The following is a 72089-nucleotide window of genomic DNA, read 5'->3' as shown; positions in this document are numbered from 1 at the left end:
CGGTTTCAAATGTAGTGTTTTGTGCAAGCCAGCTGTGTTTCTAGGGTTGGTAGGTATTGTTATTGATTTGCTATAGTTTTTGTGTCTTTTGTCTATTGCCTCAAGTGTATGAGGGATTTCTTGTAGTAAGTCAAAGATTTATTTGCAAAAATGTGTCTCAAATAGTCTTCAAAGGTTTGGATATGACGACCATGAAGATTGCACACACAAAGATATAGGTGCATGACTTGAGAAAATTAGGGCCCGATGTTGAGGTTAAATACTATTTTGGAGCACAGCCATTGAAGATTCTCCTCTGCAGTAGGCTCGTAAGTGGGGATGTCCCTTAACAAAATGATAAGTAGTCAAAAAAAATGCATTATTGTGATGACTACCACATCTGGGACCGAAGAAAGGTTGTGTTGAATTCCTCCATATGTGCCACCAATGCATAGGAGGATCCTACTTCTGAAAAATCGAGCCTTGGGAAAATTTATGGGATATTCGGATCTAACTCTCAAATAAAATTAAATATTCCCTTATTTTGAACTCATGTGATAGTCACATATATTATTGGGTGGCCCCCCCGAGACATTACACAAGTCTATCTAGTGAAAAACTACAAGAACTGCCGCAACTATACAAAGAACTTGAACTAGTTGTGTTTGATGAAGTTTCCTTGATTGGGCATAGTACAATGGTTGCAACCGATATGCATCTACAAGAAATTAAACACAACCACCTTCAACCATTTGGAGGACTTGATGTTCTCTTGTGTGGAGACCTATGTCAAGCCAGTCCAACAAAAGATTCATGGATCTTCATGGATCAATCTACAAACACCACAATGATGACATCTTTTTGGAAAGACAACGTCTTCCTCTATGAATTGAATATATAAAGCGTCAGTCCAACATCGCATTCCTTGAAATTTCGAATAGAATAAGAATTGGGCAACACACATTAAATGACATCTCCTACATCAACGACAACTACGTAAGACGACCATCTCGAAAACAAGACATTCCACACTTGTTCTACACAAATGCATACCCTAATCCGCCAAATGTAGAGTTTAATGAGGATTATATGCGAGAGCGCATGGATTTGGTCTTGAAGCATCGTAGATCAACCTTGCGTACTTCCATCACAAAGGGGTTGGCTAAACCCAGCTAGGCAAACAAAGCTGATTGGAAGTACTTCAAGTAGCAACATAGGGACCATCCTGAATTGTTCGAGGGTCAGAGGAGGGCTGCGAAGAGACGGCTGGATGTCATAGGTACTTCGCACTTTGGTGCAGGCGGACGGTATGCATTCGAGGCAACCATCGTAAGTCTACTTCTTCTCATTTAATGTATTGTTCTATTTGTTTTACTACATAGCACTTTAGCTAACTCTAACTCTCGTGCACGGCTAGCAAAGGAGTTCCCTGAGGGGTAGTCGCAATGCTACGTGGAAGAGGAGTCGGACCAGGGGTAGTCATTGTGCTAGGTCCGAGAGGATTCGGACCAGGGGTAGTCCTCGAGGTAGCCACCTGAGAGGAATCAAAGTCCTCTGGAGCATAAAGATCTTGAGCTCTTCTCCTGCGAGGCTGTCCGTACTCATCAGATGAGCGACGTGATCCCATGTCTAACATAGACACAAACACGAAAGCAAAAAACAAAAAAACAAACATAAGCATAGGCATCGGCATAGGCATAGGCAAAGAGAAAGAAGAGGGAAAGGAAATAAGAGGGAAAGGAAAGAGGGAAAGAAGAGGATTTTAGACAGAAATGCATTAGTCCGAGGTATGTCATTTCAAACTCTCTTCTTAGCAAATGCTTCGTCTGCGAGATCTTCTCTTCATGCTTCCCTGTTATGATAAGGTCATCCACATAAAGAACCACAATCATACATCTGCCTCCTTTTCTGAAGATATATAAATTTGCATCTGATGGGCTCCTCCTGAACCCATTTTGCAGAAAGTAGGCATCAATTCACTGGTACCATGCTCGTGGGGCCTGTTTCAGCCCGTAAAGTGCCTTCTTCAATTTACAGACTTTACCTTCTGAACCGAGGATCACAAAACCTAGTGGTTGTTCCACATATACCTCCTCCTTGAGATTCTCATTCAAAAAGGCGGGTTTTACATCCATCTGAAACACGGGCCAACTTCCCTAGGCAGCTAAAGCCAAAACACTGCGAATTGTGGTTAGTCGAGCTGTGGGAGCAAAATATCCTGATAATCAAAACCATGTACTTGTGCAAATCCTTTTGCCATGAGCCGAGCCTTGTACTTATCCAACCTGCCGTCGGACTTGTACTTGGTCTTGTACACCCACTTGGTGCCGATTACCTTGTGTTTTGGTGATAGATCCACAAGGTCCCAAGTGTTGTTCTTCATTATGGAGCCATACTCTGACTGCATGGCCTCCATCCACCTATCATCTCCATGTGCCTCTTAAAGACACTTGGGTTCATTAGAACGGATCACTTCTGTCATCAAAGCATAGTTGACCAAGTGTTCCTGTGCCCTTCTTTTCTCCTTTAATCTCTTTGACCGACAGTGTTCGGATGGCTCCTCCTCAATGGCTGGAGGTTCTCTGCCATGCAAAAGTTACTTTACCCACTTCAGGAATGGCTGTTGCCGTTGTGGTTCTGTAGGCTCTTCTTCATCTTCTTTATCTTGAATCCTCCCAAGCACCGTTGGGGGAGTTCGTTCTACTGTTGGTGGTGGTACTGGATGGATATCCTCATCCTGGTTGTATGGGAAGGAAGCATCCTCCTCCAATTGATGCGGCTATTCTAAGAAGACCACATCGCGACTTACTATTACCTTCTTGGTAATAGGGTTATAGAGATGGTAACCCTTCGCCTCTTCACTATAGCCTAATAAAATACACTTCTGGCTCTTCGGTTCCCATTTGGTCCTGCTAGCATCAGGGACATGCACAAAACAGTCACATCCAAAAACTCTGAAATGTGTTGCTGAAGGTTTCTTACCAGAAAAGGCGTGCAGTGGAGTCATCCCATTCACAGTCTTCATGTAGCTACGATTGAGAATGTAAACTGCAGTGTTACATGTTTCAGCCTAGAAAGTCTTTGGCAAATCTTTCCCTTTCATCATACTCCTGCCCATTTTGCAGATGATGCGCATCTTGCGTGCTGCTAAGCTCAAGGAAACACCTTTAGGTTCAAGCATAGGAAAAACCATCTCTAGGCTATGGATGCACTATCAATATAAGTCTTAATAACACACATACGGACACACACACATGCATAACATGTATGTATGTGCATATGTATATGAAAGTGTGTGTATGTGTGTGTGTGTGGGTGGGTGGCTAGGTGCGTGCATGCGTGCATGCATGCGTGCGTGCGTGCATGCATGCGTGCAGGTGTGCGTGCATGCATGCGTGCATGCATGCATGCATGTGTGTGTGTGTGTGCGTCTGTGTGCGTGCGTGTGTGTGTGTGTGTGTGTGTGTGTGTGTGTGTGTGTGTGTGTGTACATGTATATTCTTAGGATTACTATAGATACTGGGGTCTTTGCACATTGTAACAAATTGTCTAATATAGTTCTTGAAGAGTTTTTAAGGCTCAAGCCCAAATTTCTAGAAATCTACAAGGAATTTGACATTGGCATAAAAGGCCAAATTGATCAGGGTAACATTTTGTGCAAGAATTAATTGTTTCTTGCTATGGCACAAATTTAGGCCTCTGGATGTCCTCTAGGGTCAATAATTTGTACCAAGATCCAATGATGTTTTCCTACTCAAAATGTGTCCCCGAGAAACTTTGCCTTTTGCACTGAAAAGGACTTTGGAAAAAAATATACAGATTGAATAGGAAAAGGGTGGATTTAATTAATGGAAGAATCATAGATAAGGGTTTTTACACGTGATATATAGGGTTTACAAATACTGACTCCCCCGAGTGTATTGTGCTGCCATTAGTGGTAGATGTAGTGCTGAATGTACTGTTGTTCCTCCAATGTGGAAAGCCGCTTTTCCTATGTAAGCCAACATGCGAACTTTGGGGGATTCCACATTGCTTGTTTTTTTATGTGAGTAATGTCGTAGAAGCGCTTGAACCATGGTCATAACAGTCAATGTTTTCCCTGTGCCAGCATTGCCTATTAAGAAGAGAGAAAACGGTTTTGTTGGATCTATTCTTTTCTTTAGCATAATGTCCTATAGTTAGACATTTCTCGTTGCTCAATGCCCTCATGTTCATGTGGTCATTATAAGGAAGAACCTTATATGTTAGGTAAAGGTTTGTTGAGGAATTGATTTTCTCTTGAATGTTTTTGCATTTCAATTCCAATGTCATAAGTGTCAATGTTGTTTCCTATGTTTGGATTGGCTGTTGATGTTGTGGAAATACAATTGCTTGAGGAATTTGTTGGGATGTTCGGGATGAGCTTGCTGAATTGGGCTTTGTTTCGATCTATGATGGTTTTGTTGTTATTGTATATGTCACGTAGCTCCATGAGGATTAAGTATGAATTGCATGTTAGTGTTTGACTCCCATAATTTTGACAAACGAGGATTGAAGTTGTTTGTATAAATGTCTTTGGGCTCTCTCTTCAAGAATCGTGTTGGTTGTGAAATAGATGCTTGCAGAACTCGCATGTATTCTTCCTCGATTAATTGTATAGCTTTTAAGAAGCCTTTGTAGTCTAACGACAATGTGATATCTTGCAACAAAAATGTGTTGATTGACTTCATTTGTTTTTCCAAAATGTCAGTGTCTAACTCATCTTTTAACGGCAACAAAACTTTTGTGGAAGACATTGGTTTGCAAGGAAAACCAAATCGACATCTTCCTTTTTTTTGAAGCATTCTTGTATGTTTAGATATCTTTTGTTGTGTAAGGGAACAACGAAATGTCTGTTGAAATGTACAAATCCACAAAAGTTTTAATGTCTTTGTTGGGAGATATTCCAAAAATGGGTGCATTTTCAATCCACAAGAGACCGTGATCATGTTGGCTCCCTCTATTTTGAAATTCTGTTACGAAGTAGAAGTCATCAATTTTCCCCAAGATGTTCTGGTCTTTTTGCAACAAAGTTCTGAGGGCTTGGAATTTGTGGACATAATATTGTGTGGTAGTGATTGGATCAGTTCCTCATCAGTTCAAAGGAGATGCTGCAATTCCAAGCATGGCTTTGAATGTTTCTCTGCTTCAGTTCTAGGATTCAGTTTATGGACACTATCAATTAATGGCTTCCAAAAATTTTCTGCTGTAGAAAGTTTCACAAAGAAGGTTGGGGGACCTAATTATCTTAGCATTGCAAACAGGTTTTTCTTAAGGTAGTACTTGTCGTCAGTTGATGTTCGGAGGTGCGAGAAGTCCCGAAAGCCTATGTTGGAATGAAGAATCTTTTCAATGTTTGCATCTAAGAGAGCATCCTTTGCTTGAAGTGTTGTTCCTTTTGTTTGGTCTTTGCGCTTGCGAAGCCATGATGAAGATAGAACTTGTCTCACTAATATTTTCATTGTTTTGAAGAAAATGTTTTCTATGGATAATGCAAATCGTCGATCGATGTTCATTAACTCACACTTTGCTATATCTTGATATGATGTACGTGTGGGAATGTTGTAGCTTCATGGCTTGCCAAAGTAAAGTTTGGGAAATGATAGCTCTTCACAAAATTTATCTTTGAAAATGCTTAAGGGGTAGAATCCCTTGGAAGGTGCAACTGCAATTGTTTGGCCTTCAAAATCCACAACTTGTTGGCTTGTATAGATTCTGTGTACTAAAGTATAAGTTAAAATATCGTCTTCTAAAGTTTGCTAAAAGTTCAGTTCATTGCCATTGTCTTCTCTATCTTTTGATTGAACGAGTTTTATATGTTGTTCCCAAAGATTATTTATGTGTACATTGTTTTGTGGTGTAAGGGAGTTGCTAACAATTCTTTCAAAGCAACCATAGTAAGAGTTGGTCGAACAATACCACTCATGTAAATTTGTTTGAATGATAGTTTATGCTTTATTGCAACTGCAATTGTGTCATTTTCACTTAAGAACCTTGGCAACACTTGTTCAGCTCGGTCAACGTCAGCAAAGACATTGATAATGCTTCCATGTAGTTTGTATTGTCTTTCATAGGTTAGCTCTCTTATTTGGGCAAACGGTATTCTAATGGATAATAAGCGTGCTTCAAATCATTTAGACTACTTGTCTATCTTGTTTTTTGATTCATTTGCATGTTCTTGGAAGACAACAATGGAATTCTTTGGTTTTTCACATCTTTATAATAACAAAGTGAACATAAGAGATTGCATGGTTGAAATGTTAACTCCATTGACTTGGAGAAATATTGCCATGTTTGCCTTCAATTTTTTCATCTTACATTGAAATCTCAAGGAAGCACAGCATATGCATGGAAAACTTGGAGTATCCAAGACTTTTTTAAAGTATTGTTGTTCATATGAAATTTGATTTCTTTTCCTCTTGTGGCTGCGAAGGTTATTGTGAAATTGCAAACTTTGTAATGGACTTGTTTGTTCAGCAAGACTAGGAATAGGTTCTAAAATAGTTCGACGCAACTTGTAAATTTTGTTTAAGATTGCTCAAGCATTATATGCCAATTTGGATGGTGAACTCGTTGTGAATTGATGTGATATGGCAGGGAGGTGGGGATTTTGTCTCATGATATCTTGAAGATGCAAGTTGTCTTGCACAGACCATAGCTTATACATCCACTTCACTTCTAGTTGAATCAATGGATTGATTGTACTAACATTGCGTGATTCATTCAACAACAAAGTATATGTATTACTCTTTCACTTATATGTCCTATTGTAGTCTTGTTCAAAAGTTTTATTCCATAATAACCAAGGATGTTTTTATCAAAGCTATTCTTATATATTAATATAAAATCTTGGCAAAAGTTTTCAAGCTCATTTTTTAAGTTTCACAATATTGGTAGAATGTAGTACTTTTTTATATTTTTTCATTTAAATTTTGAAGGAAAAAATGTAAATCCTTGCGAAACTTTAAATTTTTTTGCATAAAAGTTTCAAATCCTAGCAAATGTTTCAGACATTTATTTTTATTGAAGCATACAAACTTTCAACTCCAATATAAAAGTTTATCTTCTTAACGAAACTAACTTGAAAAAATCATCCATGATCATAATATAGTAGGGCAAAAGATGTTTCAAGTAAAGTGTGGAATCTTTGACGGATGTCCACAATTGATGCCCGAGATCCAGCAAAATTAAGAGCCAAGGTTCGAACATGTTCATTTATCAACAAGGAGTCGTTGCTAATTTTACAAAAATGTGCCATGGATTAGTTAGTTCGCTCCAAGTGGACACATTGTTCTCAAATATTGTATCTACCATATGCTCATATGTAAAAGTTGGGAAAAAATGTATCAAATACATGAGCACATTTGAGTTCATTGGATTAGCGAGAGTGAAAGCTTCATTTAGTGCTAAGTGTTTTGCTTCAAGAAGTTGTTGTATGTCCATGTTTGCTACTATCAACCTTTGCAACAACAAATTTATTTTAAGTGAAAAGAACAATGTTTGCAAGTACAAAAAGTAGAAAACAATCACTTTTTGCTAATGCAATGTAGCATACATTTCGCAATTGAAGGTAGAATACATCATGCATTTGATTCAAATGCAATAATAAAACTAGAGCTATAACCTGTAAAGCTTCCACTAGGCTTGGAAGTCCTAAGTTTGCTTCTAGCCATCATTAAATCTTTTTCATATAGTTTCATGAATGGGAAAGTCAATTGAACAAAGGTGTCAACATATGCCCCTCTAATGTGAATAGGTACTTGTTCTCCTCCACGTTGCACAATCTCTCCAGTAAGGGAAGGAACTTGCTCAATGGCTTGCAAAATTTTGCAAGAAAAGAAATAAGGGTGTAGGGGATATTTGCTAACTCGCACTCCACCACATGCTTCGCAAACATGCTCAATCAAGTCAACATTGATATTAGTGAAGTGCAAGATGCCAAACACCTGCCATTACATAAACAAGCACAAAGTTATTTTCTAGTGTAGTAAAAATAAAGGAGGATTGCATGCCAAGGTAATTATCTTTGTTCCATATCCCAAGTGAAACCTGGCTAACAAAAGCTGCTTTCAAGTCGTCCTTTGTCGGACCATCGGGAACCTCAGCTAAAATAGTAAAGTCAAACACACAAATGGTACCCTTTGCCTTCAAGAATGATACATTCTTAAAAATGTACATCACCACCCCTTCTTCATTAAACTCTGGAATAAGTTGAGTAAGAGTGGATTTCCTCTCATTGACAGATGACAATTACAAAGTAGCAAAATATGTGACTTGTACTTATGCACAATTGCAAAATTTACTATACAACAAGTAAGCAACGTCAATCTTACTTACTACAGCTTAGTCTTGGTCTCGAGGACCGTCAGCAACAATGATTTGGTCTCCCATCCCATCATCACTAGTAACGTTAATGATGGCGATTCCAATTGTTCCCATAACATTAGCTAGGGATAGTTTCCCGATGTTGATTATCTTAGCAGCCCAAGGAACATAAGTGCATAATGAATGATCAGGTAGCAAACGAAGGTTCCCATCAAATGGCTCACATCTAATAATGCATGTAGTAGCATCAATGAGGAGGAAAAATCAAGAAGTACCACCTTCGATTATGCCTCTTGGCACAACACTCGCACCTTCTATCCTATAAGTCTCCCCAATCTCCAAAAAGCTCACAAACTAATGAATGTACGCATTTGGTATGAGCAATGTCACTGTGTGAGAACAAAACTTATTCGTAAAGTCTCCTTTTAAGAATGTAGGATACTTTGGATTCATTATTTTGTAAGTACCATACAAAGTAATATGCCCTAAAAAACAAATCTATGTGGTACACAATCCGATGAGTGATGCTTAGAGGGACTAATGAATTTCCCCCTCCTACAAAGTTCTCTTTCAATGGAATTATTGCTTTGGAAATGGTTGGATTGTGTGGTGATGGTAGGAAGTTGTTAGCATCTTTATAACCTTTGTAGGAGTTCACCTCATCATTCTCTTCTTTGGACATTAATTGTTTGCTTGCTGCAAATACAAATGTATGAGTAAGTAAGGTTCATAAGTACAAGTTGCAGTAATTCTAACTCATTTCAATAGTTCATGTGCTTTATTGCTTGACAAATAATAACAATTGCCATCATGTAAAACTTTCTTTGCATGAAATGAAGCAACTATAATTGTGATATGTTTTTAGGAAATGCAAAACCAAAGAAAGCAAATGTTTCCAATTGTTTTGGCAATAAAATCATTGGACATAGAAAACATTGACGATTGAGCATTATATATTGTAGTGCTTAAGAAGCAATATATCATGAAAATAAACCATGAACAACACAAGAAGGAATTTGGGACTCAATCTGAGTCAATGTTGATAGCATCATTCACATCAACTTTAGGAGTACGTTCCTTGTCCTTCAATTGTGTGACATGTTTACTTTTTTTTTCACGTTGTACATGTGAGGTAATAGTGGACTTAAAGCTAACATATTTAGGGTTCTCCTGTATAAGCCTCTTCACTGATAACAAACATACACAAACAATTAAGCGTGGAACTCTAATAAAAAAACAAAAGAATAAATATTGGCTTTCTACCTTGAGCGTAAGCCTCCTCAACAAAACCTCTTGGACTGAATTCCTCAATGAACGACGAGAACTCTTCTTGATTGGAGAAATTTTTAGCAAATTCTCTTTAGGGGGTCTACTTGCAAAAGTGCAAACAAAAGGAGTTGACTTTCGACTAGCTGGGGATGCACTCTTTTGCACATAAGAGCAAGTAGAGATAGCAATACCTCCTACAATGGAAAAATTTTTAACCAAATAAATATGGTTGGGGAAAAAGACATTTCAAAAGAAAAGCAATTCAAAAGACAAATTCCTTTGTGGAGGAATGAAATGAGATTTAATGTAAAATCTCGATTGAAACATGGTCATATACCAACAGTTGAAGATCAATGTTTGTATTGCGTTTCAAATATGTTTTGTACATATAACAACTAAAACTTTCAGAAAATGTTATGAACAAGAAGCAAATCAAACTTCATTCAACACATATCAGTTTCAAATACTACTGCATGTGCAAGAAAACATTATCAAACGACGCATTTTATGCTTTTGAAGGTTCATAGAAGCAGCATTTCTTAAGCAAAGAGACGGAACTGCCTAATGAAGTCCTCCTTCCAAACGGCAGCAGGTGTGCAAGAATACAATGAAAATGATGATGCTTCTCCAGCAGTTAACAGAAGATGTAGTAGCGTAGTAAAAGGAAGAGTGCTCGACCTGCCAGTTCTATTTCTAATCACACACTTTGTGCAGGACACGAATTAACAAAACTGTGGGACTACTTTTACTTATTACGTATTTTCATGCTGCAGTGTTATGGTTGCCTTCACAAGTACATCTAGCAATCACCTCTACTACTATATCAGTTTAGGAAGCAAAGGACGTATGAACCACATACGAGGTATTCCTTTGTAAACATCATCTACCAAAACCAAGTCCAGTAAAAGCACACTGATGACAACATTATTTGTAGCATAGACTCTACAAAGCGAAGCAGTCCAAAGCTACACGTATTTTGAATCACGCTGCCCACAAAACCTTCCACAAATAAATTCGATGCAAATTGGCATGCAAGAATAACTACGCATAAATGAACAACAACACTACGATTTGCAAAGATATCAACTTGTACCATCGCCACAATCATCATCTACTTTCAAAGCATTGTCCGCTCGTTCAAGAACGGCCTTTTCGCCTGATGTTGGAGTAATAGGAGAATCCAATACTTGAGGGCATGTCTACAGATGACAGATACCATGAAGAAAACATAAGAGTATGCAAAAGTAATGAAGGACGAATCATTTCAAGAGAAAACACAACGAGAAGAAGAATTGCACCCTTCATGAAAGCACCGCTATTTGTGTCCATTGCGTCTACCGAAACCTCCATGACTGCTGACTTCATTTGCGTAAAGCTTTCACAAAGACGTTTCCTCACAACGTTCCCCACTCGAAGTTTAATAGGGCATGAGAAATTGGACAAGGTGGGAAAAACTATAAGACCCCGCAATCTTTGGAAATATTCCATGCAAGCCAAGTCATTGAGAGAAGCATATTCTCAGTCAGGAAGCAATAACAAACATTAAAGAGCAGAGAGCCTAAGGAGGAAGATGACGATATACCACTAATGTTGGCACATAAGTCCTTGATAATGCCATTTTTGCTAAGATCAAATTCTGAGAATAAGGAGACTGACTTCTCTTGCATGAGTCTCTGTTCACCATCGATGAACCCATGGGATTCCGTGTTCTAGCTATCATCCTTTCATCAATGAAAATGAGGAAAATGGTTGCTCCTTCTGTAATGCATGCAAATGGATGCAAAGAGATGCGCATGCCTAGCAAGACCTTGCTGGGTTGGTGAGACTGGGTTGGTGAGACAAGAAACCACAAGAAAAGATTTTGCAGAGATTTTCCCAACTCGTATGTCGCCCATGCATTAAAAAGCTTTTAAGTAGCTCCACCATCAACTAATAGCAAAATTACACATTTGTAATTGAAAAACAATCCTATTTTTTGCTTTTTAAAAAAACACGACGACGCTGAGGCTACCTAGAGGGTAGGCCAAAAAAGGTGAATGATAATAAGTGGCTTGCCCAAAATCTAAAATACCAAAAAAGAAGACTAATTGGATTTGTACCACAAAAAATAGGGTGGAGAGATGATGAATTGAAAGCAAGCGAGGGAGAGATAGAGATACAGAGAGACAGAGAGAAGGGGGAGGGGTGGGAGGGAGAGCGAGAGAGAGTGGCTAAAAATATGGAGGACTTTTAGAGAAGAAAATAGCAAGTATGATATTTTGAAAATAAAAAATGGCAATTTTTTGCTTCTTTCACTTAGACCTACCTCACGGCAAGCCAAAAAGTGCCCATTGTTGGGCACTAGGCAGGTCATGAGGCTCTAAAATATGTCACCAACATGTGAAATGTGAAATAGGGACCCCACTTGGTAGAAAATGTATTAGTTCATGAGAGGGGGAGGGGGGCAAGGGAGAGGGGAGCACATGCATTTGCCACATGCACATATTTCCATTGCCCTGGTCAATGATATAACTAGAGCTGTGGCAGGTAGTCTTTTTTTCATCAAGCAAGTAACTACTAAGTCGGAATTGAATTTGAATCCTAGCATTTTTATCAAATATTTAAAGGAAAAAATGAAAGATTAAGAATATGGATATGAGACACGACCAATCCTCCCTGCAAATGTAAGGGGTAGTCATTTATTATACTAACTTAGTGATGTCCCTATTTTGAAAGTTGAAGCCTCATAAATATATGAACAAGGTGATGCTCACAAGAGCTCATAAAACTAATCCTCATTGCAGTCTATATAATATTATCACCTGAATTGCACCATATGCATAAACGTGTTGTCATCCTTCGATGTTGCATCCAGCTTGGATTTCTTTGGTCCCTCGCATGGAGAACATGCATTAAAAGAGAGGAATGCTGTAAGAATTCTAATTGAAACAAGGAATTTTCAATGGACGAGAAATTAAAAATATTTATATGATAATATATAATATAATTATTATAGCCACACATAGTGTAGACAGGGAAGTAGCACACGTCCTTCCCCAAAGAGTTATAATCTGAGGGAGCAGGCCCTTTCTCGTGCATCAAGATTTAGAGCATCGAGAATATAAGCACTGAGAATATTAGCATCGAGAATAAGTCTCACAAATGGATAAGATATAACATATCATCTACTCATCTCCTTGCTCGTATATAACATCGTTGATTTGCCTCTTGCAAATAAGCCCCTCCCTCATCAATTTTTGTTGCATTTTCATGGTCAATCGATTTCTCCTATAGATCACAATTTTAGTTTTATGGACTACCACACATGCTATCAAATGCCTACAAACCACTAATCCAATAGCCTGATTAGACTATAGGCTGATGAAAACTTGAATCAAATCAAGAAGCAAGCAGAGAAATATTGGTCAGTCCTTGTCTAATGCAATTGAGAGATTACCAACAAACAAGGATTGCAACATTGAAGCAAGATACAATTCAAGATGCTTAAAACAAGCAAGGTTGTAGATTATCGCCGAATTACTTGTAGGAGCACGTGAAAGATGATCTAGCACTATTTGTGTTTGTGAATTTTCGTCCAATCAATCCCCCAAATGCCTTAGTGTCTTGGATTGTTGCTCCTTGTTCAAGAAGCTGTGCTATGATGCTGCTCCAATTTCTTGCGATTTAGATATACATTTCTTTTTAGTTTGGCACTTCCTAGCCATTAATTAGTTTGCAAAGTTTCGGAGATGGGTGAAGAGAACTTTGTAACTGAACCAAATGCATGCATTGCTTCTGCAAGGGGCTTTTGTCGAGACTTCCCCATCGATCACAGCAATTTGTTGATCGGTGATACTCAGCATTACTGACTGCCCAATGTATAAAAGTTCAACACTCGCATAGGATAGTTGGACATAACAATCATTGCATCACGATCGTCCATCCTCCTTGTGGAAATTTGAGTTCTTGTTAAAGATGTGAAATCATACTTCCTATACATCCTCTAAGTTATTCAAGAAATTGGCCAGTCGACAAGTTGAGATAGCAAGATGGATTGAAGACCATCGATTGAGCCTACACCTCCATCAGTATAACACTCCCATCGAAGACCATCAATCAATTCTTCTCCTCCATTTTCTTTATCTTCCTCTAAGCCTCCATTGGTATAATAATCACTCCCAATTTCTGAGGATATGCCATCTTTTAAGTAGAGAGATCTCCCAAACCTAGAAGTTGAGATGGATAAGGTTTTACGATGGAACGTCTGCATCGAAAGGTCATGATGAGCACTCATTTTGGCCATTACAAAGATCAACTCATTATCTAGCTTGATCAACAATTTCTGCATGATTTGCCACAACTGATAGATTCTGTATCACATCAAGAACTTCAATCCGATAGTTTTCTATATTTGCACAGCTAGTAGGGCGCAGCCTAATGTGATGAAGGGGTGGAAATTGGATGGAGTGGCTATGGGAGAAGGAGGAATCATTGATGCAGTCAGGCCAGATTTGGCGAATGGTTTCATGAATTATTTTGGCGATAGAAGTGCAGACTATCTTTACACCAAATACGCACGTGTGCTTTGAGCGCACATATCGGTTGATGACATTTGAAAAGGAGGGGCAAGAGTTGCTTTTGGTGCACCAAAACAAAATCGATGTAAGTCTAGCATCCCCTAGGTGTTGCGGTATCTACTCAAATCCATGTTTCAATACTTATGGTTGTCTCTTATACTTTCTCTATTACTGGCGATAATGGCCTCAATCATCTGCCACAAGCTAAAGAATGATGCTACAAAGGATGGATCATGGAAAGCTCACTAGCTTGTGTAAAGGTCTAGACGGTGGCTTGAGCAAATTTTGGTGATATCCACGATTTTGCGTTTGCGCTTTTGATTATCTTGACGGGCTCCATGATAGGAACAACTTAATGCTCCAAAAGCAATCTTTCAATCCTCAAAATAAAGCAAATGATCCAGAATCATAGGGTAACAGCTTCCATTCGTCAAGGAAGGATGCTTGTTCAGAATGCTAGCTTTTGTACTAGATTTGCATGCCATGTCAGCTCAGCCACAACAAATGCCACTTTTCACAAAATGGCACAAGAGATATGGACATGTCAATTTCAAAAGCTTAATAGAGCTCAGAAATCAGAATATGGCAACCAAAATTCCTAAGCTTTAGTCTATTGGAAACATTTGTGAAGCATGCTGCTTCAATAAACAAAAGCGAACCAATTGGTAGAAGCTTGAGCTTGAATACCAAGACATGAATGAATATCACCAAGATCAACCATATCAAATGCTAAGGATAAACTTTTCTTTACATGTTGCAGGAATTTGAGATTGTTAGAAACAAGTATGGTGTCATCCGCACAAAGAGCAAGGATGACAAAAATAGTACCATCATGTTTGACTTATAAGTTGGGGATAGAGAAACAAGGGTTGAAACCTTGAGATGTGAGAAACTGATAAATTTCTTGTACCAAGAACGGGAAGCTCATTTTAGACCATAGAGAGCACGATGAAGACGACACATCCATTTGATGAATCTCCAAATCAAATTGAGTTAGCAAAAGCCAACAGTATCTAAATGCTTATACTATGAACAATGGGTGAAAATGTATCATGATAATCAACTCCTGCAACTTGTGAGTATTCTTTTGTAAAACCAAACGAGCTTCAAACTTATCAAAAGGACCATCAACTTTGGTTTTGGCTTTACAAACCCACTTACATTTGATAGGAGTATGACCAGGAGGTAGGTCAGTAAGAACCCATGTACCTTTAGGGATTAAAGAATCATATCCACCCTCTTGTCATTGACCCTTTTGCATAGAAGAGAGAGCTTCTGTATAAGTAGCACGGTCTTCATGAGCTTCCATTGCATGATCAATGATGTCAAAGTCATCAACACAATAATAAGGAGAACCATGTTCAAAATCAATAGGCAAATCAGCATAAATATCAACACTATCATTAGAAGCTTGTGTGTGTGCAGGATGCAAATCAAGATTGTCAACACATTGCTTTGCAGATGGAGTAGTACTGATGCCATCAGATGAAGGAGTAGTAATGACATCAGAAGTAGAATCATTATCAAATAGAAAAGGAAAGCCAGTAAGCAAGGACTTAGTATCCTTTTTATTGGTAGACCATGTCCCTCCCATTAACTGCTCATTGAATATGACATCACAACTGATTATCACCTTCTTAGACTAGGAATCATAGAATTTATAACCTTTAGAATTAGGAGAATATCCAATGAATATGACTTTCAAGCCAAGAGGATCTAGCTTTTTTCGTGTCTCTTTTAGTACATGAATATAACCAATGCAACCAAAAGTTTGAAAATGTGATACAAAAGGAGTCTGGCCTGTCCAAGCTATGATTGGTATCTTACCACCAGAAGGTGCAGTTGTAGAAAGATGATTTTGCACAAAGATGGTTTTCATAATTGTTTCTGCCCAAAAGCTCCGAGATAATCCAGAATGAAGGAGCATACATCGCATAGCATCAAGAGAAGTACCATTCTTACACTCTGCATCACCATTTTGTTGAGGAGAGTATGGAAGAATTTATTCATGATGAATACCACACTCAATTAAATAATCATAAAAAAGATTAGAAATATATTCCCCATCATTGTCACTACAAAGTATCTTGATACGAAAACCAGTATGAAGTTCCGCGGCTGCTTTATATTGCTTGAATACTAATAAGGCCTCTGACTTATGTCGCAAGAGAAATGCACTTGCATATCTTGAAAAATCATCAATGAAAGTGATGAAATACTTGTAGAAAGACTTAGATGGAGGAAAAGGTCCACATATATCAGTGTGAATGAGATCCAATAAAGCATATGAATGAGTTGAAGTAGATACATGAAAGGGTCTTCGATGGTGCTTGCCAAGAGCACAATATTCACAAAGGCCCATGTGAGGACGAGGTGGGAGATTCATACCATCCACAAGATCATGGCAATTGATAGCAAGTAACTTGGCAAAATCCGAATGAACAAAGCGGTGATGCCATATAGCTTGTAATCCAAATCACATTGGAAATATCATCATTTAAGGAAAGTTCAAAGAGGTTACCATGCCGAGGGGCAACTGCTATAGTATGTCCATCTTTTTCAATCTAACACTGTGTGGTCAAAGCCGATAAAGAGACCAAGATCAACAAGTTGTGCAATAGAAAGAAGATTTCTCTAAAGATCTAGAACATGGAGAACACCTCGCAAGACTCTTGTTGAAGAAAGAGTGCCAAGATATAAATCACCAACACCCATGACTTAACAAGTAGTGTCATCTGCAAGGTAACCATTTTCTTGTGAGGAAGAGCATAAGAATTATGTAACCATTGAGATTGATATGTCATATTACCAGTAGCACTAGAATCAACAATAAAAGTCGAACCATCTCGAACATGAAGTATCCTTTCTGGAGAGACATCAAAACATATATGATTTGCCTCTTGATGTGTATGGGCATCGACAATAGGAGTATGTTGAGGAGCATATGCTCCATTGCGTTCATAGTCATAACGCCTTTTGTAACACTAAAAGGATGGATGATTGCCACCACAATAATCACAAGGAGAATTTTTGGATAAGCGGGGTTGCGTAGTAGTGGTGGTAACACCATGTTCCTCATCATATTGTCAAGTCCAACGATCAGAGATAAGATGACCACGCTTATCACAATAAGAACAATGTTTCTTAGGATATTTTAGACGAGAAGAATTACCACCTCTATACGGATGACCACCATGTCCATATTTGCAGAAAGGATGCTTGCGAGCAACACAAGCTATCTCTGAGTCTACATCATCCGTTGTTATCATGACGGTGAGGGTCTTTATGACGCTCATGTCATTGAGCATACTCAATCAAAGAAATACATGTTTGATCAAAATCAATCTCAGTTTTGTTAGAAAGGATGGTAAAAACATTATCATATAATGGATCCTAGACTGTGTTGAGAGGATAGGTTACCAATTGATTTTCATGGAACAGGTGCACCAATAGTAGCAAGTTGATTGATGATATTCTTGAATGACTCAATATGAGTTGTCATAGGAGTTCCCACTTTGTAGGGATTGCTCAAAAGATTACGAAGATAGAGAATCTCTGTGATGGATTTCTTCTCAAAAGTAGCAATGAGAGATTCTCATTTAGCATGAGAAGAAGGAAGAGCAGATACATCCAACATAAGAGAATCATGTAGAGCAAATAAAATATACCAACGAGCTGCTTTATCACGAGAATGCCAATTGCATAGTCAAATTTCCATTTCTCAAAGAGAGGGCCCAAGAGCATGTCGTAGTTGCATCAACAGGTTGGGATGGACAAACGAGATCACCAAGAACAATATCAGAAAGATTATCACCTTCAAATATCAATAACATATTCACTTTCCAGCCAAAAAAGCCTTGTCCTTGAAACAAAGGAACATATTGTTGGCCAGAGGGAAAGCCCTTGATGATTATAGATGTTGCCATCATGAGTCAAGAAAATATCTGTGTGTTGGAGCTTGTGACAATGAACGAGAACACAATTGTCGCTCAAACAATATAGATGTTGAGATATGACCAAAAGAGATAGGACATGTGATGAGAGTATGCTAGAAGTAGCATACACGTGAAGAAAAGCACTACGAGCTAGTTAATCACGAAACTAAGATATTTTTGGAGAAAAGCACTATGAGCGTGTTGATCATGAAACCAAGACAGAGTGATCATGAAACCAAGATATTTTTGGAGAAAAGCACTATGAGCGTGCCGATCATGAGACCAAGACAAGAGTAGTCGACACGAAAAACAATGTAACTTTTCACTCTGAAGTTCGATCGGGGCGTGAATAGCTCAAAACAAAGAGCACGACGAGAGCTATGATTTGCAAAGATCTTTGATCCTTTGCCACTAATAACTTTCTCAAATTTGCACCAGAATACCTCCAAAAAACCATGTCAAGTTAGGGATGTCAAAATTGACAAGAGAAAACAAGCGATGAGATATTGAAATAGCTATGTAATGAAATCAACAAGTAATACTTCCTGTCTTTCTTTGTTAGAGTAAGCATACAATATCCTCGGGGGGGTCACTTAGTGTAATATGTCTATATCACGTGCGTGCAAGGGTTCTTTTCTAAATCCCTATGTAACCTATTTGTAGTATTTCCTGGTATCCCCTCTGTAAATTTTGGGAAATTTTATAAATCCCCTTCTGTAAGTATATTTATTTTCCTAGAGGAATTTTAAAAGTCCTTATGTGAGTCATACACTACTACTTTTGGAGTCCCTTTAGGTAGGATGAGATATTTAAACTGCAAGATCTCTACATCACCTGCATTATTTGAATCTACACACAAAAAATTGAGGTAGCGACTGCAATAATGGGCAATGCATAAGTTTAAGATGGGTTTGTGTCCTGATGATGCCATAAGGCAAGAGAAACAAAGAATAAAGACATATGTGCAAAAATTAAGAGGAACAAATATCAAACAAGACAAATCATGTGTGCCGTACACCAAGAGCAAAGAATTGTGCAAAGCCACTTGAAACACGTAAAGAGCTCAAGAAACAACCTTTATAAAAATATTACATGAAAGATTGGGAGCTTTTATAAATGCTTTATATCTTTCAATTTTTTACAAAACCATATGTATGGGTGTTTTATCTAAGAGAAGGGATGATAGATTAGCCAATTTTACAAAGCATTCAATGACGATATATAATATTTATTTCTTGCCAAATACAAACATCCACTAAGTCATATCAAACCATGAAGCCATGGTATTAAAACCATAGAGGCTACATTCATACAACATCTTGTTGTAACCGATGCCAAAATAGCATTTTTAAACTTGCTTAATGGCATTCATATAAACAAAAGTACCCAGGCGGTTGCAAATCATCCACTTGTGTGATTCAAGGTCCTGCAAAAAAATAATTTAAAAAATCCATCAAGAGAAATCAAACTAAACTCAGCGCATAGTAATAATCGTAATAAAGCTTTTATCATATTAGAAAGATAACAAAGAAGCCCCTACCAAGTGCATTTAATGCCCCTTTACAAAGTCATTGAATACATTCCAATCATTCTCATCTAAAGTATACTTATTGCTATTACACTCATAGGTGAGGTTTGCCAATGCAATTACACTCTCAATATTTATCATGTCAAGGTCTGTAAGGTCATATGTGAAGCATCTTGAACCTTTTGCCTTTTGATACCACCCAAGCTGGACTTCTACTCCAAAAGGTCTATCTGAAAGGTTGAACCCTTTTTTATATTCCACATACCCCCCACCAACCTTTCTCCTCATTTTTTGAACTCGTCCAAGGTACCATATAGCTTGTGTTTTCTTTTTTTGCAAAGATCTTGGATTGCATTTCCTTTTGCTTTTCCTTGTTTTGTGTTCTTCATGAAAGAATACGGCACAATCGGAACCTATTCCAAATAGGTTCTCATTTGATGTAGCAAGAGGTATATCTTCCTTAGAGTAGTATACTCCTTGGCGAACCCTTGTGAGTCTATCTTTAGAGAGTGTGGGATTTCCATTAAGTTGGCTTACCAATGTGGACTTGAAGAGAGTTTTACCATCAATGGTAACAACTGGGCTCATTGCTTCTTGTTCATCTAGGAGAGAATCCACCACATGTCTGATTTCACTTATGGAGGCATCGTTGTCATTATCATCTATTTCTGACACATGATCTGCTTGACATTGGTCTTCTTCTTCAGAATCAGATTCTTGTGAATATGCATCTGCAAATCCATTTGACCAAGGTTCCATCCACCACTTCATATTCTCACCCTTTGGCTTCATATGCAAACTTTCACACCTTTCTTGAGCACTTTTTAGTCCCTTCTTCAATGCTTCGATGATTTTATCATCAGTTGACACACACTCATAGTCCCCTAGATTAGCTTCTCGCATGTTCTCTTTGAGATTCAATTCTCTCCATACATGTTCTTGCTTCTTATGTGCCCTTGTAAATAGAGGACTATCCTCTTTGCATTCAAAGTGTGCAAGCCTATTTATACTACCTGCACTATGTAGCATATCCATCAAGTCATAAGCGCGTTCTTGTCCAACCATGCTTCCAATCTTACTGAAGAAGATTTCAACTGCATCTGAACCTGTAAGATGTAAAGGACACCTTAGGCCTGGACAAAATTCTCTAAAGTATTTGATCAGTAGGACCACAAAATGGCATGAGAGTTGCACATCTAAGAAAGCTTCCTTAGTTATGAAGTTTCTATTCAACGTATAGTTGGCATGATGAACAATCCAAGACCTCCAAATTTGAAAGAAAAAAGAGACTTTGCCCGCAAGATAGACTCGATCCACAAGATTCAAATGTGGAGATAAGAAGATGTCGATGTAGTCCCCAGCAATTTCAAGATAAGCTTGTGTTCCTAGCATGCTCCTCTCTTTTCTATGAATTCCATTGTTTGCCAATTCTCCCAAGCACCATTGCACTTGTCTACTGCATATTCTTTGAGCTCCAACCCAATTTTGGCGGTCATCTCGCCTAATGTCTCCCTCCCTTAGCATATGCTTGTCGATAGAAAAAGCATCATACACAATAATGACATGATTTAAGGTGATCCAAACATTGCCAATAGCCAATTGACGCTTAGGCTTGTCAAGAACATTAACTAACTTTTTTCCATTATGTACAAAATCTTGATCATGCAGCCCAAAAACTTGATTTTCTAAAACTTTTGCCTAGAGAGGCCATCCATCCCATTTTATCCCAAATCTACTACCTCTTTTATCTAGATAATCGGAGATCATCAATGTTCTTCGTCGACTATCACCATCAGATGCATGTCCAATAATTGGACCAACCGTGGTCTTTAGCTTCTCATTCCATAAGTTTAAAATAGCATCCCATTGCTTGCAGACAAAACTTGCATCAAATCGGCCGCAAGTGCAATGAAGTGCAAGAACCAAGCGTGGGAGTGCATCATGCAATGGATTGGCAAGAAAAACTCTTGCACGTCCACCAATGACACAATTTTGAAATGCATCAATAATCTGATCATATCCTTTTTGTCCTTCTCCCACTTTGATCATGCATGTGGTCATGCACTCATGATCATCTACTTTATATCCATCAAAACCCACAAGCATGTCATCCTTTGGATTCCACCTACAAGCAATAATAAGCACAAGTCTGTAAGATCATATGCAATCCTCTTGCATTCAAAAACAAGATTTAGATTATGAAAATAATTTAGAGAAAAAGGAGGTTACCTTATCCGCTTCTTTATTGCAGTTTCATCTTCCACTATGATGAAGGGAATCCTTGACATGATTCCATGCTTTTCTTTTTCTTTTTCATAAATTTCAGTGATTGCATCAAAAAGATATCCATGTATACCAGGTACAAACTGAGTAGCAAGTCTTTGCCCTCGCTTTGTCGTTGATAAAGAAGGTCCATTGAGGTCGGAACTCAAGAAGTCATGTAACCTTGGACCTCCCCACATCCTTGCAACCTCAAATATTGCCTTTGTGTTCTCACTATATCTTTGTCCAGCACTTGACTTGATTATGTTTGTGGCAACATCTTGTAGAAAGTCCCATAAGGCAACTTTACCACCAAACTTTTCCAATCTATGGGCTTCGATTATGTTGTTGCAAAATCGTTTTACATCCTTTCGATTGAGAGACTCTATGCTAGCTTCTCTTAAAGTGCGGACTCTTACTGAAAGAATGGCAACTTGAGACTTTGCCCACCATAGTTGCTTAGAAAGGTCTCTTACTCGTCTTTTAGCAAAAAGAGTTGCATTTCTAAGCTCACTCTTTGTAAGATAATCTAGCCTTCTTCCACAACCGGTACCCCTATCTCCTCTCTTATTCTCAACCTTCTCTTCTCTATACAATCTCATTCTAAAGTCAGCAAGTTTAACTATCCCCTTGCAATGGTGGCATGTAAAGTCTTTAAATGGTTGCCCATCTTGTGAAATGCGTATGCAACTTATGTGACGAAAGCATCCATCCACATGAATATCAGTACATCCATTATTTAATGTCGCCTTAACATGACGCTCTATAAACCAATACTTCCCACCACATTGATCATCTAAGAAAGGCTTTACCTTGACATACTTGTTACCTACTTTGACCTCATGGCTCCAAAGGCCCCAACATAGCAAGTCGAAATTTACAAAAGAAGATTCATTTTCTCTATTAAAACTTGAATCAACAGAGAAAGCACTCGTACTTGGGCTTCTAGTTTTTGTTGAAACCAAAAAGTTGCTAAGATATCTTTGCTTTGGATCATGCTCCTTATCCTTTCGAGGACGCCCTCGCAAGCCAGTGAGTGCTACCTTTGGATTTTCATCTTTTCTCATGAGCGACTTGATATGAGAGTTTGACTTTGTGTGTTCATTGAGAACCGTGTACAAATCTGATCTTGGAGGACATAAACGCAACCATGCATCATCATATTTGCATCGCACCTTCACCAAGCTTTTGTCCTTAAAATCATGTATTGTAGCTTCAACAACCTCAAAATCCCAACCTATTGAAACGATAGGAGATGAGTAAGAGACTTAATGTAAGAAGATGGCAAATACTGATTGAGGAATAAAGGAACAAATAATACCTTCATTTGTGGACATAAAAGATTTCATCTTCTCTATCGCATCTTCTATCTCTCTTTTGTCATCCTTTGTCGGTTGATGCACTACTTTGGGCATATCTTCTTTTCGTAGTCCTCGAGCAACCATATACTTGAGCTCATGCTTTTTACTTTCCAATATGTGAAATCTCATGAAGTTAGAGAAGCAATTGTATGCTGCATGCTTGCCTTCTATCAATCCTTTACCATAAAGTTCATTACACTCATGACACCAAATTCGCACATGGGGCACCCCATTGAAGTCCTCAGAATGCAACTCAAACTTATCATCCCTTGACACTACCATTTCCTTTAGCTTTGATCTAACTCTATCAGATTCACGTTGCCAACATTCAAGAATAGTTGGGCTTAGTAATCTACTAGAAAGCTTTGAAGACATGTGCACTTGGGCATCAAGATTTATGTCATCAGCTAGTTGAGTGCAATGTCTTTTACATGGATAAGGAGTTTCCTCTATGCGGCATAGACTTCTCTTGATGTGCACTAAGAGTTGATCATTGATTGTCCATCGTTCCTCTTACCGTTTGGTTATTATATATTCATTTTCAACAAACTCAAAGGGTTCCTCACAATATCAAGACCATTGTTGCTCTGATACCATGTTGAGAGAGAAGAAGAAGAGATCATAGACACAACAAATAGACTCCCAAAGACTAATTCATATTGACCACAAGTTACACATATATAGATGAGACCTAGTTCAAGTTAGAGCGAGCTATATATAGCTCTAACAGCTTGCTTCTTGGCTACCTTCCCATGGCGGTTGACTACCATGTGTCACTCGTCTATTGTCGTGCTCTTCATACCATGTGTTGGTTGCATCGAAATGCCACGTGTCGAGCTACTGCACCATCTCACATTGCCACATGTTGTTAATAATGTCAATTGCCTACCTACTCACTAAGCCTTTTCCTATAGTGACTACTGTCAACTCGTGTAGTCCTCTTTGGGACCGCACAACTCTCCTACTATCAAGTGTCAGCTCGTGAAGCCATTGTGTGCTCTTACTACAATACTGCAACTCTTTTGGCTCGTCAGCCATGTTTGCATCAGACTGCAAGGTTCCCTCTATTGTTAGCATGTCCACTTTAGATAGTCAGACTGCAATGCATTTTGCTTTCATGTATAGTGAATGGTCACCTCGGGGCTCGGAGCAATGATCCATGAGAGCTTCTACAGATAATGGTTTGTAGCCATCTAATCCCTTTCATTGCACTACGCCATCTAGGCATCAACTCAATCTTGGGCCCATGCATAGTTCTGATTCATAACTTTAGATTTGATGTGCTACAGCTTACAGTTTGCCTTAGCTTATTGCACCATTAGCTCTTGGGATCCACATGGTTCTCCATATGTATGTGTTGCAACTGTGCCCTTGCCAATTGCGTTTAGTAGTGACCTCAGGCCCTTAGCTCATGTGTAGCGTTTGCATGATTTGCTCAGTTCTCCTCCACTACCATGTGGTAAGTTGGCAAGGAGGAGGGAATGCAAGGAGGGGGAGCCACAACAAGCCGTGGCACCATAGCATCTCTCCCTTTAGCCCACGTCCTACTAGCACATGGAGCTCTCCTTTGCTGAGAGAAGACTCCCTCATGAGTGCCACATGGCAACCTTTCTTTAAAGAAGTAGTAAGATGAGGAGTGCAATCAAGCTTTAGAGCTAAACATGAATGAACCTCTGGTTGATGGCATGAATGCTGGTTATGCTACAGATAATGACTCAATAGAAGCATCCCGAATATGCGAGATGAGTTGAGGTAGTATGTGCTAGGATTGGCACCTTGAGTATGTGTTGGGATGGGCATCATGAGAGATGTGTTTGTTTGAAAGCATTCACTTGGTGTGGTCAATTAAATTTAGTTAAGTTCCCCTATTTCATTTGTGGTTAATTAAATTGTGTTAAGCCCCTGTTAAGCCTTCCCTATTGTGGCCAATGAATTTGTGGCTAATTTATGTTAATGTCTTATAATTTGTGGCCAATTTGTGTTAATGTGTGCTAATTAAGGCCTTCCATTTGTTTTGTTTGTATTAATCTACCTTAGTGCGAATTTATGGTCAGATTGTGGTCAATTAGGTTTGCTAGTATCTTGAAACAACCAGCTTTTTCTTTGCAAAATAGGGTCTGTTTGTGAAGAGGTAGATGGATTTCATGCCCACATAGCTGCATCGCAAAGTGATCTTAATTGAGACTAAATTGAATTTCATGCCCACATAGCACTGTCATCGCAAAGTGATATTCATGGATTTCCTGAATTTTGGTAGCCAGTCCCACAACTTGAACCTTTAGTGTTGAGACTCTCGAGTGCAACCTTGCTAGGAAGATCGTTACAGCTTTGAGCAAGTAGACCTACAAGACTTGCAAATCAATAGATTCAGTGAGGTTGAGGAACTTTGTATGTAAAGTGCATGAAGGCTTGCTTGAGGGGAATTTGCTAGTAGATGAAGGAGCCTAGAGACGTATTAATTGCTTGTGGTGGGCCCATGTAGAGATTTTGGCAGGTGTGTGGTACAACAAGGCCCTCGGAGCGACTACCAAGAAAGGGTCCATTATGCCAGGGGTTGGCATATATGCTAGCCATGGCGTACACGAGAAGCTTCTCTAAGGAGGCAGTGCTAACAAAGTCAAAGTCCTTTTGACTTTGTGACCTTGCAAAAAAAGCATCAATTAAGCCTTTATCAATCTTCTCCTTCTTGAATTCCTTTATTCTTCATTAAGCCTCTATACATTAAACTTCCATGTGCTATATTTGAAAGTGGGAGCCAGGACAAGCACATCAGAAGATGAAGAATAGAGTAAAGAGTATACCTCATCAATTTCAAAATTGGTGTTCGAAGCTAAGTATCTACAAAAAAAGACGAGTTTGTCTACCATCTCTCTTTTGACATAACTTTTGAAAAAGAGAATATCTTGCAACATAAAGAAAGGTTTCCCTATTTTCATTATGGAGAGCACAAACAAAAATGATAAGGGAAAATAAACAGTGATGAGCAAGAAATCAAAGGAAGGAATAGCATTGGAGAGCAAGTAAACACACTTTCTTGGAGGGAATTATGGAATTCCATATTAGTGCCCCTAATTTTGGATAGCATCTAATAGGCAACATCCTACAATCTCATGGACGCAGGTGCCCTATCTACCAACTCAATCCAGGCAATGCAATCAAATAGAGTCGGTAGGCCATTCAACCCAATTGAGCACAATCGATTAGACAGAGAATTGGAACTAAATCCATTAAGATTTCTAATGGATCCGCTAGAGCAAAAATGTTGTAGACGTAGACGATCAACCTTCACCTGTTTAACAGTAACATAGCTTCAAAGTCAAGAAGACACTACGAGTTGGAGCGCACCTTTCTGTCCTTCAAATCTCTCTCATGCAAAATTTGTTGGTGGAATAGTGGTCGTCTCCACCTTCGAGCCAAACTGCCACTGTAGACAATCTAGGGAAGGGCCATGGGGAGGCCCCATTCCGGGGAGAAAACCCACCAGATATTGGCGAGATTGGTCATTAGGCCAGGTGGCCATTCTTGGCCATCAAGGGTAGTAGGAGGCTATCGAGCGCCGCCAAGTGGAATTTTGTGCCACCAGTTTTTGGGAGGGCACCGATTTTTGGGAGACGATTTTCTGCGTTTTAGGAGGATCGGATCGCATGGTGGAGATCTAATCTCCATGGCAAATACGATTCAATCCAACTCAAGGAATGGCTAGTGTAAGTAAGTGTGTGCTTCTCCTAACTTGTTCACTTTGTAAAACATGCGAGGAAAATCTCAAACCTATTGTCATAGAACCATTGTCAAATGTCTCTCTGAGAAGTCTTGTTGTCAAGGCCCTACACAATGATGATGATACTGCCTGCAAAGCTCTAAACTAATAATGATCGAGAGAATACGCCTTTCATGTAAACAATTTCCAGGGACAGCACTCATTGGTATGAATTGAAACTTTCAAACTATCAAAGGAATTGCATGAGAAAAAGCAGGCACATTGCTTGAGAAGAATTAGGCAATCAAATCGAGAGAAGATTAATGTTTGTTCACCAATGAGGATATCATTTTTATCTAGAAAAATTATCATAGATATTGGTGTTGAATGGCTTTGAATCGAGTAAAGAATATATGCATAAAAGTATTTGGGATGCCATCTCCGCCGCGCATTTTGTTCAGAGCTCGAGGGCCTCCCTACATCACGGCTAAGGCTGGGGAGGCCGCCCAATTAGCAGTTGATGCTTTGGAGTGGAGAATGTTCCTATGTGTTGCTTGCCTTTAGCTACAGGATTGATGCATCTCCTGGAACGGCTTTGCAGGTCTCCACCATTGGGCATACATCTTGGTTCCTTGCTACAGCTGCAATTTAGAGAGATTAACGCTAAGTTCTATCGGTTCAGTGAGTCCAATAGTGGAACGTTGGGTTGGAATCTAGAAAATCTAGGTAGCCAAGTCTTACTGCCACTGGTTGGCGCAGCGAGGCCCTCTAAGTATTCCAAATATTTAAGCTCTTAGGGAAATGCCCGGGGGAGAGAAAATGGCATGCGACAGTAGTCTCCGTCGCCGCTCGCCATTCTTACCGGGCAGAGCCGCCTGTCATTTTTCCTTTTGAGCGTTGAGGTCCAAGGGACGGGTGGAAACGAATTTGATGGGAGACGTTCGATGATGACAACGCAGCAGCTTTCGGTGCTCGTGTGCGTGAGCGGATGTTGACACGTGGGATCTAGAGCATGGGGATGTGCGTTAATCGTATGGCCAAGGACGGTGAGTCTGGAACGACGACAATGATATACTAGCTAAATTTAGTGAAAGTGCAGTCATCATGATTCATTCATCATCATCAGCCCCAATTTTCAAAGCCTATAAGGTATTATGGCCGTTGCTAGAAATTGTTTTAGCCACTCCTCTTCAGCATTTCGGACACACCTCCGGAATCTGTGCTTCCACAACCCTACTACTTTTACACCTTCCCCTCGATTCTCCAAACCAGTTCGCTTGCATTTTACTTCCACCGCTGCCTCCTTCAGATCTTTGCAAGCCATGGACAATCAAGCTCCTCAGACGTCAGATGTCTCTCGTGGAGCAGGTATATCGTTTTGCTTTGACTGCATCTTTTACCTTGAAACTGATGATTACAAACTGGGGAATTCGCTTATCTTCGATTTTATTGGACCTTGCTCTGACTTACTGAGCTATTGCTTAACCAACACCTTATAGTCATTTTTCAAATTGTTTTACCTTTACTAGTGAAGGCTAAATATAGCTCGCGCAACAAGGTAGTTTCATTTTCAGCTCTGGCAACATTCCATATCGAAGGAGATTAGTAAAACCATCGACTGTACCTTCCAACCCTTGTGATCCACATCTTGTGTGTCTTTTGCTCTGGCTTCGTCCCATTCAAGCCACCTTTCCTGTCTGCTATCGCAAATATCCTTCCAAGTTCCAACTCACCCTGCCTCTATTTGCATCGATCTGTAGATCTTCAGGTCTTCAGAGGTAACAAGGTCCTGATGCCGCTTACACACTGGAAATGCTCTCTCCCAACTATGCATCTCGTTGAATCCCTGCCGATCAGTCCAATTTATTTAAGATACTGCCTCATTACAGCAGCGTCGGATCAAGTCTGGTCCTCCAACTTGACTGGTAGGGTAGGGAGGCCAATAGCATTGTATCCAAGGATTTTTCATGAATGCTTCCTTGTCCAACCTCTTTTATCATTAGGCATCGCCAGCATATTAAAAATCACCCACCTCTAGTACCAATAGCACCAAACCAAAAAGTATGACCAGAGAGACGTTCGTCAGATCTCCTTCAAACTGCGTCCTCCAGTTTATGTCTCACCTCCCCCTCCTGGAATAAGTGAGAGCCAAAAGCTCCATTGGAGACTGAAGATTAACCTGCTGTAGGCATCTGGTAACCGAGAGCTAGCATCTGAAGGTGAATGATTGTAGGCTAGGCTGTAGCAAAGGGTGATGCAACAAGTCCACAAAATCCCCACAATCAGCTAAAAGACTGACATCATTATTCTGCACAAGAGTAATGCTTTCACTCTTTTAGCTGGGCATAGCAGTACTGGGCATAACAGGAGTGGCCAAAGTTCAACCAACGTGGGAAACCCTGCACTCAACTGTCCTCTAGCTGGAGGAATAGCCCAACTACAAAGAAGGAGAGAGAGGATGAGGCTCAAAGTATGCCGGATCTAGAGCTCGAACCCTGCCATATTGAACTATTACCCTGTGGAGGCGCAGGACGATGAGCCTGTTGATCGTGATCATCTGAAGAGACCCAAGGAAGTCCAGGAAAACAAATGGAAAGAGAGGTAATCTTGCTATCTTCCTCCAGTGGGTCGAATATCAAAGTGAAAGGATGAAGAAGATTCCTGTTATAGCCGAGGATAGAGGGCTTATGATTGTATATATTGTAGCTTATGAAGGTATATATCTTTTTAGAGCAGAGGGCTAGAGGCTGCCTACCAAAACTACTGAGGCGATCTTTGGGGAACCAAAGACAACTTTTGAAAAATCCTCAGCCCACATGTTGGAATGGTCACCTCCCCATCTGTGTCATTCAGACACCTTTGATGGGGTGCGATATGATCCTTGGGATTCAGTGCTTCCGGGAGAATGTATCGATGCTTGATTGACAGCAGGGTATCTTCACTATTGTGGATGATTTACCTAAGGCGGCCATGATACGTGGCGATCAGAGCATACAAGGGATTCCATTAATATCTTATATCCAAGTAGGTCGTGCCGTCCGCAAGAGTGCCATGTGTGCACTTATTTATGTCCAATGCCAGATTACTGCAGTTCAAGTCGCTCCTCCAGTAGGGCAAGTTATAGTGGATCTACTCCACGAGTTAGTTATAGTGGATCTACTCCACGAGTTCCAAGACATCATGATTCAAGTTGATCTACCACCCCAGCTACCTTCAAATAAACTGGAAGACCATCGCATCGATTTGATTCTGGACTCCACACCTCCAAGTAAGTTTTCTTACTGACTTTCCAAGTCTATGGAGGAGGAGTTAGAGCAATAGTTGTCTTAGTTATCGCATGCAGGGTTTATTAGACTGTCATCTTCGCCATTCGCTGCACCCAGTCTTTTTGTGGCAAAGAACGATAAGTCCGCACGATTATGTGTAAACTACAGAGCACTCAACAAGCTTGGAGTGAGTAACAAGTTCCCTATGTTCTGCATCGACTATATCTTGGAAAGACTCAATGGTGCAAATTTTTTCTTAAAAATCGATCTCAAGAGTGGCTACCACCAAGTCCGGATTTTTGAAGATGACACCCCAAAGACGGCTTTCCGGATAGAGCGAGCTCATTACGAATTTGTCGTCATGCCATTTGGTTTGAAGAATGCACCACCGACGTTCAACAAGATGATGTCTTGGGAATTTGTAGATTATATTGGGAAGTGCTTGCTCATCTTTCTCGATGATATCCTTATCTTTTCCGCTACAACAGAGCATCATATTAAAGATGTGCAATGTGTCCTACAGTTATTGGGTGATAACTAGCTATACCTCAATGCAAAGAAAGTCAATATCTAGGATACATCATTAGTGCTCAAGGGATTCGATTAGATCCTGAGAGGATTCAAGCTATCACTAGTTGGGTTGTTCCAGGACGGCTCAAGAGATCCGATCCTTTGTGGATTTGTGTCAAGCCTACAACTTGCATATGGATGGATTCTCGACATACGCAGTCCCTCTTACAGATTTAATCAAGGGGGTAAAGACACGTAGATAGAATATTCAACTAACGGGCAAAGCTTTGCACGCCTTCCATGACTTGCAACGGTTAGCCACTACAACACCAGTCATGAAGATCGCCTCGTGGGATGATCCATTTCTAGGTATTCACAAGCGCTAGCAATGTCACCATCGGGATATTTTTACAGCAAGAGGATAGACATGTTGCATATTATAGCAAAAAGCTGAACGATGCCGAAATGTACTATTTAGTTTATGATAGAGAGCTCCTCTGTCATCCAAGCATTAAAACTTTGGAACCCTTTCCCCTACGGACGGACTTTCACGGACAAGACAGATCACCAAGCCCTTAAGTGGCTTTAGACAATGCCTAATTCACAATGGAGTGATTGGTAGCAACGGTGGAGCTAGATCTTCTAGCAGTTTGGGGGAATGATCGAGTACGGCCCCGGCAAAAACAACCCCGTTGCCAATGCTCTCAATTGAAAAGGCTCATTCCAAACCATTGAGAAGGCCACTGTGCTTGAAATCTAGGGAAAGGATCTTGATTGTATGAAGGCATAGTACGCAGATTCAGCAGAGTTCGGCACATAGTTTCAGTTAGCCATGACTCTTGCTCTAGGCCATGACTTGGTAGAGCATTGTTGGGTTTTCTATAAGACAAGATTATGTGTACTCAAGGCAAATGGCAGTTACTTCTTCATGATGCCCATGATGCCCTCACCGGTGGCCATCGGGTATCAATGTTACTTTGGAGAAGTTAGAGCGCTATTTCTATTGGCCAAAGATTCGGAAGGATGTATACGGCTATGTTCAAAATTGTCAGATATGCCAAAAGGTCTAGGCTTCCCACAAGAAAGCGGTTGGCATACTCATGCCATTGTCAACACCGGACGGTGCTTTCCAAGACATAGGTATGGACTTTGTGGGACCACTTCCAGCATTTGTAGTTACGCGTAACACTCAATGTCTTACTATTGTTTGTCTCTTTAGTAAATATTGTGTGCTTATTCCTTGCAAACAGACGGCCAATGCCGAAGATGTAGCTCGTTTATTCATAAAGTATTGGTATCCCATTGGAGGGTTGCCAAGGGCCATCACATTCGACAGGGACTCCAAATTCACGCCAAAGTTTTAGTGAGCCCTGTTTGATAATTTTGGTACTAAGTTGCAGATGTCTAGCGCTTTACATCTGCAATCGAATGGAGAGACGGAAAAGTATAATGGTATGGCATTTGATATTTTAAAATCATATTTTCATGATGCTTAGGGAAAGTGGGAGCAGGTGCAAGCCATTTTGAATGATACCTATTCTTCAAGCATTGGTCGCACACCTTATGAAGCAGCGTTTGGACGGCGGTTTACGTATAATAATTATAATAACCATATTCATAAAGTTATTGAAGCATTAAATTATTAAAAATTGATGCTTTTCTAAAAAGCTAGTTTAGCTTTTCTGCTTTTTGCTTTTCCAAACAGCTAGTTTGTCTTTTCTTTTGCTTTTCTTAAAAGCTATTTTAGCTTTTCTACTTTTTACTTTTCCAAAAAGTTTTTCTACTTTAGCATTTCTGCTTTTAGCTTTCTTATTTTCGGAAAAGCTACTCTATTTTTAGCCCTACCTCTTATTAAGAAAAACAAGAAGAGAGATATAGGAAGCAACCAGGAGGGAGCAACAGTCTCCTCCACAATTAGCTCATATTCTCCCCACACAATACAATTGAACACTACTAAGGTCACACCCATACATAGTAGATAAGAACTAACTATGGTTGAGTCAGTGTGACTCACCTTATTCACCTACTCACACAACAGGAACAATAACCGACAGCTTGATTCCCAACACTCCCCCTCATAGCTCAAGTAGGGAGCATAACACCAAGTAGCTCTCTAAAGAATGTAAACTTATCTCTACCCAATGACTTGGTAAAGATATCTGCAACGTGATCTTAAGTCTTCACATGTGTGAGATCAATTTTCTTTGATAACACCATCTCTCTGATGAAATGGTAGTGTACCTCAATATGCTTAGTTCTAGCATGATAAACTGGATTACTTGCCAACTACACACTACTCATGTTATCACAATAAAGTGTGATTGGTTTTTCCACATGCAGTCCCAAATCCTGCAAAAGCTTCTGAAGCCAAGCAATCTCACATGCAGCCAATGCTGCACCTCTGTACTCTGCTTCTGTACTAGACAATGCCACTGTGGGTTGCTTTTTGCTACTCCAGCTAACCATAGCACTTCCAAGGCTGAATGCATAACCATTGGTGGATCTCCTGTCATAGGCACATCTTGCCGAATTTGCATCTGTGTATCCAACCAGTTCTATATTCTTTCCATACTCATAAAAGAGTCCATACTGATATGTTTCCTTGACATAGCGCATAATCCTTCTCACTGCATCCAAGTGAGGCTTCCGTGGCTTCTGCATAAACTGACTAATGAGTCTCACAGCATATATTATATGAGGCCTAGTAATAGTCAGATAAATCAAGCTTCCAACCATCTGCCTGTACATGGTAATGTTCTCAATCTCAGCTCCAGAATTAGTCATAATCTTCAAGTTTTGATCCAAGGGGATATCCATTGGTTTGCAATCCTTCATGCCAAACTTCTCTAGCATATTTAAGGCATACTGCCTTTGCATAAGCCAAATGCCATGTGGTGTTCTCAACACCTCTATGCCAAGAAAGAACTTCAAGTTCCCTAGATCCTTCATATCAAACTCCATTTTCAGCTTGCTCTTAATTTCAGCAATGCCATCATCATCACTACCAGTCAGAATCAGATCATCAACATAAATCACAATCACAACATATCCAGCAATTGTCTTCTTTGTGAACAGTGAATGATCAGCCTTCCCAACTGCAAAACCAAGCTCCTGCAGGTAACTACTGATCCTTTCATTCCATGCTCTAGGTGCTTGCTTCAGCCCATAGAGAGCTTTCTTTAACCTGCAAACATAGTTGGGATAGTCAGGGTGCACATAACCCTCGGGCTGAACCATATAAACTTCCTCTAACAAGTCACCATTTAGGAAAGCATTCTTGACATCCATTTGCTGCAATTTCCAGCCATTTGCAGCAGCCAATGCTATGACAATTCTCACAGTTGCCATCTTGGCAACAGGGCTGAAAGTTTCCTCATAATCTAGCCCATACTGCTGTGCATACCCTTTGGCAACCAGTCTTGCTTTATACCTTTCCACTGATCCATCAGACTTGCATTTTACTTTGTAGACCCATTTGCATTTTTGCCTTCAGGCAACTCCACCAAATCCCAAGTCTGATAAGTGGCAAGAGCATCCATCTCCTCATCCATGGCATTCCGCCAATGACCATGTTGCACAGCCTCACCAGAGATAGTTGGCTCAGTATGTCCCATAACTTTTGTCATATATGCATAATGCCGAGTAGCATAACCACTATAAGTTAACCTGCCAACAGGATACCTGACTCTCTGTGACCTTCTCACTGGAGTGCCTGACTCTCCTCGTTCATGAGGAGGTATGTACTTGCTTCCCTTGACTCCAGGTGTAGACAGATGGCATACCCAGCTCACTATCCAAACTGTCACTACATGATAGCCACAATTTGATGGCCCAGGGACATCATTTTCAGCTTGCAAAAGCACCTCAACAACCTTGGCTTTCCCTTGATCTCTCCCCCTCACTGACATAGCAGTGTCAGTGGAATTGCGTAACCTGCCAGACCAAGGATTCACTGTAGTAGAATCAGTGGATGTAGGCCCAGATATGGATGTACTAATTTGCTGATTTTTATCATATGCATGACCTGCAGATGCATCATTTGGAACAGCCACTTTTAGCTTGCCATACCAAGATTCCAGCTCATTAAAAACATCCCGACTCACCATAGTCTTCTTGGTCGATGGGTTGTAGCATTTGTAACCCTTCCGGTTCTATGCCAATAAACACACATCTTTCAGCTTTGGGATCCAACTTCCATCTCTTTTCATCTGCATCTTTTTTCATCTGGTATATGCAGATATGCCAAACTTCCAAACACTTTAAGATGACGGATATCAGGCCTCTGCCTATACAACTTCTCATATGGAGTGATCATATGAATGCCAGCTGTGGGGGTTCTATTCAACACATAAACCGCAGTCCCAACTGCTTCTGCCCAATAGTAGTCAGGTAGATACTTTTCATTTAACATGGCTCTTGCGGCCTCCACAAGAACTCTGTTCTTCCGATCAGCCACTCCATTTTGTTGAGAGGTATGAGGGCATGTCAGCTCTCTCCGTATCCCATGATAGGCCTGGAAATCATCAAAGGCATTAGATACATATTCACCCCCATTAAGGTAATACATGCATTAAACTCCTTCTCAACCACTTTCTTGAAATTTTTGAATACTGGCAACACCTCATCCTTGTGCTTCAAAAAATACAGCCATGTTTACCGGCTGAAATCATCAATAAATGTAACATAATATGACCAGCCTCCCATTGAGGTAGTGTGTGCAGGACCCCAGGGTGAATCAACTGCAAAGGTCTACTACTCTCCCGCAGATGCTTAGTGAATGGCAACCTTGATTGTTTTCCAAACTGGCATGTAGGACAAACATGCTCTAAAGCAGTATACTTGAACTTTGGCAAGCCATCGACAATGCCTCTTTGCTGCATATTTTTCATCCTCTGAATATTGATATGACCAATCCTTTTTTGCCAAATTTTCAAATCAGAGACAACACCCGTACCATGGGTAAACATGGCAGCCTTTAGTTCCGGCATGCCTACATCTAAAGTAAACATTCTACCTTGCCTTTTCCCTTTTGCAATCAACTTACAGCTATTACCAAACTCCTCAATGAAGCATCCATCCTTATTAGACCGGACTTGCAAGTTCTGCTCAACCATTTGACCAACAGACAACAAGTTCTTGGTGATCGAAGGTAAACATGGCAGCCTTTAGTTCCGGCATGCCTGCATCTAAAGTAAACATTCTACCTTGCCTTTTCCCTTTCGCAATCAACTTGCAGCCATTACCAAACTCCTCAATGAAGCATCTCTTTCGCAATCAACTTGCAGCCATTACCAAACTCCTCAATGAAGCATCCATCCTTATTAAACCGGACTTGCAAGTTCTGCTCAGCCATTTGTCCAACAGACAACAAGTTCTTGGTGATCGAAGGCACATGTAACACTGCACGTAGCTTCTTGGTCTGACCATCATGCATCACCAGAGACACAACACCCTTGTGTGTAATGTCATGCTGTGTATCATCTCCTGTGCAAACATAACCATGCACAAGTCATCTCATCAAACCACTCTCCATGTGGTGTCATGCGATTAGATGCTCCTGAATCAATATACCATATATCATCCAAGCCACCATCAGTAGGCTTATGATCTTGCACATGCGTCATAGCAAATAGCTGATCTGAGGATGTCTCATGTGCATGACTAGAAGAGGCAAAATGACCATGCTGATTTGCCTTTCCTCCCGTGCTCTCTCTAGCCAAGCCTTGTGGCTCTTGATTTGATCCTGAGTAGGATTCTTGATAGGCATGTTAGGCTTTGCCTCATCACCAGTAATAAGATCCCAATACCCTTTTCCAATCAGGAAGTTTTCCATCCGAAACTTCCAAATTTAACATCATTGAAATATAAAATAGAACTGGGTTTAACCAGTTGGGGGAGCAGCCTCATTCTCACCGAATCGGGTAACACGACCCCAGCACTCCTGAAACCTTTGATTTGCAAGCAAACACAAGAACACACCAAACATGAGGAATGTGAGCAGGCTGCTCACCACCCAACCATGACATCTACGGGATGTGATCCCGAATCAGGAGATGTCCCCTCCGAGCCACGAGCCAAGCTACTGGCACAAACTCCCAACCAGATTCTAACCAGCCTGGTGTCCCATACCACTAGGTGGCGCCGTGAAGCCTAGGATCTGCTGATGGGCCTTGGGCTACGCTATAATGCAGGCACGCGTCCACAACTCAATCCAGGATCAGGCCTAGCATCTGGGAACGAGACTTGCTCCCATTAGCTCCCTGAGAACTGAACCTCTCGGGCCCTTATATAGACTCGGGCCCCATGTGCAAAAATAGCGAAGACCTCTAATTGGTTTGTACCCTTGCCACTCAACCCGAGAATCAAAACTGCCTAGCCCTAAGCCTCCCCAGGCTACCTGAGCTAGTCTTATGTACCCAGTACACGTCAGATACCAATCCGTGCACGTGACATACTTTCCCTTCTCTAAGAACTCACTCGTGAGTTTGCTAGAAAACCCAAGAATTTTCGTTGGAGGTTCTGTAACGTCTCCCATGTTGCATTCTCCTCAGCACAATCCTTCCACTTGATCTTGTATTCCGTGATAGTTCGATTACGAATCTGTCTTTCACAAAATTCAAGAATACTCTCAGGTTTGTGTGAAATAAAAGTCAAATCTGTAAGTTCTATTATTTCTTGAGGAGAAACAAGTTGATCGTCCGCATTCAGTAACTCTTTCAGTGGCTGGCAGGAAACACTGGATGTACTTCAACTGCAGGAGGCAATTCTAGTTTATATGCAATTGGTCCAATTCTTTTAATAACCTTGAACGGACCACAATATCTGGGGGATAACTTCGGAACCAAACCAGTACTTAGGCTCTTGGATTCCTTGGGAATACGCAAATATACCATCGTTTGTTTAGAGAACTCTCTTGGTAAACGATAGCATAAAATCTGTCCCGATCTTGGGCACTTCTAATAGACTCCTTGGCAAATTGCAACATTTCTTGCATGTCTTGCAAGAATGTTTTTGCAGCATCATTTTTGATTCCCTTTAACCCAACCATAACTGGTGACTTAGGTTGAAACCCGTACATAAGCATAAAAGAATTGTAACCAGTACTCGAATGCTTTGCACTGTTATAAGCAAATTCAATTATGGGGAGATAATCTTCCCATGAAGATTGTCTTTTAGAAACATATGCCCGAAGCATATCTTCAACCAATTGGTTGACCTTCTCTATACTGCCATCAGATTGTGCATGATCTGAGAAACTCATACTTAGAGTAGTTTCCAACTTCTCAAAAACAAGTATCCAGAAGTTACTTGTAAACTTCGAGTCCTTGTCGTTGACTATGTCAAATGGCAAACCATACAGCTTAAACAAGTGGTCCACAAACTCGTGAGCCAGCTGAACAGCTGAGATAGTTCTAGTAGGTAAGAATCTAGCCATTTTTGTCAGACGGTCCACTATGACCCAAATGGAGTCATGACCCTTGCGCGTTCTAGGCAACCCCGTAATAAAATCCATGGAAATACTTTCCCATTTATTACTTGGGATTTGCAATGGCTGTAATAAACTCACGCTTCTAAGGCGTTCTGCCTTAGTAACCTGACAAACTCCGCAACCTTCCACATAGTTTTCAATAAATGAACGCATCTTAGGCCAATAAAAGGTATGTTTTACAAGAGATAGACTCTGATGTAACCTGGATGTCCAGCACTAGGAGCATCATGACACTCCCAGAGAATCTTGGATCGAAGATTCGAAACATCTGGCACACATATCTTTCCATTTGGGAACAGCAAGCCGTTCCTAATCATATCCACTGACATTCCGCCGCTTGTACCGTAGGTAGCACAATCCGTGAGTCTTGGTCAACCATGGAGCTCCCATCTTGGACTTTTTGCCAATAAGAACTGAAATGACTATCAGTTGTGCAAAGCCCCCTCAAGGATTGAAATAGATATGAGGATATTTTCGTAAATGACATAGCATTTACAGACTTGACTCGACTTAAGGCATGTGCGACACTATTCATCGAACCCTTTCGTTAATGTATTTGAAAATCAAATTCTTGCATTAACTCTGCCCATCTAGCCTTTCTTTTGGAATACTAATAGGTTGAGCCCCAGGTACTAAATCTATGCGATGGTCTACTGCCCATTTTGGAGGTAAACCTTCCTGCAGTTGAGCAGGGAATATGTCCATGAAATCATCCAACAATGTTCTCAATTCACGGTGTTCAAACATGCTTAAATAATTTTTGTTATTAACAGAGACAACAAATGAAGAAAGCGGAATCAAAACACACTGATACACATAATAATGAGAAGTGTTTATTATATTTCGAAGCTGCATCGCAGATACAATAGGTCCTTGAGAAGAGGGAATATTATCACACTGAATACAAAATTGGGTGTCCTTATCCAAAAAAGAGAGTGTATGCTCTTTCCATCCAATCCAAATATCGTGGGTTTTAAACCACTCTACTCCGATTAACAAGTCCACATGTTCCAAGTGCATGACATAGCACGTAAGAGCAGTTGTGTAGTCTTGAATCCGGATGGAAAGTGCTTCCTTGCGATCCCAAAACTGCTTCTCAATTGGAAGCTGCACCTCGTAGGTGTGATCGCTACGACAGCCCCATCCTCTGCACAAGTTTGTTATTAATAAAATTGTGACAGCTGCCCGGGTCAAAGAGAATGTGAACTCTTTGGTCCCTTATTTCTCCATAAACTCAACCAAATAACGAATTAGTAAAAGTGCAATTACAAGAAAGTGGGTAGGTAATGACATTTACAGAAATACCTGTCATCGAAAGTTGATTAGCTCCCTTAGCTTTGGTACCCAGACCCGCATGGAGCTTCGGTCCCGGCGATTGCATCTGGTTCTTGCGCTTAGGACAATCATTTTGAGTGTGGCCCTGCTCCTCGCATATGAAGCAAGGTCGCTCTTTCTTTAACTTCAATGTGCGGAGGAAACGGGCACGGCCATTCTTCGTCTGAGTCGAGTTCTTCTTGGAGGCGTTGTCTATAGACTACAACTCCCCGGTACCAGTGGTAGACTAGAAGAACTTCCTCTTGTTCTTCCCACTCATGTCAGCAATGGTGGTTCCCTTTGTGCTGGCCATGGTATCATCATAGATGCGCGCATAGTTCATGGCCTCTTGCAAAGCGGTACACTTGTTCTTCTTAATCTGAAGCTTGTACGAGTCAGGCAAACCATCCACAAAGAAACCAAACAAGGTCATTGGATCCATCTTTGTAGCTCTGGTTTGCAAATCCTGAAACCTCTGAAGATAAACCTTAAAAGTTAGATTCAGCTTGGACATGGTTGTTAAGACACTCGTGTCTTATGATAAGACACTTAAGACACTTAAGACACCTTAAGACACCTTAAGACACCTTAAGACACTCTTGTGTTTTTTTTTTTTTTTTGGGTGGGTGGGGAGTAACAACACACATTGAGTTTGACTTAGCCATGCTATCATTGATGGTGACTTTGGATCTAGCGGTGGCAGTGACCTCATAGATTCAGATTAGGATGAATCTTTAGAGATTTGAGTCTTGAGAGTCGAAAGCTTCCTTTCAATTATACAGTTTTCATTCATGTCACATGTGACAAGATTCAATTATTAGTTTAAACCTTTAAGTACTCAAAACTTGCGAGCTCTTCAGCCGTGAGTCTTAACTTTAACTTTTAAGACTTGAGTGACAAGTCTTGACTCTTAACTACATTGTACAAGTGCATTGTTTCTTCTTGCATTATTTAAGTGTAGCTTATTGTACTTCTAGAATCTAGCAGCTAGCTATGCTAGCAAGTTGTACATTTGTATACTTATACATATATTAATTAAATATTTATTATTATAACCACAATGACGTGTCTTACGTGTCTTATCTTTAAGACACTTTAGACACTCGTGTCTGAAGCGTGTCTAACGTGTCGTGTCTTAACGTGTCTTACAACCATGAGCTTGGACATATTGAGGGCTTTGAGCTTGCCTACGATATCGTAATCTTCCTCCTTCTTCAGAAACTCTTTCTTGAAGACCTCTTCGAATTCTATCCATGTTACAGGCTTGGGTTGGAGTTCCTTCCACCACAATAAAGCAACCAAGTGTCAACCACCTCCTTGGTACGAGACTTCTGATCTCCAGGAAAAGGATCTCGAGTGATATTCAGACCTAACATTGAAGCCAAGGCATCCACATGCGTGAGCACCTGAACAGTGCTAGTCAAAAGTGAGAGTGAAGTTTGAATCCCTTGGAGTTGTTGTGTCAACCCCGTTTGATTCATATTAACCCGCTCAAACTTTTCATCGAGAGCAATGGTGAATTCACTGAAGGCAGTCTTTGTAATCAAATCATCGTAGAGGCCTTGGTCATCATCGGCATGGTAGTTCATATCCTGATCACCCATAGCGAGCCCGGGGTCTATGAAATCAGACATATTTGAAATGGGTTCTGATGAAGGTAGTAAACTTAGAGAAGAGAAGCAATAGGTGGGATCGGAGCTAGGAGAGTGAAGCAGAAGGAAAGCTGGCCTGATAGGAGGTGACGAAAGAGAAGAGAGGTTGGCCGATGGAAAGAGGTACGAAGCTGACGATCAGCCCGAGTCAGTGAATCCGGATACCACCCACTGTTGGCTGTGCCGTACGGACGTCTGCTGCAGGCTGTACCAAGTGATGAAATCCACAATAAAGGCGTGGAGGGATCTTCACGTGCGCACAATCATAAGCTGGGGCAGAGCTATGGTTTCGCCAGGCTATAAAGTGGAAGGTACAGCTTTTAGAAAGCTCAGCTTTCCAAGAAAGCCCACCCTCCTAAACTTGGAGGGGTGGTACTTTTTGTAGCGTCCAGCCTCCCCGAAACAGCATTCTTGCTGCAATCCTGCTCCAGCCTATGGCGCATCCCTCTACACTCTCCTGCATGGCGCCACCTAACCTCTGTGCAGCCCCGACTGTACACGAGATCACCTAGGGTTCCCCTCAGCCCACCACTTGCCAAGCGGCTCCTCTCACGCCTCTTCTACAATCCTCTCTACTCTCTCCAAGCTACACCTCTCACTCTCTCTCACCTAACCCTCTTAACAGCCTCGAATTCACCCTCTCTCTCTTTCTCCTTCCTTCTTTACGGCAGGCAGCTTAGGGAGATGTTTAGGTTTTCTCACACCCCCTTTAGCCACTTGTCATGAATCTAAGCCCTTCATCTTATGCCTTTGATTTCGCTTGATGTAAAAGCTAAGCTTTTGACTAAAGCACTCAAAGCATGTAGGTGCTTTTCACAATAAAAAGACTACATAAAAGTTTCAAACCTATTGGATTTGAAGAGATGGTCTACTTGATTTGCAAGTTTGGGCTTATTGGCATGTGAAGCTTTGGAGAGCCTCACGATGACCTTATGCTCTACTCTCACAAGCCTAAAAGCTCGATTTACTACAGTGATCAAACTCCCATTTTCCCGAGGTTGGAGAGACATGTAACCCTAGCTAAGTGGAGAGTGAGAATGTAACGTTGGCTAAGTGGAGAGTGAGAATGTTATGTGCTCTACTTCGGACTTCCTCTAATGATAGTTGTCTTTTTATGCTGTCCAGAGTCTACTGAACGATCTGAGAATGTTAGAATCATCCCGCTCAAGGACACACACAGATCCTCTCAGGATCACATTGGCAACTTTTCCTGATATTGTCTCTCGGCGTTCGACTACGATTACGACTATTGACATTTAGGTAATATGCCAATTTCTTATCCATTCACGAGACTTATGCTCGGCGCTAATATTCTTGACATATTCTCGACGCTAATATTCTCGATATTATCTCGGCACCCAGGGAAGGGTCCGTTCCCTCGGAGTATAACTTTTTGGGGAAGGAAGTGCGTTGCCTCCCTGCCCACACTATGTGTGGTTATAATAATTATATATTATATATTATAATATAAATATTTTCAATTATTGGTCTATTCAAAATTTCTTGTTTTCAATCTAAATTCTTACAACATTTTTCTCGTTTAATGCATGTTATCGATATGAGAGAGCAAGGAAATCTAAGATGGATGCAACATTGAAGGATGACTACACCTTTATTCATATGGTTGTAGTCCATGTGACAATATTGTAAAAACAATCGATAAAATAGTAGGATTCAGCCTCAATTTTGAGTTAGTAGTTACTTGCTCTACGATGGAAAGACTGCCTGTCGCAAATCTAGTTCCCAATCCTAAACCACAACCCTTAACGATGAACCAATCAAGCACTTGCAGGGCATGAACATGAATTTCGAAATTGAGACATACTTGGAGAAAAATTCGTTTAGATTTCTCGTAGCAGAGATTCCTATCTCAGGAGTTGGCTCTGATACCAACTAACATGATCCCAGCACTCCTGAAACCTCTGATTTGCAAGCAAACACAAGAACATACCAAACGTGAGGAATTTGAGTAGGCTGCTCACCACCCAACCATGACATCTAGGGGATGTGATCCCGAATCAGGAGATGTCCCCTCCGAGCCACGAGTTGAGCTACTGGCACGAACTCCCAACCAAATCCTAACCAGCCTGGTGTCCCATACCACCAGGTGGCGCCGTGGCTTGTGAAGCTTGGGATCTGTTGCTGGGCCTTGGGCTACGCTATAATGCAGACGCGCGTCCGCGACTCAATTCAGGATCAGACCTAGCACTTGGGAACGAGACTTGCTCCCATCGGTTTCCTGAGAACTGAACCTTTGGGCCCCTTATATAGACTAGGGCCCCCTCCGCTAAAAATAGCGAAGACCTCTAATTGGTTCGTACCCTTGCCACTCAACTCAAGAATCAAGCCTGCCTAGCTCTAAGCCTCCCCAGGCTACCTGAGCTAGTCTTGTGTACCCAATACATGTCAGATACCAATCCAATCCGTGCACATGACATCGTGTGTTGGTGCACTTGTCTCCATCTCTTATTTTCGGTTGATATGTGAATGAATATGGTGTGAATGCATTTTAAGTTGTGGTATTAAGGAAGTTTTAAAAATTCTAAGTTTATTAAGTTATTCCACTGGAAATCACGCGTCGGAATAAGGACTTCTCTGACAAAGTTAGCCTTGGATACCTTTTGTCTTTTAGTAAGAGCTAAGATTAATTGGGAAAAAGAAAATGGATTTTGGGTTAGCGATGAGCCTCACCCAGGTTGAGGTGATGATATTGGATTTAGGGAGGCTCTTTAGTTAGGTACTTGGGCGGCATTGGTATTCCTCCTCTGCAACTGATTGGTCTTGTGTTTGAGAGCATTAGCAGGAAGCTTCCCTTTTGGAGCTTAGCGAAGTTGAATCTTGACACTAGAGTTGTAGTAGTCAACCAGATGCTCTTAGCTAGTGTCCGAGGGTTGGCGACGACTCTCAGTATTGGAGAAGGTTAAAGGCTATTATGTTCAAGGAACTGGTCTTGCAAAGCGAAGCCCTAGAAAAAGAAGGATGCCAAGGATACAAAAGATGACAGGGACTCTTTTTATAGGGAAAGCAAAAAGAAACAACAAGAAGAAATGTTTGTTTCTGGTGATAGCCTATACATTTTGCAAAGGACTACAAGAACATAAAAGTTGACAAAGCAAGGACCAGTCAAAGATGGAATTTGGCACGACATCTGCCAATGTGGTAAAAGAGAAACTTTTCTTGCGATGAACCCAAGTTGTATTGAGATGGAGTCTGCAAACCTAGGGTTGATGTTGTTCTTGGCTGACATCGAGGAGTGGTGCATAGATCCGAAATTTGTGCTGAAGGATGGTAGGTGTTGCTTAGTCTTGGGACCTAAGGACATGTCTAGACCACCAGCAGAGATGGAGGTGCTTAGTCAAAGATGGAGCCTGAAGAGCTAGAGTTGACTAGGGGGAGCTGTGTACAGCATCATGGAGAGACAAGATGAGGGTACTTTCGGGGGGTACTTTGCTTACTGCGACAACAAGCAATACCAAATAGAGTTTTATTTGTTTTATTATTATTTATTGGAGACTTTAATAGATTGCTTCGTGGTGGATGTTTGTACAGGATTTCTTTGAATGGATGGTGAAAGCTCTCCGTATATAAATAGAGGGGGAGTTGTCATTGCGGAGACTTTCAATGCCTACTGCAAGAGTTCCTTGGAGGTTGGAACGGGGACTTGGATACGTTCGAGTTGCTGATCAGTGAAGGTGATAAGGAGGCTTCTCCAAAACGGCCTCGTTGCATGATGTTGGAAGGACCAGGTGGCGATCTTATGGAAGCCTTTTATGTGGAGACGTGGGATAGAGGATCAAAGTAGGATGATCATTCTCATGGGAAATCAGGTGGTGAAAGTATTATTCCAGAGACAGCTAGAGCGATTCCTGCCACTGGAGATCTATGTGGAACAGCCATAGGGATCTCACTGCGCAAGGTTCCATGGGCCTGAATATGGATGTTGTAGTTTTTGAAGCTGGGTTATAATAGATCCCCGAGGCCAACGTGCTTTGTAGGATCTTGGCTCTTCTTAGTTTCTAAGTGGGACAGCTGGATGATCATCTGCTATTGGAAAGTGCGAATTCTATAGTTTCCAATTCAGGATTGTGGATGGTTTTTTCCAATTTTGGTTGGCTAGATGGAGGTAGTAATGGCCTATATTGATCTAGGGCAACCTGCCTTCCTAACCACCCTTTAAGGGGTACTCCATAGTCACTCTCTTCATCCACTTAAGGCAATCCATTGGCATGCATTTGAGCAGAGGAAGCAGCGGCAGCTGTTTAAAATTTCTAGCTCCCCCTTGGGTTGATTTTTGTGGGCAGCATCTTGTACCTTCTGTCTCATTTATGGAGCATCTATGAGATTGGGAAGATTTGGGTTTGTCAACTTGTGCACATTCTTGGTGTGAGATTGGAGAGTGCTTTAAGTTCATTTGTTCATCTATTTTCCACTCCGAACGAGTACTAAGTGTGCTGGTTATATTCTCTGGTATCTGCACCTCACTTACTAGTTCCAAGCCTCCTCTCCTAGTCTACCTTTACCTCTCCACATTACAAGGGAGCTAAAGTACACCATCACCAAAATCTCCAAGCTGCAATGTTTTTATTGAATTTCACTTGCAACTCCCTAGAATGCAGGCTAGAGCTGAGTATCACGTGAACTCCCTAATTAATCATATGGAGGCTTCATAGGTCTGTCTTCCTTGCTACCCATTTGGATGCCTCGTACACCTTACAGCTCATGTACACATGTTGCAGTCAATATTGCTAAGAGAGATGCAAGGGGAAGAATGCAAGAAAGGGCTGGGTGGCTTTAAGCCTCATCTGATGTATTGAAATATCAGAGATAAGTGGTACCTAAAAGTTCTTATTCTTCTCTGTGTGGAAATATTTAAGAAAACATTGGACAAACACTTAATTAATTGTGCAAGTGTTGTTCTATTTTATTAGGCCTATTCAGGATCGTGGATCATGTACTGATCAGGGTTTTGCTATATGAGATGTGTCTATGAACTAATCCGTGGAGATGCCGTGTTCATTTGCAGATGAATGCCTGAAGCTTGCAACTTTATTGACAAACAAGGAAGGGAGTTCTGTCGGGGTTGTTTGTGGTGACGCTGTTTGGTATGACTAGAGTTCTGAGAATATGGCCTACGCATGCACTTTTTAAAAAAAAACATTCATTTTCTGAAAAACCATAACCTCTTTAAGCAGGCCTTTGCAGGATGTCTTAAGTCTGCCTCCTGGCTTTGACTCTTCCAAAATCAAAGATATGGTTGGGGTAATACGTAACTGGGATATCCTTGAGAGTAGGTATTTGCTCCTCCTCATGTCTTCAACAATTTCTTAGAGAAGCAACAGATGTGCTAATATAATAAGATACGAAGTATTGTGCTGTGTCAGTACATGTCAGTTCTTCTCATTGTTCTATAGAATATTCTCCCATTTCCAATATCTACTTTAAGTGGAATCATTTCTGGGTGTTTGGGAAACAGGATTACTTTAAAAGGAAATGGGACTCAGCTGAGCTCTGTTAAACTGCAAGCCCCAATTCCACGACCAACAGGAGCTATTATGTGCATTGGGAAAAATTATGCTGATCATGTGAAAGAAGTTGATACCTGGAAAACTGCCCCGGGAATCACAGCTCCAAGTGTGCCCAAGGTTAAACACTCTATTCTTTGAAGACTGCCTTGCTGATGATGTCTTTTTGTGAAAAAAGTGGCATGTTAACACGTTTCTCGGTTGAAGACTCTCAAATGTTGGGTTTGTTGTCGCATGCAACAGCTCTCAGACATGGAAAAGTTAGGGTGCAAAAATGTTAAACTGAAAGATTGACAGAACCCAATATGCTGAACATTTCACAAAATGAAGATGAATACATAGAAGCTGCTAAGATTTCAGGATTGAAGACGAAGCCTGTGCTACCGAGCCTTTCCCTTTCCATTATTTGGCAGAGATCCTAGTTGTGCCCATGATGGAATTCATGGCTAAGAGCAAGGAACATGGGTAGATTTTTGGACTTTAGAACAACCAAAATTCTAAATTTGTACAATTGGACACACACATACACACAGACACACACACACACACACACACATACACACGTGTTTTTTTGTGTGTGGAATCTTTGAGTCATTATATTACTAAAAAAGCTATCCCAGAAAGTGAGAGCTATAACACATCAAGAGAAAATCTCAGTGTAGGACAAATATACATCATGATCAAAGACACGAGATTGCAAGCAATCAAAAAGCGATTGCTGCAAAGAGTGTCTGAAGAAAGAGAAATTGGAAAAAACAGGATCACTAAAGACCCTATGATTGCGATCCTTCCAGAGAGTCCAGAGTGCCTAGTACCGAACCCAAACAAAAAAGAAATCAAACTCCTGTCTGGGTAGATGTACACCAAAAAGCCAGAAGAACTTGCCAAAAGCAATCTAAGGAAACTGAGCTCTCAAAATCTGCCCAAGGAAGTCCAAGAAAGCACGAGAGGAAGGACAATGCTAAAAGAGATGAGTCACAGTCTCTCTCGGAGCCAGACATCTGCTACAAATAGAGGAAGCAATATGTCGTCGTGCCAAGAGCTGTCCATGAGGAGAACACCCAACAAAACTCTCCACAAGAAAACTTGCTGATGGAGAGGAATCTTGGAATGCCAAACCTGTCTCAAACGTGTCCGCCACCATTTCATAGGATGATTAAGATGCCAAAGCTGATTTGCCTTTTGTGAGATAAATGGTGGAGGAAGTAGAACTTTATAAAGAGAAGAGTAATATGTGCAAACCGCAGAGGACGGTATGACAAGCCCACAGAAGAAAGTGTCCAGTCTTGAAGACGATCCTGTAGATGCAACGGAGGAACCGGCTGAAAAGGTTGGAGCATCAAAGTAATCTTATGCCAAAGTGGACGATAATGCATTCCAAGGCCAAATTTGGTAGCGGCCAATGGAAAAGAAAGGGGAATTCCAGCATCATCAACATCCTGAACCAAACGAATCCCCTTGAGACTGAGAAAATACGAACATCGAGGCTCCTGCAAAGCCAAAGGAAGGGCAAACACTCTAGACCAATGTATCCTTTCAGCTCTGAAAGAGTTGCCCTGCAAAGGACAGCCGGAAATTTTGCCTGTAACAGAATAAAAGGAAAGCTACCAATGACCAAAAGCTGTAGATTCAACATGCAAGAGTAAATGACGAATCATGGAAGCCCATGGTTGAGAATCTTGCAAAAACTGCAGCATGAGTTTCCCCTTATGAGCAAGAATGTGCAGATGGATATTAAGAATCTTAAGACCTCCATGCATCTTTGGAGAACAAAACATGCTTTTTTTGCCATGGCGAGAACACCAGAAAATTTCCAGCATCTCAGACATAAAAGAGGCAAGATCAGCCTTGTTGAACATAATAAGAGGCAAGTAGAAGTGAATATACGCCATCAGAATAGATTGCACACTTAGAAGATGAACATGCAGAGGTCAAGTTGCCAATTTCCAGTACTCCAGCTTTTTCTTGAGAGTTGCGAGAATCCAATTAGATTGTTGACAAGGAGAAAGTGTCCAACTCAAAGGATAGCCACGATGACGAACCAATTGATTTCGTGGGATGATTTCTCCAGGCCATGAAAAGAGAGTGCCATTCCTTGGAATGCAAAGGCAACAATTTTGATTTTTGAAAATTTACATGAAGCCCAACAGCTAAACCATATGCATCAGCTTAGAAAGATAGTGCTTTGTATTGCGGGGAGTGAAAAAAGAATCATCTTTATAAGCTTGAGCAAGCAATGGTTTATTGTCATGAATTTCCAAACCATGTAGCTTATCCGTAGCTACGAGATGATCCATACACTGAAGCATGGGGTGCGTGGCTATAGCATATAGGAGCGCACTAAGTGGACAGCCTTGACGCACCGAGCAACGAAGAGTCCATGCTTCAGAGATATCCCTAGAAAGAATGCAAGCAGCGTGACTGTCACTATAAAGCCAGTATATGATATGCTGCAATTTTTGCCCAAATCCCAAAGCATGCATTGTTTGAGAGATGAAGTCCCATTGAACAGTATCAAAAGCCTTGGCAATATTAACTTGCAGTAAAAGAACATCCTGCTCTGTGTATTTGGCATACTCAATTCCAACATAAGCATTTGCGATATTATCAGTGATATGCTTGCGAGGAACAAAACCATATTGTGCAGGATGTAAACCATCATGCAAGTATCCTTTAATACGATCAACCACCATTTTGGTGATGATTTTATAAATGACAGGCATAAGAGTAATGGGTCTCGCCAATGATTCACAAATCTGCTTTTTGGGAAGAAGCTTTACTAGCCCTTTTTTCCAAGAAATTGGCATATGTTGCTGTTCCCAGGCATGGTTGATCATACGTAGCAAAATGGGCTTGAGAAGATCCTAGTATGCAAGAAAAAATTCCACTGTAAGGCCATCCCATCTTGGAGATTTCCATTTATCACATGATCGGACAGCATAGGTTAATTCTGTTTCAGTGAAAGGGCATTCAAGCTCAAGAGCTTGTGCATGTGAAACAATAGGGAAAACATGCTGCAGTAATTGAGTCCGAGCTGCCAATACTACCGGAGAAAGAGGATCAGCCTATCCAAACTGCTTGGAAAAATGATGAACACAAGCTGTAGCAAGTCGAGCTCGAGAGGAAGTCCAATGTCCATCAGAAAGTAGAGTACGACAAATATTGGTAGCTTGTTGCTTAAGAAGTAAGCTCTTAAAAAAACCCTTCGACGAGCAACCTTTATTCAAGAAAGCTCGCTGACGAGCTCTTGTCTCCCATTTGGCAAATTTTCTATGATGATTACTTTGCAAACAATGTCTAGCTTGGCATAAAGATGTGCTTTCTTCAAGAGATGAAGACCGAAAATGACTGAGGTCAGTCAAAGACTGACAGGTAGATTTTGCCCGAGCAACCATATCCCTCAATGTTTTGAGATAATTTTTGCCATAATACCAAATAATTGATTGCGTACGAGCAACAAATGCATCCCAGGCATAATCAGTATCAATATAACTCTGAGGTGAAAGAGGTTGACATGCATCATATACCATGGCCTTAAAACGATCATGATCCAAATAGCTATTGTTAACAATGAGGAGCCTTTTGTGTGGAAGCCGATCATCCGGCATGTCATGCAGAGAAATCCTCAAACATAGAGGTGCATGATCAGAATGCACAAATGCATAATCAACTGACAAGATAGTAGTAAAAGTATCAGAGCATTGAGGATCAACTCTGTACCACCTATCTAGTCTAGCTTTGTATGTAGATTGAGCATTGTGCTGGAAAGTAAACCCAGGCAGCAATGGATAAGATGCTGTCCAGAGATCAGCAAAATTGAAATCAAGCAACAATTTAGACCAGCTGTGCCTCTGAGAGGCCAACATATGTGTATGGCCAGATGTATTATCCCCTGGCTGAGGAGCATTGTTGAAGTCACCACAAAGAAAAGCAGACTGCCTCCATGGATACCTCTGCATATCTTCCCAAATCTGTCCTTGATGACGGGAGGATTGAGGAGCATAGACAAATGCAAATTCAAGGATATCACCTTGTTACAATGCATTGCATAACCATCCATCTGCCTTATGAATAATTGAAGGACATAGAGGGGTGACTATAAAGTGTAATCAAGTTGGGAAATATTATTGAAATCCTAGACAAGGAGGGACATCATTCGATTCTCTGTGTGTGGAGTAGTAAGAAATAGCCTACAGTTGCCTTGTTGAGCACAGAGGCTGAGTACAGGGGTGCAACAATGGCTGCATGTGAGGCAGCTTAGTTACATAAGCTACTTTATGATATGCATCAGTCTACAGATGGGCCAGTTGTCATTTATTGTCACAACAAGAGCAGTATACACTTGGCAAATAACCCAGTCTATCATGCTAGAACAAAGCACATTGAGGTGCATTATCACTATGTGCAGGATAAGGTTCTAGTAGGTTTTATTGATCTAGTTTATGTCAGCACACAGGATCAGGGGTTGACATATTCACGAAGGCATTGGGTGCAGAGAAGTTGCACAAGTTCAGAGACCTGCTTGGTGTGCAAGAATTGGGATTGAGCTCGAGGGGGAGTGTTGAGATATTGAGCTCCACTCATGATATGCCAGGGTGACCGTTGTGCATTTATGTCACCGACTTGTTAGCTGCAGATGCGGTTGGTACACCACCCATGAATAATAGTTGGATGACAACTATCTTTATGTGCTCTAGTTAGTGGCTCACTTAGTATGCCACCTTAGCTAGCTGAGTTTGGTTCGAGACCCACATATAGGGTTCACCTATTCCTTTTGTACTTAGAGAGTTCTTTTGGCTTTCACAACTAAGAAGAGGAAAACTGTTTTCAGCCTCCACCTTTGTGTGTATTCCCCCATTGTGTACGTGGGAAGCTACAAGTGAGACTCCTTACTTCTGTCCCACTCTCTTCACATCGATTTTTCTTGATGCGCATGCAAAGCCCCCAACAACGGCTATCCTTACAAACTAGGGAAGGCACGAGTGACCCTAGCGACCATCACTCACAACACTGAGGTGCTCTTCAATGACGCTCTTCTCAATCTCCTAGGTGGCATCTTTCTGATCATGCTTGATCAGAAAGACCACTCTCGAAAAGGAATGTTGTCCAGCATAGAAAATCTCATAACCGTGAAAATGACCATGTTGTCCAGCATACACATTCTAATTATGTTCCTACAAAGCTACCACATCTGGCTGTAAGTGATTGAGATACCCCCAGACTTTCTTCCATTTAGAAGCATCACACAAACCCTGTACATTAAGTGTCAAACATACGAGTTTCGCCAGCATATTTATAGATTATGTACAGTAGAGGGAGAACTAAAATCAGGCTTATGATTCGGACCCCGGCCGTGAGGTATCACAACTGGTTGAGAAGTGGACAGCAAACCAACAATATCTTCTTCGGGAAAGAGAGTTCGACTGGCTGTCACAGCTGCCCATGTAACACCCACTCCTGAATTTTCTTCAGGAGTACTACCTGTCGAGGATGCACCATTCCAAGTGCGAGAAGGTAAAGTTTGTCTAGCAATGACTGTTTTCCTGGGAGTCTGCCAAGCCTCCTGCAAAGTTTTGTCTTTCCCTTTGGGCTGAGAGGTGGAAAGCATAGAGGGAGAGGCATTCCCATTAGACACAACAGGTGTCTTGCCTTTTTCCTGAGTTGGAGTAAGAGGCTTGACACCCTTCTATTTGAAAACGGGCTGACCCATCATTTCGTGACACAATGATTGGATTAGACCCGCTGTTCTAAGAACTGTGTGCAGAGTAGGAAAATGCCTTTTTGTATGGCAACACATATACTGCTAGTTTAGTGACACAATTATTGAATTAGACCCGCTGTTCTGAGAGCTGTGTGCAGAGTAGAAAAATGCCTTTGTTATTTATCTTATCTAGATTTGACTAGGTGCTAGCCAGTTCTCAATGTGTGATTCTGGTCAGCGTGACAGGCTGGCTGAGACTCAGCTCCTTAGCAGGCAGACTGGCTAGCTTGGTCATCGCAGGGGTCCCCTTAGGCCAGTTCTACTTGTAGACTGACCAATCAAGATATTTCGCCAAGAAGGGGAGGCAGGGTATAAAGCCACTTGCTGATCTCATTTTCACTTTCCTATACTTACTGATCTCATTTTCACTTTCCTATACTTACATAGGAGCTGAATGCCTTTGACTCTGCAAGCGCATTATATTGTCTAGAACTTGCTTTAAGTCTTGGCTTAGGTAAGGCGATTGTTTGCCAAGTGGGTTTTTCTATTCTGTGACAAGGGGATGACATGGTCATAATGTGAAGGCAAGTGATTGAGAGAATGGTTTAAGGCCAGGTTTATCTCCTGCTCAAATGCAGTCTATATGAATACATCAAGTGAAGCCTAACAGTTATCATTTGCAGCCTCTCAGTTGTAAATAACCTTTTGGAAGGGCATGAAAGCTAACTGTTGGCATTATAATGATGAAATTGTGGTACCGAAGAAAAGTAAGTGTCAGCAAAGTCTGGGATCTACTCAAGCAATGTCTGAGTGTTATTCATCGATTTGAGGAAGACACCTGTCCCAGTGATTTTCTCCTGGATCACCTTTCAATGCAAGACTCGCTTGGATTTAATCCTGAACCTATTGTGTGTGGGGGTGAGGTCAACAATGTGCCCCACCGCTGCTTTATTCTGTAAATCTGGGACAGCTTTCTGTACCTCTTGTTTGTCCTGGGTGGAGATAGAAATTTGGATGGCTGTGGGAAGCAAGGGCGCTGCGATATGATCACCTTTGCCCAACCAATGGTCACCTTCAGGATCACGTGTCCCCTTGTTAGGGGGGGCAAGGGAAGGTGGGGACAAAATGATCCTTCAGACCATTGAGAGCTGACAGAGGGGCACACAAAAAAGTAAGGGCCGAAGCTTGTACAACAGCCCACAGGCAGTGAGGCTCAAAGGCCTAGCTAGAAGGGAGAAACAAAGCAACAAAAAGGGCAATGGCCATGAAGGAGATGTGGAATGTCAGGAGGGTGGGTCAATGAGATGGAGAGGCAAAACATTAGGAGGGAGGTTTGGTGAGGTGGGTAGAGAACCAGCCTGAGAGGGGAAGCCCATTGCCAAATTGGCTGAGCACAGCCTAAATGGGCAAGAAAGACAGCCCAAAGAGGGGTGAACTGAACCTGGCAGCCCGAGTAATGCATTGTCTGGCCTCAGGGTACCATCTGAAGCTAAAATCAACCTCCATGTGAGTGCTTCCTATGATGTAGGGCTGAAATAGACTCCTAGAGGTGTAGCCATTGGCTATAGGGGCTGATATGTACCATTCGGAGGAGCTTGCGGGAAGGTGCCATTCACTCTGAAGGCAATCTACAGTTTGTGTGTCCTAGACATGTTTGGGGAAAAGGTTAGCTGACACCACCACCTTTTTTCCAGAGAAAACAACTTTCTATCAATGCTTGAAAAAATCAACCATAAAATCAGTCAACCATGGGTTGCTTATCTTGGAAGAAATGCTAGAAAAAGAACTGGTTCTCAGTCAGGGGAATCTTAGAAACAGGGGCTAGCAACCAGGGTGGAGGGCTGTACATCCAGCGAATGCCGGAGGAAGAAACTACTATGAAAGTAAGGGAAAGGAAGTAGGGAGCAGAGAGGGGGAGGAGGAGAAATGGAAGTGAAAGGCAGAAGTGGGCTGAGGATAGACAAAATCTGAGGGAGAAAAAGGGATTGACAGCAAAGAAAACAATGTAGAGGAAAGGGATGGTAAGGACAGAGAGTCCAATGGAAGGGGGGAGAAGGCAGGCTGAAAGAGGGATGTCAGGGGCTGAGGAAGGAAGCTCAGGTCAGCTTCTGCTCTTACACTGCTCATTGTTGCTCAGGAGTGAGCTCTCATTGTTCAGTACACAAATTCAAATCCAGTGACTCACTTATTCTCTCCACCCTTGCATCATACAGTGTTGGCGTGTGGGAAGTGTTAAATGAGGGGCGAGAGCTGAATGACACTGGTAGCATTAACAGAGTCATGTTCAAGGATCTGACACTGACAAAGCAGGGTAGTCGTGCACCATCAACAAATTCACAATGAAGCAGCTCAGCAGCATACAGAGGTTTAAAGAGTGACAAAACACTTGCTCTGCCCTCTCCTCCTTAAACATTGTTTCTTCAGTTTTGTGATCCTTTAGAGCTGTAGTTTTCGAGCTTTCACTCAATTTCTCCAAGTCATGCCATGATTCCACTTCCTGAGTCAATCAGAAGCAAGGTTTGCATTGCTCAATTTCAGTTTCCACTCGCCTTGAGCTGCATTGGAACTTGAATAGCTGAACTTGTGCCAAGATGTGGCATCACAATAGGAGTTTCTATTGTTTGTTGTATAATAGTCAGCCCCCCCCAATGCTTACCCAGACAATAGGCACATATTTGCAGTTAGTACTATTCTCCAAACTTGACCTGACATATACAAAATTCATGTAGGTTCAACCTTGCATTGCTGAAGTTCTCTATCAGGATCTCAAGAATTTTATATCTTAGTCTCTATATTTGAATTTGACGTGAATATTCTTTGTGTTGTAATTTTTTTTCTTTCAGTCGTCTCTAATGCTTCTTTCTTTTGTTTTTAGTTGTCTTCATAAGCATGGCTATGTTAATTGTATTGAATCCCGTAAAAAACTTGCAATATCTTTGAAATCTTTCTAAATCGCTATTCTTTTTGTCTATTGTCTCTTTCCCAAATTTCCTCTATCTTGAAATGTATATTGTGTTTTTGAACATCCACAATATCGCAGAATCATTTCTCAGTCTTTATCTTTGTAGATTCCCTGTTCTTTTTGTCAATGCTTTCTTTTCTAATCTGCCGTATCTTTAAATCTTGTCCTCAGGACATGAAACTTCTCTATCTATTCTATTGAAGCTTCTCTATATAAAATCAATGTGTCTTTGAATCTTTAAATCTTTGATCTTTGATTATTGTATTGAAGCTTGTTTTAACAATCTTATGAATCTTCTGTACTGTCAGTCTTTTCTTGTATCCTCTCTGTGTAAATCATGCCCCACTGATCTAAATCTTATCTTTTTACTGAATCTCTTCAAATTCATGACACTTCTTAAACTTTCTCCAACTAATCTTTTGTGTCTTTAAAGTATCAAGGGATCTTCCTTTATCTATAGAGATAAGAGATAATTTTCTAACTAAAATGTCAAGTTACCATAGTAGACTGACCAATGATTGTGAGGAGTATTTAAACAAAATTATGCTGTGTATGTAGATAGAATTAGCAATGGTAAAAAAACATTTCGGTTTACCAAATATGACAGAGTAAACATTGCTTGTATAATTCATGCAGCATCCCATTGTTTTTACAAAGGCACCACAGTCAGTCATTGGACATGGGGATGCAATCAAATATCCTCATGGAGTTTCATCACAAGTGGATTATGAGGCAGGCATGGGTTTCTGTTCGCCTCCTCCCATGTAAACATGTGAGCTGTGAAATTCACAAAATCTTGGGAAGGTGTCTGAACAATACAGGATTTTATGAGAACATGCATCATCGTTTAATACTTCAGATTTTTGCATTTTCATCACATCAGAACATTCTAACCAATATACGTGTGGAATTATATATCACAGAATTGGCAGTGATTATCGGCAAAGAAGGTCATAGCATCAAGAAGGAGGTGGCTATGTCACACGTGTTTGGGTAAGTTGTTCAATTTTGTTTCTTGTGGATTGAGAGGGTGCATGCCTCTCTTCTTTATATGCATGAATATGCTAATACAGTCAAGCAGCAGTAAAACCTAGTTGGAGATTATATATAATTGGGACTTTATTTCCTAGTGTATGTTAAATGTGGCGAAACGGAAGTAAAACTTATGTGGAGGCTGTATATAACATGTTTTCAATGTAGTGATGCTTTATTGGTTTGGACAGGTACACAATTTTAAATGATGTCACAGCAAGGGATTTGCAGAAACGCCACCAACAGGTAAATCACTTGTTTAGGAAGGGAAAACAATCAATTGGTTGAAAAAGTTCATCGTGTCACAGAGATGCACTAACAGCTCAAGCACTGGAAGAAGCTAACAGACTCTCACCACTTCTTGCAAAGAGCCAGATCATTTTAATATCCATAGGAGATTCTCAGATGACTCAAGTACCAATGCCAAGTCCCATACTTGGAGTAACCATCTTGAGTATGAATTTGAGCATGTTGCTCCACAGCCTAACCATGCCATGCTAGAGCTCCGTAGGAGAAGAAAGCATGGCATGGGAATCTAACAATGGGGATTCTATCCACAGAGGATATGCTCTGTTAGGAGCCAGTCATAAAGAGGAGAGCTGGCAGCTCACCACCCAGCCGCTATATGGATTCTAGATATGGGAACCACCTGTGACCTTGAGGTGTAGACCAAGAGGAAGCTAGTTTTGGGGATTTCGTCACCTAGGACACACGGCTTGTGTTTGTAAGGTAAGCTCTGGCTATCTTTGGCATCCCACTCCAACTATGAAAGTCATGATCTAAATAGTTTGCTTTTCCTAAAAAGCCAAGCTTCTCTTATCTAGGTTATTTCTAGACTACACTTGTATCCCTAGATTAGTACAAATGTTGGATACAAGCGGTTTGAATCGAAAGCCCAGCTCTTACAGTATTAGACCAATTGGTCCTAAACCTCAAGGTTTAATAGCCCTAGGAAATACCTATTATGCTAAGACGTAACCCTAGATGTTATAGTCTCACACATATAAAATGCTGATAGAAGTCAAAATGGAAAGCACGTTGGCCTCACAACAATTTTCATGTTCGATAGGAGTCTCGGCTGACCAAGAATGAGAGGGATATTTTATCCATTATGTGAATGAGTCTTTGTTGATGACTTAGGATGTCTATTGGCCTTTTTGGGATACATGCCTCAATAGTGAGCACTTGGAGAGTCTTCAAAGAATTACCTTCCCCAGAGTAGCACATCATTATCCAGGACTAGTTGGATGGCATCAGGAGATTGACTAGATTGAGGGAAACTCGTTTCAAGAGTTTCAAAGAGAATCTGAAAGGAAATTTGCCTAGAACATAAATAATTAATATACATATAATTGTTGAGGATGTAAATTGCATTAGGGGAAGTGTATATGCAAGAGTGGTAGAAATGGGCATGCCCCACATGTAACGATGGGTGTAAACTGCCTATTAGGGTAGCGCTATGTATATATATTATAACCTTGTAAGACATCTTTATGAAGAAGAAAGTGTACACTTGTATAACATCGTGGACTTGTGGTGGCTACCTCCTTCCTCCTCTCTCCCACAACTTCTCCCACTTCCAAGTGCTAGCAGGGTAATCTCTAAGGGGCTCCCACTATTATAGAAGTGTAGGTCATTGGGCGAATCTTTCCCCTATCGAGTTATGGAAGTGTAAATCATTGGGCGAATCTTTCCAAGCTAGAGTTACAAATATTAGCCCATGCTACCATTTTCAAGGCTTCAATAGGTTTAAGTATACTTAAAGTTCATATATAGCTTTTTAATAAGCTGATCAATTTGAGTACTTGGAGGGCTAAATTTGGACCTCATTTGAGGAAGTTATGTCAAAATTTGGGTGAATTATCAACATTTAATCTCTAAATCTTAGCCCCATCAGCATTGAGAAGCTTCTAGATTTGCCCTTAAAATTTACCTTGGTGCCCAGTATACTATGAGATCCGAGGCCGCTACTATTGTCTCTTTAGAGAGAGCTTCGGATTGCTCTCCCACTTCCTTTCTTATCTAGATCAGAGATGCTTAGCCGCCATCATCCATGAGGTAGTTGGGCATCAAGAGCGCTTACTCAGATTACAGAGATAGGGACAGGGCACACAGGTAGACTCATCTTAGAGCATGATCAGAGTTCTTTCAGCCATATCACATAGGCCAGAGCCAATGACGCGACACACCTTACAAAGGGACGACATACAGATCATGCTTAGAGACATCCCTTCCATGTTCAGGACCGGGGTGTGATCTACACGGCCCACAAGAGTTATCGTGGCCCTTGTTAGATGCAGAGCCACAACCAAGAGGCCATGCTGGACCGCATTCACAGATAGCTGCCAACATTCTTTCTCTGATCTTATACCACCACAGCCCCGCTAGCCACTTGGTCCTTCATGACCTCCCTTTTTTCAGGCGTATTACTGATGTTTTTATGACTATGTAGCATTTAGCATCTAGCATGGGTGATGATGTTCTTTTCAGTAGCTCCACTCTTTCAGCTTGTTATTATCAGGTTTTTTATAGTCTCATAGACCCATCGGTCTTCCAAAGGCTTTAATGAACTTTCTTTCTTTCTTTCTTGAGAGTACTTCCAGCCATAGTGTGTTCTCTTTAGATCTTGTTTTCTTAAAGATTTTGGTGTCGGGACTCAGGAGCTCCTGAATGGAGTCTTGCAGCTCAAGCTATGTCAGTTTGAAGCTTTCAGTCTTTGCCAATGTGGGAGAGCAGTTCTCTACGTTAGTTTCTGTCAGTTGAGAGGACACCCTCAATTTCTTCTTCAGTACAAGTGCAGAAGGGCGTGCCACAGAGCAAGCCCTCCTTTCTCCCAGTGTCATATTTCAAGAAGTACCTGTATAATTGCACCCTCAGGATGCTCTCTCATCCTCGGAGATCAAACCGAAGGAGCTGTTAGACATCACTGACCCCACCTATGAGCCCCCATATGAGGACAAAGGGCAGTAGATCTGTACGTTAGGCAGGTCAGTGAGCAACTGCTGCAGTCTGCAGACTGAGGTGCTTGCCAGCAAATTAGGTTGCAAATTGCAACTAGTAGGAGCAGCAGATCTGGAGCAGATTTGTTGCAAATGCAGGTGTGCGGGAGTGACTGTTCGGTCAGCAAAACTGGCAGGTAGGGTCGGCCAGATGGTCAGGTCAACGCGTTGACCAAGTCACAAACCAGATCTACATGGTTTGGTTGGCTGGATCTGTTCCAGATCTGGTTGGCTGGTTGGCTGAATCTGGTCGGCCAGGTTTAGGGCTAAAAGGGAGGCCCTTGCCTCAGTTTATCCATCCCACTGAAGCCCTCTTGATTGAGGCATAGTTTGATGGATCCATTGAAAGGCTTTCTTGTGAAGGGGAAAGCCAAGGGTAAGCCTCAATATAATGGAGACTCCAAAGAAGACAATGGGAAAGTGAAAGTAAGCTTGCCAAGGGTAAGCCTCAATCTAATGGAGACTCCAAAGAAGATAAGTTGGGATATTTGAAGAAAAAGAAGAACTACTTCTATTGTGAGAAGCTAGGCACTCTGCGAAAGACTATCGAAAGAAGAAGGCGGACCAGAAAAAGAAAGAGCTGACAAGTCAAAGGGAGAGACCAAAAGAGAGACTCCCAACATCATCACAGAGAAACTCTTCCTAGTCAAGATTACTGAGAGGTGCTTATCACTTGTAGCGACAGATGGAGGAGATAATTTGTACCAACAATGGAGCCTAAAAGCACATGTCAAAACAAAACAATGGTTCAAGGACTTGGCTGGTGGTAGTGCCGGATCATCTGTTTTACAGTGGGGACAATTGAAGCTGTCCAATCAAGGGTATTGGGAGGAGTGTTCCATTCACAACGAGTGCATGTGCGGATGAGATATTGTCAAATGTCTTGTATGTACTTGATCTGTGTAAAAATTTATTTTTTGACAGTCAATCAGCAAAAAGCAGGATGAGAGAAGGAAAAAGTGGTCATCAGATCCAAAGTGACATATATGATGATCGCTTGAGGCATTGAAGAAAGGGGAATCTATAAGATCAGTGCATTGACGGTACAAGGAGACGGAGGGATGTCTAAATTGTGGCACAAGAGGCTTGGGCACATCAGATACACCGCTTTAGAAGTGGTGCAGAAGGTAGGCATGGTGATGCTGAAGGTAGTCTTCCCTTCACTCCTGGAGTGCCAACAAAAAGTCGATACGAAGACCTTTGTATAACAGGATGCTCAAGTATGTGTGGGTGTATGGATTTGTATTTGTGAGAGCATATGTTTATGCTATGGTCTACACCCACTGTTGGGCGCTGACGATGTCAATGGGGATGTCATAGTAGTTAGTCCCTACTATGCTTGATGGAGTTTATAGCTTTGAGTGACTATCATGAGATTGAGACTACACTACGTGTGTTTTTTAGAGGATAAGTTTGGGCATGTTCTTGGATTCATCTAGATATATGGTGGAGGGACTTTCACAACCGCAAGCGAACAAGAAGTTTGAAGAGCCTGCATGGAAGACAAGCATCATTCTCACGGAGAACACGTATTGGGCCATTGAACCACTAGAGTTGCTTCATTCAGACATCGGTGAGCCCATGCCTATCGGATCACTTTCTAGGTTAGAAAATTTCCTTACCTATGTTGATGATTTGAACAGAATGACTTGGATACATTATCTGTCTAAGAAGTCACAAACTCTTGATAAATTCAAAGAATAGAGAGCTAAGATGATGAGAGAAAGTCAAGACTTTTAGAATAGACCGAGGGGGAGAGTTCACATTAGTTGAGTTCAATGCATAGTGCAAGAAGAATGGCATCACACGTCAGCTGACGACAACATGTACATTCCAGCAAAACAGGATGGCAGAGTGCAAGAATTGGGTTGTTGTGGAGATGTTTTTGAGTATGCCGAGAGGTAAAAATATTCCAAGGTATTTTGGGCAGAGGCCACCAATACCATTGGACAATGACTGAGCATGCGGGAAAGACACCATTGGAGGCTTACTCAGGTAAGAAGCCCAATCATAAACATTTGAGAGTTTTTGGCTTTGATGGATGGGTGCATGTTCATAAACACACAAGAAAGAAGATGGATTCAAGAAGTAGGAATCACATGTTCGTTGAATAGAGCAAAGAGTCCAAAGCTTATCGGACAAGGAGGCACAAAAGGTGTTGGTCAGTAGGGGCATAGTCTTTCAAGAGACTGATCCCTATGTAGATAATTTGGGAGAGGGGTTTTGCTTAAGCCTAGGATTATCCCTATACCCTCGCCATTTTAACACTATGACCATGCACCATAATGAAATGGCCCTACCTACTTAATACTCCATACTTGCAAACATTGTCGAGTCATCCTGGTTCCCCATCTTACAATAATCCATACCCATGGTGCTGATGTTATAATTGAGATAACAACGTGGGCTCCCAGATACTTAGCAAAAAGTTACGATAGCTGTTCTAGACCATTTGAGGCTCTATGTGGTGCCCTCTAGTAGGTCTTTGTATCATCTCTGTATTGGATGTCTTCTTTTAACATTGGCAAATGGAGATTGTGTAGATCCATCCTCAATCTTTGGAAAATAAGGGGTAAGATCCTATATAACTTGCAGCTTGCTGTCCCACATGCCACGCTTTCTTTTACTTCCATAGGACCGTCTTTTTGTTTTGTATGCACCCAGCACAAAGTTTCTTCTCTCAAGCCTTTGTTTCAAGTCAAAAATCGGACTTTCCTATTCTCTCACTGATCTTGATGGGAACTCGTTTTCTTCTAGTTGCACTAGTTTGAAGTTTAGTTTTGGAAAACATTTAGCATCATCCAAATAAGCGATTTACATCCTACGAACTTCATTGTGATATGCTGTGTGCAATCCACAAATGCACATTCTATGGTTAATGAGGGGATCTAGTATTGTGGCCCATGATCCACTTTAGTGTTGGATGTAAGTATCAACACCTTTGCTTATCCTTTGTCATCTAGCTAGCTCATTAAGGCGACCATATATTTCATGGCTGAAGTGTTAACACCTTGGCTCATCCCTTAGTAATCTAGTCAGTTGGTTAAAATAATAGAAGTATCAACATTGTAATCTAGCTAATACATAAGGGTATGAGATCTATCCCCTTCATGGATAAATTCATGAAGGCATTTGATAGTCGGCCCTTGATTCACCAAACATTTGGATTTAAGTCACGACATCTTGGCTCATCCTTTACAATCTAGCTAGTTAGTTAAGATGGCCATGCTTGTGTGCTTTGTGGATGCAGGAGATTTTCTCAAAACATCCTTAAATTGTAGCTGTTAGGCACTGATTGCAAATACACAATGTATACAGTCATACTTTAATGTCATCACATGACTTCAGTTGTTTTTCCTGTTGTAAAATATTTTCCCTAATATTTTCCTCAAACTTTTAACCTGCTTGACTCCTTGGGGAAATTTAATGAGAAATAGCATAATTCGACTAATTTTGACTTTTCTGTTGACTCCTGGATACAAAGAGGAATGGAAAATGCACTATAAGTTCAATTAAATGTGACGATTGTACAGACATACCAAATGGCTGTTTTCCAAAGGATAAGCGAAATTTGATGCTAAATATGTAACCTTTCCTAAAGTATGCAACTTATTTTCTTCATCGTGATCCTTCAAGCTACAAACTTCAGCCACCTGTTCAAGCACTCCAAACCATTGGCAGAAACAAGATGTATAAAGTAGACAAGCAAGCTAATGGATTTACACAAGGAGATACATGCAGGCTGTTTGTTTCACCAGAAACGATCATTTTTTCCAAGTTTACTTGTCTGTCTGATGATATGTGGCTGCAATCTGCCTCTTCTGCTGTGGCTTTCCTTTTTGGAAGAAAGTCGTGCTTGAATTGCATTCTGCAAGTCATGTTGTAGAAGAGAAGCATCGTCTAAAAGCAAATCCGCATTATGCAGTTTGCTTCCCCAAACATAAACAAATTAGGCTTGTGCCAGCGGCTGGGGCTGCCCAAACAAACTCCAGATGCATTGAACCCAAAATGCAAGCTTTCCCAGAATGCACTCTCTCAGTAGAATCTTAATGATATTAAACAATTCATCTTCATGATGCTCAGATCAACAGGTAAAAATTGCTGGTAATACTTCTGCTCAGATCAACAGGGAAAAATTGCCGGTAATACTTATGATCTATGAAAAGTAAGCTTAAGCGTTAGAGCTGCATGGAAGGTGAAATAGGAAGTTTAATAGATGCTCACTGCAAAGCCTTCTATAACATGTCAGTTAATATTCTCTCTCTCAATGGCTACTTGTATAATACTTCTCTTTCTTGGAGAGTTCTTATGTGCATGATGTCTTTCAGTGGTTCATAGGAAAGAGCTGCGACACATTTTGCCCAATGGGCCCATACATAGTGCCAGCTTCAAAGATTGATGGCCAAGATGTGCAAATTCAATGCTGGATAAATGAAGAACTGCGGCAGGTAAAATTATCTCTTGATGCTGTCATAATGGATTAAAGGTATAGCGGTCAAGACACTGACAGTTTACATATGGCCAGAATGGCAGAACATCACAGATGCTTTTCTCTATTCCGGAGCTCATTGAGACAATCTCAGCGGGCATAACCTTGCAACCTGGAGACATAATTGCAACTGGCACACCTTCTGGTAGGGTCTTTCCACGTTTTAGAATTATTTTCCAACCCTCAGCACATCACTTTGTCTATCCCAAACCTGTTTTCCATAATTGCATACCAATGATACAGGTGGCACAAGAATGTGTTTTCATCGTATACTAAGCTGTGATAATAACTGTATCTTATTCAGTCATACTGTTTCTCTGATTGCAGAGCTGTGATAATAACTGTATCTTATTCAGTCATACTGTTTCTCTGATTGCAGGTGTTGGTTCTGGTTTTAATCCACCAAAACATCTTTTGCCAGGAGATTCAGTGCGTATCATGATTCAAGGTATTGGGGTTCTAGAGAATAATGTCCTATAGACGTGCAATATAAAAGCCAAATGCCTTCAAGGAGTGCAAAGGCTTACCCTGTATGATGATCAAATAATGTGGATTTTAACCGTATTGGTGCCTTTGTTATTCCTTACTGACAGAATATTTGCATTTTAATAAGCGCTACCCCTTTCATAGGTTTCTTGAAATTTGCTACTTGGTGAAACTTAAAAAATACTTGCTGGGGAAAACTCCACAGATTCCAACACAAAAGTTACTATACATTCGGGTGTTTGTAATATGGAATGTGAAGCTGCTGCTCCTACGCCTTCCGCTTTGCTAGCTTTGCGAGTCACCCCCTTCCTCCTCTTGCCATCGCTTCTCTTCCTTCTCTCCCCTCCAGTTTTTTTCCTTCTGCCCCTGTTCTCCTCTTCTTCCCTGCCATTGAGGGCGTTTCCCCCCACCATTGGCACAGCCTCTCTTTGTTGGTGGCAGGTTGGCTCACGGGCTACCCCATCTGCCCCTCATTAGCTTTCCGTCTCGCCAGTTTGGTCCTGTTGCCTTCCTCTCGCAAGGGAAGTTTCGGGGGAAAATTGTGACACCCCCCGTCCCCCCCCCCCCCCCTTTTGCCCACCCCTTGTGCCTTAGCGCACCTCCTTATTTAGTTCCCCTCTTCTTCCTCCGCTTGCACTGGTGGCCTCCCCCTTTGCTTCTTTCTTGTTGCCGAGATTGCCCTTGCACTCAAGCTTTTTACTTTTTTTATCCTCCTTTTATTCTTTGCTAGCGGGACAATAGGCACTGTTTGTTGACTCAGTGGGGGACTTTCACAGGTTGACCATTTGGTGAAAGGGGCTCTAATGGCAGCATTCTCGACCATCATGATAGCACTCTCAGTGTAGGACAAGCAATAGGTTCAGTAGGCTATTCAAGAGCTACAGGGCAAGGCAACACGTAATAGGCCTGGGACCAGAGAGGCTCCAAGTTTCGGATTGGCTATAGGCGAGTTTAGAGAGGATTCAAGATGTCAAGATTTAGGAAAGAGGGGTCTTTTTTATGAACATACCTCACCGGACTTCATGCAGGCATTGGTTGAGCAAAACCTTGTGTATTTGGGTCCTCATTTGGCTTTTTTTCTGCCCTGGTACCACAGTTTCATGGTGGATGACATGGAATTGACCATCATGTGCCTAGGTTGCCTCTTTGAGGTCCCTAAGGACCTCAAAAGAATATCTTTGGGCCTACTTTGGTATTGTACTATGGAAGGTTCAAGTAGTCATACAAGATCACGACTCCATCCCCAAGTAGAAACATTGATTGGAGTCGTCTTTAGTCAAAACATTGGAGATATCTAGACTCCGAAGGCAATACCTACAATGTTGACAAATGGGATATATGGCCAAGGCTTGCCCTCGCTTCATTGGTCATCCCTCAAGGCTTAAGTTTCCCAAGGGTCGTCCTTCGAGCAACTGAGATGATATGACTTGCTCTTAGGCCTCTCATTAGTCACAAACCTACGAAAAGTGGACCCACTCACTAGGATTTGAAAGTGTGGAGGGAAAGAAGGAAAATTCACCTAATTGGGTAGTCGTAGTGACCTCAATCTTTTGTATTATTAAAGAATAGAAGATAATAAAATTGACCTTAATTTGTTGGAAGCTAACAGTGTCTTCCATCTCCAAAACTATACAAGACATTATGAATTGAACTCTACAAAGGTTCCAGAGTCGTATCATGTAGTTCGAGATCAGGGTGGTCCTTGAAGGGGGCACCATAGGAACGATTGGGAGTTCTACCCGCCTCTTTCGAGGTTTAACCACAAGTGAGGAGTTGTGGACCTTGGTCCTCTTTAACCCTTCATGGAGGTTCAAATGATGTAGATGTTAAAGGATTCGATTGGGCCACTAAGGACTACATTTTTGATTAAGCACGATCACAAGGCAACCTTGTAAGAAAACCTTCCAAGGTGGTTTTTGCCAAGATAAAACATGGAGGGAGTCCTTCGGCCTTAGATGGATACTCAAGGGAGACGTCATGCGATATAGACATCTTGATTGCCCTAGTTCTAGAGGGCATGCATCACAAGCTTCTATAGTATAGCTCCACCAAAATCTCCTTGGCAAGGAGAGATTTGGTAACTAGCACGGTCCTCTTGGCCATAGCTTGGTGTATTGTATTACGCTAGTTCTTTTAGAAAGGATGCAAAGGATAGTTTAGGTGCTTGGTGCACAATTTTTTGTAGGTAGGGTGTAGGACAATCGAGCTGGAGTAGCTTGGCAAACTTCATGCAAAGGATGGCCTTAGAGATGCAAAGGCGAGCCAAGCTTCTTATATGTGGCGTTGCTTTAGGATTTGAGTCTTTAAAGTTATTAGTATAGCAATGACTTAATCCTATACTCAAGGGTATTCTCCTACAAAACTAATATGGACCCCTTTCTTAGTGCTGTCACCACTAGCTAATACTCTCAAATCATCTCATCAGATCACTCTAATCTCAAGCGCTCCTTCCTTTGAAAAGGCTCCCCTATGATAAACTCATGAATGTTACAACTCCGATTTACAAGTGTTGCCCAAAGCACCAAAGTGACAATGCAAATTGAGCTCTTGTGTTTCTACTCCTAGCATGATGAAAGGGACCAGAGGGACTCTCCCACCCCTTTTTTCGTTCCTACGTGAGTCAAAACGAAAAAATAATCCGTAAAAGGCTTACAAAAGTTTTTCCAAAGAACAAATGATTGGAAGCAAGCCACTTACTAAACCACACAAGTATAGATTAGTTTGCAAGCAACATAACACAAAGGAAACAAGCTAGAATTAGAGAATGAGCACTTGAAACAAGTTCTTTAAAACATGGCAAAGAGGATTAGTTTTGGAACATCTTCTAACTCAAGAAATTGTGAATATTGTCATGGGTGATGAGAAGAGAATCCAACCACTAGCACCATTTGTGGTACTTACACGTGATGTTGACAAGCTCAAGTGTGCCAACGTCTTCCAACTCAATAAGTAGTGAAATATTGTCATGGGTGATGAGAAGAAAATAGAAACTCCAACCACCAACACAGCTTGTAGTACCTACACTTGACCAAGCAAAATGACTCCATGAAAATTAATCAAAATAAGATGAAAAGTTTAGTTTAGCCCTATTCAGTTTCAATGTCAAAGATGTGATGACCCAGTCATCAAGGACAAGCAATCTACACGAGTCTCATGGAAAGCACTGCAAAATAGTTCCAATACAAAGATCATGTCCATAGTCATTTCACTTGAGAATTTACTCAACACTATAAGAAACTTCATCAAAGGTAGGTTTCAATTACCTTGTCCAAATAAAAAACATTATAGACTAGCTAACTTCCATTGGTTAGGAACTTAAAGTATGAAATTTGGGTATGAATTGCATTCAATGGTCTAGGCAAAGACTATCAACTATCATCATAACCAGTCACAAGGGATACACTTCACAACTTCGAAATTATGTCAGATGTTTGAAGATGAGAAGTACATTTGACCCTAAATTTACAAGCCATACAACAAAATTTCATTATACTTTCTTGTATATTTTGTTCAGATAGCATTACATACCTCTAGGGTTCTAGAATTGGTGCCATGTTTTGTCGCCTCTGAACAATTACATTCTTTTTGGGCCTAGCAACTTTCTTTCCTATTGGACGTGACATCGTTGTCCATTTTAGATTGCATTTCTCTTGCATCTTCATTTGTAAAGTCAAATGTTGGATGGCCTTGAGAACTATTTGACGATTTGTAATACCTTGGAAATGGCAATCTTTTAGATCGAGTTCATTGAAGCCAATATTTTAAATCCAAAAGCATTTGATCGAGTATGTCATTGAATCGGTTCGATTTCAGTGCGAACTTCAAGTCTACTTGTATCACAAATAGGTGTTGGCTTGTGGGAGTCGAATTGATTCAAACATTAGTGACACTTATTTGTGAATCGGTTCCATTTCAGTGCGAACTTCAAGTCGACTTGTATTAATTTGAGAAAATAAGAAGACATCTTTAAAAACCCTTGTATAAAAGTAAAAAATTTTAAAGAAACATTTTTTAAAAAACCTTGATTTTTTTATTTTAATTTGATTAAAAAAAAACATAAAGATATGTTTTGGAAATTCTAAATTTGAAGATGCCCAACATAAGGTTTGAGCCTTATGTGGGCATATAAGGTGCAAGTCTTATGTAGGCACATAAGGCATGTGCCTTATGTGTCCACATAAGACTCAAGCCTTCTGTAGTAGGCACATAAGTCATTTGCCTTATTTGTCTACATATGCTAACATAAGGCTTAAATATTTGAATATAAAAATATTTTGTTAAAAAACTCATTTAAATTAAGATTTAAATAAAGATATTTATTTAGTATTAAATTAGGATATATATATAGTATTTAAATATAATATTTATTGTATTTAATTAAAAATATTAATATATTAGAATATATGAAGATCTAAAATATATATTTTAATTAAAAAAAACTTTCATATAAAATAAGATTGAAATACATTTATTTAGTATTAAATTAGGATATATATATTAACATTTTAATATTATGGAATATAATTATTTCAAATATATTATAATTTTAATTATATATAATTAAAAATAGGATTTAGAATATATATTAGGATTTAAATTATAATAGACTAATAATCTAATACATTAGAATATACACTTTATAATAGATTAATTTTTAAAAAATTAGGATTAAAACCTATAAGGATTTTTAATATTTTTATTAATAACCTTAATTAAAAAAAATAAATCAATGGTACCATTTGATCACTTCATCATGGACCCCTTCATAAAGTGACAAAGGTTCTCTTGAAGTTCACCCTATTGCTATATTTTCATATGCTTTCCTCATAAAGTGTACCATTGCGAGAGGTTCTCAACCTTATGGTGTAGATATTCTCATATGTCTTTTTAATTAATATTATATAAAAATGTTCAAACGCATGGGAGCTACATATTCTCATGATGTAGTTTGAATTTATTTATTAGATTCAAATATCTAGTATAAATTTGTAAGTTTTTGATTATATTATATGTGTGATGATGGGTAATAAAATTATTATCCTATATCTCTCCTATCCTCAACCACTTTACGTCAAATTGTTTTAAAATTATTCAATTTATTGATGATTCATATATTAAGTATCCCATGATAAGAATTATTAAATATATTTATCATATCTCCAATTTATTCCAAATCTATCATTGACTTTCTTCGAAATCTTTCACTTCACACTATGGAATACATCATTCTCCGACCCTCCAAGTCATTGCTTAAGTACTTTCTCTCTCATCCCTTAGACTTCCATCTTACCTTCTCCACCCTCTTCATTGCAAACTTGCCACAATCTTGCTCTCTCTACGGCATTCATTTGTTAAGCATTTCCTCTCTCATTCCTTCCATATAGCCTTCTCCCACCGTCCTCATCGTAACTTGCCACAATCTTGCTCTCTCTCTATAGCATTTACCCAACCTAGACTTTGCATTTTTTGCATGCCATGGATCTCTTCAAAGCCATATCTCATGTGGAGAAACTAATAAGTAGCAGTTTAGATTGGATTGCTGAGAGTGAAGTGGAGCGAGCAAAGAGAAAGAGTCAACAACACACCAAACCATTGACACAAGTGGAGAAAGACAACTTTGAGACTCAAAAGAGGATAGAAAAGGAGGAGCGAGACAAAATAAGAATGAGTAGACAGGAAATAGATAATTTGCTATCAATGAAACAAGAGCTAGCATTTTTTTAAACTAAGATTTCTCATCATAGAAATCAAAGATCAACTAAAATCAAGGAGCTATGGAGTAGGGAGATGGTGATGGTAGTGATGTAGATGGCGGTTGCTTGCTAAGAGATCACCTCCACTACACTCCTTGTCCTCAGCTTCAAGCGCTCAGAGCCCAGTATGGATCCCAGAGATCCCAAACTGAGGGCAGAGATGAGCTCATCTTGGTCTGATGCAGACCTGGCACTGGAAGATGAATCCACCTCTTAGGTCTTGGAAAAGACAAATCCCAAAGAGCCATTTCCTTTGTCGCTTTTGCAGAAGACGACTTGCCTCTGTAGTGAAATGGATACAAGGAGCCAGGGAGCCAAGGCAAAGAGGGGGACATATGCAACCCACTTACTCGTTCGTAGCTCAGAAGCCATGGGGGGGCTTCTTTTCCATCCCAACTGAGATCGCGTGCTCCTTCTCACCTTCCTTGTCCAAATGGGTCCTTGGTTGAAGGAATGTTACACCAAACCAACACTGCTAGTTCTTGTTAACAAATTGGAGGGAAGATCGTGCCATGCACGAAGAAGTATGATCCAAGTTCGAGTAGAGCCATTGTTGCAAGTGAAAGAAGAACCTTAGGAATTGGCCCTGCAAGTGATGATACTGACAATAGAGGCATAGATAATAGGAACATAGGAGTACAAAATGAAACCAAAGATGGAGGAAGTCTAGTAGAAGAAGATCATGGAAATCCTTAGGAGACCAAGGGCACAGAGGCACAGATAATAGGAAAGTAGGAGCATGAAATGAAACCAAAGATGGAGGAAGTCTAGCAAAAGAAGATCGTGGAAATCCGGGGGAAATCCTTAGCAGACCAAGGGCGACCAAGATGTGTCCACCTCCAAATCATGGGAAAAGAATGGTCAGAAGACCAAGAATGACCAAGGAGCAAGAAGAGACAAGGGAAAAACTACTAAAAGAACACGAAATTTTGAGTGAGGGTGAGCAATTTAATTCAGGTATGAGTATCTTGGAATTCTTGGATGACAATCTACTTACAGATTCAATATATTGGCTTAGCATCCATTCCTTGGTAGGACATCTTCTTGGAATTCGCCCTCCTTTGGCTTATCTTGAATCCTGGATTAGAACCAATTGGGTTAAGAAGAGCATGAATGTTATCAATGTAAGATTCTTAAAAAATGTTTTTTTTGATTTCTTTTTGAAAGGCCAAAAATGGCTACTAGAGCCTTACAGTATGGGCACTGGACAATAAACCTTTGCACCTAGAATGTTGGTCTCTCTTGATGCACCTAGATCCACTAGAATTCGAGTGTGGGTTGAACTCCTCGATTTACCTCTGTCCCTATGTAACCAATTTCCTTTCTTATGCTGTGGGTTAGGAGAGATTCTTGGAGTTGAACATGAGAATTTCATTAACCCTAGAGAGAATTCTCAGATTTACATCAAGCTTGATATTACCGAGGAGCTCCCTAAAACCCTTGTTATTCTTAATAGAAATGGAAGCATCTACAGAGAACAACCTCTGATGTATAAGAATTTACCTAATTCTAGCTTCCTCTATGGGCTTTCTAGCAATGTAATTAAAAACTGTCCCCTTAAATGGAGCAAAAGCCTAAGGATGCAGCTACTCCTGCACCCAAGTAGCCCACTCCTATAGAGAAGTGGATACCCAAGGCTCCAGCAGATACTGAGAAACAAAGACAAGAGGTGGTCGCTCCCTCTAATAGCAAGGTCACTATAGAAAAGGCAAAAGAGATTGTAACCACTTCCTTTGGTCCAAAGAGTTCGAGGAGATTTGTTTATAGAGAAGATGCAATGGAAGGGTTAAGTGATGAGGAAGTAGAAGATGAGCAGTCTAAGACTAATGATGGCAGCAACGATATCACTATTCAAGGTAAGGCATTTCCTACTATGCAAAATAAAAGAAGGAAATCTAAGGCTAATGTAGCTTCCCCTCAGGTAAACAGCCCTTACCCTAGGGCTAAAAGGGGCATGAAAAGAATGCCAAATAAAACTTTATCT

General features: G+C 40.7%; 1 protein-coding gene across 1 annotated transcript; it reads left to right on the top strand.

Annotated features, from left to right (window-relative positions):
• The first annotated feature begins 28030 nt into the window (after window positions 1-28030).
• On the top strand, window positions 28031-64562 carry LOC147879626 (uncharacterized). The gene is made up of 10 exons (XM_087371896.1): window positions 28031-28298; window positions 46185-46263; window positions 46354-46452; window positions 46635-46803; window positions 55983-56082; window positions 56270-56339; window positions 56570-56624; window positions 63706-63825; window positions 63903-64011; window positions 64246-64562. The coding sequence occupies exons 1-10, from the start codon at window positions 28085-28087 to the stop codon at window positions 64344-64346; spliced, it is 1116 nt and encodes a 371-aa protein (XP_087228022.1). The 5' UTR covers window positions 28031-28084; the 3' UTR covers window positions 64347-64562.
• Window positions 64563-72089: the final 7527 nt, after the last annotated feature.

The sequence above is a fragment of the Dipteris shenzhenensis genome, chromosome 33 (genome assembly GCF_047967505.1).
Source record: "Dipteris shenzhenensis isolate YYH24624 ecotype China chromosome 33, Dip_SZ_1.0, whole genome shotgun sequence".
NCBI lineage: Eukaryota > Viridiplantae > Streptophyta > Polypodiopsida > Gleicheniales > Dipteridaceae > Dipteris > Dipteris shenzhenensis.
The sequence above is the reverse complement of the archived record's forward strand: the minus strand, read 5'-3'. Positions and strand labels throughout refer to the sequence as shown.

What these genes read in the sequence shown, in the direction of transcription:
- LOC147879626 (XM_087371896.1), top strand. Translation starts at nt 28,085, where the DNA reads ATGGCCGTTGCTAGAAATTGTTTTAGCCACTCCTCTTCAGCATTTCGG. An exon ending in AGATGTCTCTCGTGGAGCAG is followed by an intron (nt 28,299 to 46,184) that starts GTATATCGTTTT and finishes GTTCATTTGCAG; the next exon opens with ATGAATGCCTGAAGCTTGCA. An exon ending in TGGGATATCCTTGAGAGTAG is followed by an intron (nt 46,453 to 46,634) that starts GTATTTGCTCCT and finishes TTTGGGAAACAG; the next exon opens with GATTACTTTAAAAGGAAATG.